General features: G+C 36.1%; 3 protein-coding genes and 1 pseudogene across 4 annotated transcripts in view; 1 reads left to right on the top strand and 3 right to left on the bottom strand.

Annotated features, from left to right (window-relative positions):
* LOC143569161 (putative plastidic glucose transporter 2) overlaps nucleotides 1–5035 on the bottom strand; it is a 10162-nt gene extending 5127 nt beyond the window's left edge. Inside the window, exons 1-5 of the mRNA XM_077055139.1 lie at nucleotides 4869–5035; nucleotides 2945–3056; nucleotides 1409–1476; nucleotides 1184–1316; nucleotides 948–1047 (exon numbers count right to left, since the gene is read on the bottom strand). Of these exons, the coding sequence (XP_076911254.1) occupies nucleotides 948–1047; nucleotides 1184–1316; nucleotides 1409–1476; nucleotides 2945–3056; nucleotides 4869–4959 (504 nt within the window). The 5' untranslated portion in view covers nucleotides 4960–5035. The remainder of the gene's footprint in view (nucleotides 1–947; nucleotides 1048–1183; nucleotides 1317–1408; nucleotides 1477–2944; nucleotides 3057–4868) is intronic.
* A 17315-nt stretch (nucleotides 5036–22350) lies between these two features.
* On the bottom strand, nucleotides 22351–36218 carry LOC143569164 (peroxisomal fatty acid beta-oxidation multifunctional protein AIM1-like; annotated as a pseudogene). Its single transcript, XR_013141687.1, has 18 exons — nucleotides 36095–36218; nucleotides 35927–35997; nucleotides 34720–34782; nucleotides 34584–34640; nucleotides 34420–34487; nucleotides 33711–33792; nucleotides 33543–33598; nucleotides 32501–32803; nucleotides 32204–32290; nucleotides 31443–31617; nucleotides 27174–27295; nucleotides 26941–27104; nucleotides 25915–26169; nucleotides 25178–25299; nucleotides 24979–25099; nucleotides 24128–24276; nucleotides 22780–22918; nucleotides 22351–22415 (listed from the first exon to the last, which is right to left on the bottom strand). The product of XR_013141687.1 is annotated as a peroxisomal fatty acid beta-oxidation multifunctional protein AIM1-like (transcript).
* Nucleotides 36219–37257: 1039 nt separating this feature from the next.
* On the bottom strand, nucleotides 37258–38554 carry LOC143569178 (uncharacterized). Its single transcript, XM_077055150.1, has 4 exons — nucleotides 38518–38554; nucleotides 38236–38417; nucleotides 37960–38153; nucleotides 37258–37858 (listed from the first exon to the last, which is right to left on the bottom strand). The coding sequence occupies exons 1-4, from the start codon at nucleotides 38552–38554 to the stop codon at nucleotides 37258–37260; spliced, it is 1014 nt and encodes a 337-aa protein (XP_076911265.1).
* Nucleotides 38555–45997: 7443 nt separating this feature from the next.
* On the top strand, nucleotides 45998–49495 carry LOC143569160 (putative protein ABIL1). Its single transcript, XM_077055138.1, has 7 exons — nucleotides 45998–46105; nucleotides 46316–46398; nucleotides 47016–47169; nucleotides 48582–48681; nucleotides 48792–48977; nucleotides 49201–49265; nucleotides 49348–49495. The coding sequence occupies exons 1-7, from the start codon at nucleotides 46022–46024 to the stop codon at nucleotides 49432–49434; spliced, it is 759 nt and encodes a 252-aa protein (XP_076911253.1). The 5' UTR covers nucleotides 45998–46021; the 3' UTR covers nucleotides 49435–49495.
* Nucleotides 49496–72089: the final 22594 nt, after the last annotated feature.

The raw sequence follows: 72089 nt of genomic DNA, 5'->3' as shown, positions 1-72089 counted from the left end.
CCGTTATCCTTCAATTGCTTATATTCCAAAATACGTTTTATGTAGCGGTGGCAAATGTGACCCATGGGTTGAATGGGTTGTAATAAAATGTATATATAATGGGTCAGAATGGGTCAAACTAAAAAAAGAAAAGGATTGATATGGGTCAAAACGGGTTGACACTTCTTGAGTTTTTTTTAGTAACTAGAAAAACGGAGGAAACTTTTAGTGTTTGATTTATATTTCAAGTTATGTTTTTTTTTTTTGAATTTTTTAGTGAGGGGTTTTTGAAATCTCAACCCATTTTGACCCATTTCAAAAACCCCTCGTTAAAAAATTCAAAAAGAATAATTAAAAAATCATAACTCAAAATATAAATCAAAAACTAAAAAAGTTACCTCCGTTTTTCTCGTTCCATTAAAAAAAAAGAAAAAAACCTCAAGAAATGTCAACACGTTTTGACCCGTTTTAATCATTTTCTTTTTTTTAGCTTGACCCATTCTGACCCATTATATGCATTTTATTACAACCCATGGGTCACATTTGCCACCCCTAGTTTTATGTTTCCTTGTCTATTGGCAATTTTATTTTCATGTAGTAATATTAAGATTAGTTTCTTGCCGTTCAAAAAAAAAATTAAGTTTCTTATTTTGACCCGTTAGCCAGCCCGATTGGACTTACGTATTGGAGGTTGGTGCTTAACTGTAAAATTGACCACGCCCACGGTCTATATTCCAAATACATTGGAATGGTGTTATATGTTTTTGAGAATTTAATAACTATTATATGTACCAACTGTAGCAAAATTTTAATTTTTTTTGTTTTTTTAGCAGGGTCCGGTCATTTTAAAGGGTAGACGATGATTTGACATGCTAATCGTTTACAAAAAAATCGGACAAAAATGTCCCGGGTCGACCCGCCCGTTTAGACCCAACCCGCCAAAATACAAACAAATAGTGCTACTGAACCTCTGTGATATAGAGAGACGCGACAGGCGGACCAATCCCTAGCCCGAGTCCAACAACAAACCTCCCAATTAGCATCCCTGCCAAATTATTGGTTGTTGCACTGAAACAAGTAATTATTAGCATCTCCTATAAGACTAACTATATATGCATTTACTTATAAAAGGCATTACATTAGTAACTTTCATTATGGTCAAACACATCAATTAAATTGTTATTATTATTATTATTATTATTACCTACAAGCAGCACCGATGACCATAGGCAAGGCACACAGCTGAAAAGTCCTGCGACGGCCGAATTCGTCAGCAATCCAACCACTGAACAGAGATCCAACAAAGGCGCCACCAAGACACGTACTAACTATCAGGCCTTCATTTACATTTAAAAAGCTCAAGATTTATGGTTTATATGCAAATAATAAGATATATGGTGATAACTATTAAAAGATGTAAAAACAATACCTTCAGCCAAACTGTTCCCATTGAAACCAAGATCATGTGATATACTTTCAAGTGGTTCATTTACCACCCTGCACATATAAGAACATAGTTTGCACAACTTTAGCTTCATATTACATTGTTTGCAACTTTACACGGTTTATGGATATCATATATGTCATTTTTTTAAAAAAATCACATGTATTGATGAGGGTATGAATACAGAATTTAAAAGCTGGTATGAAACATAAATGGGAACGTACGATTGGGTCGACTTCGCATTCTCCAAATTGGATGACGAAATTGAATTTTGTATGTCCTGAGTAGGGGTGGCAAATGGGTTGGGTTGGGTCGAAACGGGTTAGCATCAACAGAACAGGTCCGGGTCGGAATGGGTCCAGGTCAAAACGGGTCGGGTTTTTTTTTTGTGAGTGAGGACAACGACCCACATCGACCCGAACCTGCCACTTTTCCTTAAGACATTAGCCCACATCGACCCATTTCTTTAAATGTCGACCCATTTTGACCCGAAAATAAGGTGGAATTTCAAGTGACCCATTTAGTTAAAATCTATGACCTAAACCAACCCATATACTTTTTAAAACAACCCAAATTGACCCATTTGAAATGGTTTGGGTCAAGATTGCCAGCCCTAGTCCTGAGGCTTGTAAACGAACCGAACGAACACATACGAAGCATCTTCGTGTTCGTTCTTTAACTTAACCGAGCAAACGAAAAAACACGAACAACTAAGCCAACGGGTTTTCTTGTTCACTTCTAAAGTAAATGAACATACTCAAGTTCGTTTGTGTTCGTTCATTCAAGGGTTGGCAAAGCGGGTTTTATTGTGTTTTAACATATCATTGACGATGTGATTAACACAAGTATCAAACATGAATACAACTCTGCTAAAGACTTTATATCTCATGTCTAAACACATTTGCGTGTTTCATGTACCAAGAAGGAGAAACGGTGGAGGCTAGCCTACTAAATTTTAATTATTTTAGAAAAATATAAAATTACATAGTGTACTTCCTCATTAAACAGGTTTAATCGCGTCTTAAAACAGGTCAGGAGTTGCCAGCCTGAGTTCGTTGATAGTATAGATGAACAGTTCACAAACGTAAACGAACGAACATATGTGTTCATGTTCGTTCAAATGAACTGAATTTTTTCATGTTCGTTCATTTATTAAATAAACGAACATAAATGAACTTTCTGTCGAAAGGTTCACAATTGTTCACCAAACGTTAGGTTCGTTTACAGGCCTATATGACACCCCCCCTACTAAACTTAAGATAATATCATAGTTAGCTAAGTATGTATGCACAAGGTACAAGTTACTCGATCAATTAGTTCAATAAATATGATCTTACTACCTTTATGAGTGAATATGAATACCCTCAAAAACCACATTTTGGCAAAGAAACCTCAAATAAACTAGAATTAACAAACTATTTAGAGGTTCTATTCTGGAACTGATATAGAAGCATGCTCATACATTTGTTTTTAAAGATGTGTGGGAAATAAAAGCAAAAGATGTCTAGAATGAGAACGAACCCGAGATGGTAACCAAATAAAAAAGAGACCATGGTTGCCACAAGCACATGAGGCAGAGAACGCCTTAAAGGTGGATCTGAATACTCTTGAACCATATCATCCTGCATAAATTCTACACATAACAAACAAGAATTTCAGCATCATATCCCCCAAATTATTATAATTGTAAAGATCAATTAGGAATCAAATTGACACATTATATATATTTATTTAAGACATTTATGAGAAGCTTACATTTTTTGCATTAATAAGAAGCTACAATTTTTGCATATATATATATTTAATATATTTATATAGGATTGGAATCGTGTGAGAACCATTTGAAAATTGAGAACTTTGAGAACCATTTTGGACCACAAAAAAAACCCCTCTTAAGAAAAAATAAAAAAAATTATAAAGCCAAAAAAATGCAAAAATAGAAAAATTAAAAAAACCAAAACGTTTATCTAGCATACCGGTTTTAGAAAAAATAAAAAATTTCTCGGTTTGGCTAATTTATACATATATGTATAATACTAAAATAAAAAAAAATTACAAGCCAAAAAAACGCAAAAATAAAAAAAAGTAAAAAAAAAAACCAAAACGTTTATCAAGCATTCTGGTTTCAAAAAAAAATTCTTGGTTTTCTTAAATTATACGTATGTGTATAATACTTATTTTTCAATTTTAAGCACGTATGTACATATATGTACATACACGCTGTTTTTTATTAGGGGTGAGCAAGATAAGGGTCAGACCCTTGAAACCCTTTTACCCGACTCGTAAAACCCTTAATTAGACCCGAATATATAATATGGGTCGGGTAAGGGTATTTAAGTTTCACCTTAAAGGGTAAAAGGGTTTCAAGGGTCCGACCCTTTTTCAAACTCTTGACCTGTTTACTAGTTTCTAGATAGATATACATCAGATTCTCGATTAATCTGAAATGTATGAGAGGTTTGTATTTTATATATGATTTATCATAAATTTCCCAACTACTAAGAAAAATAAAAATACAAGGCCATACTACTGATTGGAAACATAAATATATATATACATATATATGAAAATCACTGTATTGTTTTCTACATATAATTTGTGAATGTGAATATTATTTGCATCGGTTCAAATGGTTGATAAACTTTCGAAGTTAGAGTTTACTGTGTTATTAAATGAAAGTATAATTGTTCTAGGATTCATATATTAAAGTCATATATGAGATATGCAACTAGTAAATGCAGAAAATAAGCTACGATTACTGCTTTAAAGGGTAAAGGGTTGTACCCTTGAAACCCTTATTTATACCCGACCCTTTTATTTTATTGTTTAGAGGGTAGGGTCTCGGGTCCACATTTCTTCCTAAAAGGGTAAAGGGTCCGGGTAGGGTATTAGGTAAAAGGGTAGGGTCTTACCCTTTGAACAGTCCTATTTTTTATACACATGTACAATTCCTGGTTTAAAAAAATAATAACAATAATTCTTGGTTTACCTAAATTATACATATGTGTATAATACTTATTTTTCAATTTTAAGCACGTATGTACATACATGCTATTTTTTATACGCATATATACAGTTAAGATAAACGATAATGTACACGTGTATATTATGTAACAGGAGATTAAATGATAATATACATATATGTACAGTTAAAAGAGTTTTCTCTCTGTTTTTTCTTTTTGGAAACCGGGATACCAGATAAACATTTTGATTGTTTACTTTTTAAAATTTTTCTTTTTTTTATTATTTTAAATATTTTGAAGGGTTATTTTTAGTGGCCCAAAATGGTCCTCAAAAGTTCTGAATGTCAAAAATTATATATATATAGCATTTGTGAAAACGTTTTGCAATGCCAAACTTATTAATGATGACTTTATCAAAACAAGAGAACACATCCATTATCCATACATAATCTGAAGAATATGAAAAATAATCAGATATTTACCAGAATCATCTTCTAGATCAACTGAATTTGTACCATCCTTAGACGGCATCCTCTTGTACATAGAGGTAGCAACGTGTGGCTGCGCCGGCATCCCACAAAATGTCCAAAGTTAATAATAACAAATTGCACAACTTGGATAACTTAACAGCTACTGAACCCACTGAAACAAAATGTCATGTACATTAACCAAGAGGCTTTAGAGCATAGTCAGTTATCAGTTAGTAGTTACTTACGTTTTACGCTTGTACCTTTCAGTTACATGTGCATTGAGTACTTGTACCTCTCTCTTCTTATTTCAGATGTAATCAGTGTTGCAAAATCGCTAGGCGCTAGTCGGGCAGTCAGGTATCGCCTAGGATTAATCGGAACAACTAATCATGATTAACTGGATTGGAATTTTTATATTTAATTTTTCTAATTTATATATAAGTATAGATATATACGCATCAATATGAATATAATACTTGAAAATTGTTCAAAATTCAAACATTTAACCTTTAACATAACAACCCAAGTACTTAAAAACTTTTGGTCTAGTCATGTAGGTCAAAAGGCGTATTTGGGCCGATTTTGTTGGGCCAGATTTCGCTAAAAAGCTTCTGGACAATATTGGGCTAACTTAGATGACTAGGGCCGAGTTGGGCAATTTGGACCGATTTTGTAGCGCCTAGAGCCCCCCGATAAGCCAAAATCGAGGCGCCTGGGGCCCAATTAGCGCCTAGGAGCGGATTAATCAGCCGCCTAGGCCGATTTTTGCAACACTGGATCTAATCATTCATCTATCTAACTGTTCAAAATTGAATTCGATGAGATACAACTTCTAACACTAACATTATTCACAAAACTCAATAATATCAACACCTAGGGATAGAATCTCAGATCTACCATAATACAGCATCAAACCTACAATCAACCTACACATCTTTGTTTCAACAACTTCAAAAACCTGAATAAACACATAATAATTCAAATCAAGTAACAACAATCACATTTTCACTACAATTTCACATTTTTCAAATTAATCAAAAACACTAAAAACTGAATCTTGAACCACAAAAATAATCAACACATTTACTTACAGAAATACCCAAATCAAGAACTCATTTCAAAATTTCATACCTCAAAACCCTTAAAAAAGGAATCTTGAACCACAAAAGACCATAAAAATTGAATCTTTACACATCAAAAACCTTAAAAACTGAATCTTGAACCACAAAAAAAAATGAATCAACACAATTTACATTAATACTCAAATCAAGAACTCATTTCAAAATTGAATCTTGAACACAATACCAACGTAATTCCATACCTCAAAAACCTTAAAAACTGAATCTTGAACCACAAAACACCATAAAAATTGAATCTTTACAACTCAAAAACCTTAGAAACTGAATCTTAAGCCACAAAACACCATAAAAATTGAATATTTACACAACCAAAGCCTTGAAAAATGAAAACTGAATCTTGAACCACAAAAAAAAAAAAAAAAAATTAATAAACACATTTACTTACAGGAATACCCAAATCAATAACTCATTTCAAAATTGAATCTTGAACACAAAACCCATGTAATTTCATACCTCAAAAACCTTAAAAATTGAATCTTGAACCACAAAACACCATAAAAATTGAATCTTTACACCTCAAAAACCTTAAAAACTGAATCTTGAACCACAAAACAGCATAAAAATTGATTCTTTACACCTCAAAAACTGAATCTTGAACCACAAAAACACCATAAAAATTGAATCTTTACACAACCAAAGCCTTAAAAACTGAATCTTGAACCATAAAAATTGAACCTTTACAAAACCCATAAGTTACCTGATGAATTGCAGGTTCAGGTGTCACTATTTCCAGAAGATTCTTTCAATCGGCGCACAATTGCTTTAAATACACGCGGAAGAAGGTGGTGTTTGATTAAATACGCCGGACACCTGTCTCGCTATAGTGCGCCAGATGCTAGTTTGTTTGGACACGTCAGCAGTAATAATCTATGTTGTGTAGTTATTAGATAATTGCATAAGTGGTCTAAGTAGTTTCATCATGTTGCATGTTTGGTCCCGATAGTTTAAAAATTACAGTCCTTGTCAGTGTTGTAAAAATCGTAACTAGGCGTCCAGTGTTGCAAAAGGCCTGACTAGGCGCCGATTAACACTAGTCCCCACTTCACTGATTAATTTTGGGTTAATTGGCCAACGGTCAAATCCGACCAAAATCGGCGGTTTCCGGCGAGATTTCGGCAAAAATCAGCGGTTTTCGGCGATATTCCGACAAAAATCAGTGGTTTCTGGCGAGATTCTGGCAAAAATCAGTGGTTTACAGTAAGATTCTAGCCAATTTCCGGCCAAAATTTGTTTGTGTATGTATAAAACTGAAAACTACATATAAAAATGTGTGCGTGTATATAAAACTTAAAAATTATACATTAAAGTCCAATTCAATTAATCCCAATTAATTTCGATTAATCCAGATTAATAGCTAGTCCATACCTCACCGCTCGACTTGCGACTAGCGATTTTTTACAACACCGCTAGGCGCTGATTGATTCCTGATTAATCGCTAGTCACCACCCCCACCGACTTGCCGCCGATTAATCCCCATTTTTTCAAAATAAGTCAAAATTGAGAATTTTATACATTAAATTAGGAATATATATGTATATTTGAAAATTTACATATAAATTCCAATCTGGTTAATCGAGACTAATCAATAGTAATCCAGATTAATCCCTAGTTCATACCCCACTGTCCGACTAGCGCCTGACGTTTTTACAACACTGGTCCCTGATATGAATGACAGTTAAGCTTTTCAGATGGTTTTTAATGGAAAAGTTATGTCATGTTTCATTTATGCGTGGGTAATTGTATTTTAAAAAGAAAAAAACAGAAGAAGAAGAAGAAAAGAGAGGGAAGAATTGTAATGCTTATAAAATACTCTTTCAAACTTTAGCTTTTGAACGTTGACTTCGCCACCTTCAGTTAGTGCAAAATTGAAGGTTTTGTGCATAATCGAAGGTGATGAAATCAACGTTAGGAGTTTGAAATAGCATTTTGTTAACGTTCTAATGTTGAAAAAAAAAAACAATTACTCATTAAAAAGGCACATGAAATAACTTTTTTAAACTAATTGAGATTAACATTGTTGACTAAACATGCAATTCTTTCACAAAATGTTTAGACTAAGTTTGTAATATTTAAAATTTGTGGACCAAATTTGCAATATGATCATACCACGAGACCCATTCGTGCAATCTGTTTATAATTTAATTAAATATTGTTATATCGTAGCGTTCAATTATAGTAATTAATATCATATCATATTGTATCATAGCATATCATCATTATTATCATCATGTCATGTCATATTATTATATTATATAAAAAGGTGTAATAACTTTATCATAGTTATTTATTATTTTTGAATTTATTATTTTATTAATTTTGTGTGTAGCTGTTAATGCATAGCCTAATTACTTATTTTTAACATGTATTTAAAAAATTGAATGTTTTAATAGTATTATGGGATGTTTGCTCTTAATTTTAAATAATTTGTTGGCGCATGCCACCCTTGTATTGGTTAGTTAGTTCCAATCGGGCATAAAAAGCTTAATAATGGATATAAGCTGTGTCCATTGTGCTCACTCAGACATGTATCATTGTCTGGCTCGTACAAAGGAGAGGGTTAGTGTAATAATGCCTAATAAATTATGTAAACATATTAAGCCGGTTTAAATTACGCCATTATGTGACTTTGTTTTATTTTCAACGTATTGGGTGTCCATTTTGAGGCCAAGCATGCCACGTGTGGCATTATCCTTGATTAAACGAGTCACACACCAATATCTATGAAAAAATGAGCAGACAAAACTTTATTTGGCAACGTACTTGACAAAGTGTTACCGTAAATTTCTGTCAAATAAATATGTATACATAGATAAAACCCTAATATATTTTATTAGTGAAAACCAAAATATGTGTATATAAAATGAGTCGAATTGAGAATCACACCTTTGATCAAGAGGTACATTTATTTTTTCAATTTAAATATATAAATTTAAACTAAAAAGGTTTTGTTATATAATAAAACTAAATTTACTCGCAATTGTCATTTTCACTTTGGTGAGGTGGTAAGATGGTTAGAACATAGAATATAAAGTCTATAATTCAATCCATGTAAAGTGTAACATTTAGTCGTTCGGAAAAAATACAGACACTCATCCAACATCAATATTAAATGCACAAGGTGTTGATTTAGAAAAAAAGATATAAAAAACAAAAAACATGTGTAATTTAAAACATTTATGAGATGCACATGTGCATGTATGCTACAAGTCGAGTCATCTGTTTGTATAATTTACAAAAAATACATGTGCATCATACATCCAAACAAAAACATATATAGAATTCATGTGCACTTGAAAAAGATAAATAAACATATGCATTGGTAGACTCAAATTGATTACAATTTTTCTAAGAGTTAACTAGTTATTAAAAAAATTAATAACTTATTGTAATCAAAATATTAAGACAAATTGGAAATAAAAAATCTATCTTTTGTGTATTGGCCGATAATCTCAACTTTAAAAATCACTACCAACCTTTCAATTATTTTTGTCTCAATGGTCCTCCGTTAAAAAAACATAACGCCATTAAGTTTTTTTGAAACTCGATGTTTTAGGGCTTTTGATCAGAAGAAAGATACGAGTCGACTGATATAAACTTTTCTCGAAACGGTGATTCAATGGCTTCATTTTTGTTAATAAGAAATTCAAACACCCGAAAAAAACACTGTTTCGTCGTTTGGATCACCGTTTCGAGATAAGTTTTACACTGTCGACTCATATCTTTCTTCCAATCAAAAGCACTAAAACATCGGTTTGATACTCGGAAAAAACTTAACGACGTTAAATGTTTTTTTAACGGATGGTCATTGAGACAAAAATAGTTGAAAGGTTGGACCAATGGTAGTGATTTTTAAAGGTGTGGTTATTACTGCCAATACACAAGATGAGATTATTTCCAATCTGCCAAATATTAAACATATCATTGCTTCATAACCAAAAATATTCATAGATAAATCAAAACTCTTCAAACATTATGTTAAAATCTTGAGAAATAAAGAAAAATCTTATTTAATATCGGCAATATCTAACTCGAATTAGGCATATATACTCGTTGAAGAAACGTGGATCTACTCACTGGTAGCAGATCTACTTTCCTCGGGTTTTGATTATACTATTTCACCGATGGTTCTTCTGGATCTGTGTTCTTCCACCTACAAAATGAACAACGCCGTTAACTTACCCCTCAGAAAGGGACAGAGGGGTCCTCTTTGGGGTAACCCTCCGGCGTGAGAATAAGTATATGGTGGAGAAGATAATAATGTGAGAGTCAGGGAATCTGGAGAGTATTGCTTAATAGCTGAATACTGTATGATTGTGTGACTGTGTGTTTTCTGTAACTGACTGTGAGTGAATGTAATTCAATATGATTGAATGTGATATCACTGCCTGTAACTGTCAATGATTGAGTATGAATGTCCCCATCAAAGTGGAGTTGATGTTGTATTTATAGTGCTAGGGTTTCCACTGATTGGGCTCAGCCTCGTTGGCCTCCTCCAATCGCACTGCGCCACGTGTCCTCTGGGACACCTGGCGCTTTCTCGTTGGTTGTAATCACGTGGTAGCACATGTGTCATGCTGAGTTGTCGACCTTTCATTTGGCAGCTGTCAACATCAGCATATCCTTATTCCTTAAAAAGATGCCTTCTGGAAGGTTGTCTGACGTGCACAATCAAGGTTGCCCTAATCCTGATTTGGATAAGGACGAGGTTGATTATGTGCATGTGTGATATGCGCCCATCCTGAGGATGCGCGAGGTCTTCTCTTTATTCTCACGCGCAGATATTTCATGCGCAAATATGATATGCACGAGCATGTGATATGCGCCGCGCGCTGATGCGCTGCGCGCGTATGTGATGCGCGAGCATATGTGTGCCTGGGCATATGATGCCTGAGCATGTTTTGTATGCGCCATGCGCATAGGTTTTGGCTTTGTGCCTTGATAATGTCTTTATCTTGTGGGTTGACCCGCCTTGCTCGGTGTTGAGGCGGGTACATACCTCTTCAAGCCCCCCCAGTCTAATGTGTGTCTTATCTCGCGCTAGCGCGGTAAGATAGATATTAGACTTACTGATTTGGTCTTTGTAATGGGGTTTTGTCGTTTTCTTGGTTGTTTCCATCGTTGCGCGAAGTTCTATCCATTTGGTTGAAACGAAGGGTCCAAACACGTGGTTGGTTGGTGGTGACGTGCGCCGGAAACGTGTCAGACGTTTCGTGTGCTCGAGGTGCTACAGTTGCCTTTTATGTCCCCTCGCACAGCTGTCTGGAACACGTGTCGCGCTCGCATTGGTTTGCACCTGCGAGTGGGGGCGCGTCTCTGCTCCGTGTCAGTTCCGTTACGTTTTTATGTCCCCTCAACAGTGTTAGGGACACGTGCCGCGCCCTCGTTGGCTTACACCTGCGAGTGGGGGCGCGTGAAATCCGATCAGTTGCCACTTTTCTCTCTCCTGGGCCTATAAAAGGAGGCCCTTAGGAAAAATTTTTATCTTCATCTTCATTGTTGTGTACTCCAAAGCTTCTATCTTTCCGATTTTCTGGTTATTGCTTCCAAATACCCTGTTATCTGTTGCTGTTGTTATTGTATGTCTGATAGTTCAGACTCCTCTAACCCCTCCATCACCTCTATTGCCTCTCGAAGACGCCGTGTGAAATCTGTGGTGATGTCGACATTGAAGCAAAATGGCAAGGGGAAGAGGGTTGTTGAGACCACATCGGAAGAAGTAGGGAGGACCAAGGCCACGAAAAGGTGGAATGAAATCCCCTGCAAACTGAAGCAGGCCGACCTCGACAGCCTCATCTCGTCACAGGGTTTTCTCCCTGTGTTTGGCTGCATGTTGCCTGTGGCCGGGCAAACGGCGGCGGACCCGCCTCCCGACTATATTTCACTGTACACCCATTTTTTCACCCACTGCAACCTTCGTCTTCCGATGACAAGGTTTGTAGGCGCGGTGTTACGGTTTTTCGGGATACATATATCCCAAGTCCATCCATTTGGACTTGTGCGCATGACTCATTTCGAGTTCATGTGCAAATCACAGCGCGAGGAGCCCACCCCTCGTCGCTTTCAATTTTTTTACAAGCCCAAGATCCAAGATTCTTGGATCTCCTTTATTCCTCGCAGTCAGAAGGTTAAGTGCAGCACCGTGTCATTCAAGAGCCTTCATGACTAGTCTGAGAGGTTCCTCTACATGAGGGATGGTGTAATTCCCATCCGCATGACGATGCGCGCGATCGATTCTGCGCCCGCGGATGCGGATGTTATTAAGAACCCAACCGGCGCCTGGGTTAAGAAGCTGACTGCCGAACCATCCCCCGCCAAGAAAATTCGCGAGGAGGCGCTGGTGGGGGTCGGCATGAGTAAGCTGTGGGCCGACAGCGCGGCGGAGCCTGTCATCCAAGTGGACGGCTTGCGTAAGTTATCGCATTGCTTTATTTCCGCGCTAATAAAATTTGCCTTTGCTGATATTATTTGTCTTGTTTTTGCGCAGTAACCAAGGAGTTTGTCCACGCCGCCTACGACGATCAAGTGGAGGGTGGCTCCGTCCCGCTGGGCGCTGGGGAGGTGGGCTTCCCAGATCGCTTCGATGACATGTTCATCCCTGTGGATCTGGAATTTGACTTTGATAGCGACGCGCCTGGTAAGCCTTCGCACTTATGCTTATTCCTTTAGAATACCAAAGTTTATTAGCAGTTCTGTTGCTTGTATTTGCAGATGCGCTCGAAAACTACGAGCTGGAGCTCGCGGAAGAGGAGGAGGAGGAAGAGGAGGCGCCCGTACTAAAGCGCAAAGCTAAAGGGAAATCTGGCGCAGGGGGCAGTAAGAGACAGAAGAAAGATGACACCCCTGTCGCTCATCCCCATGCTCAAACGAAGGGGCCTGAGGAAACCCAGGTGTTTACCACCAAGGTTTCTTTAGCTTCCCTGCCTGTGAAAGTGGGCAGACCTCCTGTCCACTTGAGGTATGGTGGCGTGACCTCCTCCCTTCGCGCGGCTGAAGAGAGAAGCAGTGTCGCGCCTGCGAAAGGTATACTTTGCTTACCCATAATTCTGATTGAATTATTATTAAATCTTTTCGCATTTGAATGTTTGCAGGACCGGCGACGGTAGCAGATCAGCCTCAGGCGCAACAAAGTGCTGAGGCTGCGCCGGGGGCTGCTTCGAAGTCCCCTGTTCTACCCTCAGAAAAGGGTAGAATGAACTTTATGGCGATGTTCAACGCGCGAACAGAATTGCGCGAAGGTATGTTTTGCGCCATTGTCTTCTGAATTTTTTGTTTTGATCAAATCATAAACCCTTTTTTGTTGTTGATTTGTTCATAGGAGTTGTAGCTGGCGTACAAGCTGCTGGTGACACTCCTGGCGCCGTTGCCGGCGCCGCTGGTTCTGGTCCTGCTCCTGCTAGTGTTGAGTCTCCCCTTATTGGGATTACAAAGGAGCAGGAAGCCGTATTGCGCGCCGAACTGGCGGCGTCGAGACCTCCCTCGCCTCCTCCTACGCGCAGCCCTCTCCGCGAGGCTGGTTTGGAGCCCTCCAGGTCGCAGGAGAAGAGGCCGATTGAAGAAGATGAGGAGGATGAGGGAGCTCAAGCTGAAGACTCCTTCGGAGTCCGTGCCAGCCCTGCGATGCCACAAGTCTTCGCAGCGCATACTTCTGGTGGGGCTGGCGCTGACTTTTCTGCTTCATCCCCGCATGTATGTTTTAATTTGTTGCTCCGCTGCCCGTACTTCCATATAAGTATGTTTTTATGACTTAGAACATTTCTTGTGTTTTGCAGGAAGGTGACCACGTTTACCGCCCGAGATGGAATATTAACGAAGACAGTTCCTTCCAATCCATGGGTGTATGCGAGGACTTCTGGGCTCATGCCGTGCCTTCTACTGAAAGGAGGTATCAGGAGGGGCGCACCCGCGCTGACTTGCTCAACGATCACATTTTCGCTGGGTCGGCCTTCTTTTCTGCCTCCCAAGAGCTTCATCGTGATTATATTAAAGTACGCGATGCTCTTGTGGAAGCCCAGCAAGAGGCTAAGGTGGCTGCCTGGAACCTTTCTGATGCTCGCGCACGAGCTGAGAAACTCCAGGCGGAGCTCAGCGAAAACCGAGCAAGTGCCAACACCGCCTTTATTAAGCGCGGGCATGAGCTCCAAGCTGCGCGGGAGAAGCAGCAGGTGGCGGAGGCCGAAGTTGCCAAGTACGCGCGGAGAGTGCGTGACTTGGAACTGGAGGCGGAGGCGCGTGACCAAGCTATCGTCCAGAATATCACTGAGAAATCATCACTGGAGAGCGAGGTTGCGCGCCTGAAGAAGTATTTGGCGGCCGCGCAGGCCGATAGAGATGAGGCCTTGGCGACGGCAGCGTCTAGCCAGGAAGCACTTGATGCTGCGCAGGCGGAGAAAGAAGAAATTTTGGCGGCAGCAGCGTCTGATAGAGAGGAGCTAAAAAAGACCAAGGAAACTGTGGAGTTATTAAACTCCCAGGTTCCTGCCCTCGAGACGTCTGTTGCTGGCCTCGCGCAGGATCGCCAATGGCTGGTGTCACAGGGCATGACTCGTTGCGCTTTGGCGATGAAATATTCTAGCGAGTTTCAGGCCCTTGTGATGGACAGCAACGCTGCCGCGCGCTTGGTGGGTCGAGCTGAAGGGTTTACGGATGGGTATGAATATGGTATGTTGAAGAAGAACCCATCCGAGTACCCTTACAAGAGCGACGCGGCCTGCGAGGACATGGCCGCGGTGGGGGAGAAGTATATGAGTACTCCCATCCCCATCCTTGTGCAGGTACCTTGACCTTAATGAGTTTTTCTTGATTAATTTTCCAAGTGTTTTGTACTCAATACTTTTCTATTGATTTGCAGATTGCTGCGCTTGCTGACCAGCCCGACCTCGGCGCGCTAAAAAAGTTGCTTGATGAATGCGAGGGGGCTGGTGGCGATGATGGTGGCGCGGGGGATGTTGCCCCTGCCAGCGGCTCTGGCGCGGCGAAAGAATATGCTCCTGAGACCGTCGTGATAGAAGACTCCATTGAGGAGGAAGAACTTGACTATGGTCAGTTTGGAGATGAGGAGCGGGCCGCGCCAGATGCTGCGGGAGATGATGAGGGTGATTAAGTGACTGACGTCGACGTGGAGACTTGAGAAGCCCTTCATCTTTCTAAATTTTTTTTTTGTTTTTTGTTATACTTGTAATTTGTAACTCATCATACTTGTAAATTTCAATGCTATGGAATGAAATTTGTTTTCCCTTTTTCACTTCTTGCGCATTTCCATTCATCTCTTCATGTTTGCTTGTATAGATATAAGATATGCTTGCACGTTAAAATAAGAACAAGGTTGTAAGGAAATTATTTACTTAACCATAGTCCTATTTTGTAAGTGGTTTCGCAGTATCTTGTTTATGCTGACACGCGCGCTGACTTTTCACTATTCCTTTTTTGCGCGTCGTTTTTGCGCGTTTTTTATATGGAATTATGAGTTTTAGCCATTACATGTCAGCATGTGTTACTCAGATATCCACTATGATTCCGCGCGCGACCTCGACCTGAGACCTTAACAACTATGATTTGGCATGTACTTTGCCTTAGTTGTGTTTAGGGATTTTTATGATCAGGCTGCGCGGGATGTAAGATGGATGTTTGTGAGTGTTTTGAGCTAAGGCTCTTTGTTTTGGGCTAAGGCCCTGACGTTTTTAGAGTTAAGACTCGTTAACGTGTTTGAGCTAAGGCTCGCGCATGTATGTTTTACTTCGTTTTATTTTGTTTTGAAGTCAATATAGTGTTGTCATATTGCTCCAAATTAATAAAGGAAGTGTGAAACATGTATGCAAAGGTAATAGAACAAATATTGAAAGATAGCGCGAATCATCATTCATGATGGCTTAAAATCCTTGATTACATATTTGAATTTTTACATGAAGCATTTTCTAAGCTGTGCTGCGTTCCACGCGCGCGGTATCTTTTTTCCATTCAAATCTTTTAAAGTGTAAGCGCCTTTCCCCAATTCTTCTGAGATTTGATAAGGTCCTTCCCAGTTGGGGGACATTTTTCCTGGGGGTATTGCGCGGCTAGCTTCATTGTTTCGAAGGACAAAATCATTTTTCTTGAAGTGGCATTCTTTAACGCGCTGATTATAATATTTTTCCAGCTTTTTCTTGTACTTAGCTTCATTGATGATAGCCGCTTCTCTGCGGCCTTCAAGCAAGTTGAGGTCCAATCTTCTTTCGCGCTCGTTATCAGTCTTGCTCATCATGAGTACCCAATTTCTGCTGGGATCATAGCCTCTGTCCCATAGGTTAGGCTGAACGGGGATTCGCCATTGCTAGTTTTGCTTAATGTCCTGTGCGCCCACAGGACATTAGGTAACTCTTCGACCCAAGAATGGGATTCTCACTCCAACCTTTTCTTCAGCCCATTTAACAAACTTTGATTCGCGCGCTCCACTTGGCCATTCCCCTGAGGGTGGTAGACCGAAGTGAAGATTTGGTTGATGTGCAATTCTTTGAGCCAGCTGGATATCTTCCTGTCAGTGAATTGTTTGCCATTGTCACTCACAATTTCCATAGGAAGGCCAAAACGGCAAATGATGTGGCTCCAGATAAATTGCTTTATCGCCTCAGCTGTGATTTTTGCTAGTGGCTTGGCTTCAACCCATTTTGTGAAATAGTCTACCGCCGCTACCAAAAATTTCACTCGCCCTTGCGCTTGCGGCAGGGGCCCCACAATATCAATGGCCCATTTGTGGAAAGGCCATGCGGAGGTCACTGGAATCAAATTGTTCTTTGGCCGCATGGTGTTTGGCGCGTAGCTCTGACATGCCTTGCATTTTTGGATTTCTTTTAGCGCATCCAAGTACATGCCCGGCCAATAGTAGCCTGAGCTCATTGCCTTGGCAACCACCATGCGCGGGCCAGCGTGTATTCCGCAGATTCCTTCGTGAATCTCCCTAATCACATAGCTTGCTTCTTCAGCATCCAGGCATTTCATGAGCGGTCCAAGATAAGAGCGTCGATATAATGTACCATCAAGCAGTTTATAGTTCTGCGCCTTGTGTCTTATCTTTCTCGCCTGTGCGCGATCGTCCGGTAACTTCCCCTCCTTCAGGAATTCCATTATTGGAGTTATCCAGGATGAAGGGGTTGTATGAATTACAAGGACAGATTGCGTTTGCACTGACGGGTTGCTCATCACTTCCACCCTGACATCTTTGCCAAAGTGATCAAAATTAGTTGATGCCATCTTACTCAGCGCGTCAGCGGACTTGTTTTCGCTGCGCGGGATGTGTATGATTTTGAAGAAGTCAAACTGCTCAACGAGCTTTTTTGCCTGCTCTAGATATAGAGGCATGGTGTTCTCATTGGCATCATAAAAGCCATTGACCTGTGCAGCTACCAAGTAAGAATCAACATGGGCCTCTAGCCTTTTAACTCCAAACTTGCGCGCAATGCGCAGACCAGCCAGCAGGGCTTCATACTCAGCCTCATTGTTGGTACTCTTGAAGTCCAACTTAATAGCATAAGTATATTCATGATTATCAGGGTCCACCAGTTTGAGGCCTGCGCCGGACCCTTCGCTGTTGGAGGCTCCATCAGTGAATAGCCTCCAAACATCTTCTTCATCATTTGCTCGCGGAGGGTCTACCTCGCGCTGAGCTTCTTCAATCTTTCCCTCTGGGATTTCCGTGATGAAATCCGCTAAAACTTGACCCTTTATTGCTGGACGGGGCTTATAGGTGATCGTGTGTTCACCTAATTCCAGCGCCCACTTTGTCAGCCTTCCGGAGAGCGCGGGGCGTCGCAAGAATTGCTGGATGTTGTAACCTGTCAGAACTTCAATAGGATGACCATTGAAGTATCTATGAAGCTTGCGCGACGCGTGTGTTAGTGACAAAACTAACTTTTCCATGATGGAATAGCGCGTCTCAGGGTCTGTCAGCACCCGACTCACATAGTATATTGGCGTTTGGATCCCCTTGCGATCCACCAATAATACTGCGCCGATGGCGCGGTCTCCAGCTGACAAGTACAATGTAAGGGTTTCGCCAGGAAGTGGAGCTGTGAGCGCGGGCAGCTTTATGAGACATTCTTTTATCTCACTGAAAGCTTGCTCGGCCTCAGGCGTCCACTTGAATTGGCTCTTCTTCAAGCAGTTCCTCAATGTGTTAACGAATGGAGTAGATTTGCTGGCGTGGTTCGCTAGGAACCTGTTGATTGACACCAATCTACCATTCAGCTTCTGAACCTCTTTCATGGTGGATGGTGAAGGCATGTCAAGGATGGCTTCCACCTTTTCAGGGTTCACCTTGAAACCATCCTTAGTGACCATTACACCAAGAAATTTCCCCTCTTCCGCGCCGAAAGTACATTTGCTCGGGTTGAGCTTCATGTTGACTTCCGTTAAGCGCTGAAGAGTTTCCTCGATGTCTTTGAGCATTTGTCTCTCCTCCCTGCTCTTGATCACCAAATCATCAACGTAGACTTCTAGATTTCTTCCGAGTTGTTCACTGAAAACCGAATCCATAAGTCTCTGATAAGTGGCGCCCGCATTCTTTAAACCAAAGGGCATTTTTGTGTAATAAAAAACACCCTTGTCGGTTCTGAAGGCAGTCTTGTCTTCGTCTTGTGGTGCCATTTGAATCTGGTGATAGCCTTTGTAGGCATCCAGGAAACATTTGAGCTTGAATGGCGCCACGGAGTCCACCTTTGCGTCGATGTTTGGGAGGGGGTAACAGTCTTTCGGACATGCTTTGTTGAGGTCCTTGAAGTCAATACACATCCTCCATGACCCGTTGCTTTTCTTTACCATCACAGGATTGGCTACCCACGTCTGGTATCGGATCGGGCGGATGATGTTTGCGCGCAACAGGTCCTCAACTTGCTCATTCATGGCCTTCGCCTTTTCATCCCCCATGATTCTCTTTTTCTGAGCAATTGGCTCCACCGACTTGAACGTGTTAAGAGAATGTTGCGCCAAGTCTCGCGGGACCCCAGTCATGTCGGAGTGTTGCCACGCGAAGACCGACGTGTATTTTGTGAGCAACCTTTTCATTCTCAATCTCGTTTCGTCTGAAATGGTAGCGCCAATTGTGACCGTTTGCTCTGGGAATTTTGGGTTTAAAATCCACTTCTCTGGCGCATTGTCCACCATTGGAAGTTTCATTCTCCCTTCCCGCGGCGTACTTGTCACTGCGCACAAATGATCGCGGTAAACAAATGTTACGCCTGTTGGTGTAGGGAACCCCAATGCGCCGTGCGCTGGCGACGGTATAGCATTAAATTGGGCAATCGTTCCCCTACCCAGGATCATATTGTGGCATGACGTGGTGGGCAAGACCAAGAAGTTGACCACTTCGGCTCGCTTGTGCTCATCATCCCCCATAGTTAGTTCAAACTGAATTTGACCTAGGGGATGGATGATTTCATTTGAAACACCACAGATTGGTGTGTTCACCATCTCGAGCCGCGCTTGGTCTGCCGGGTCTAACTTTCTGAAACATTGCTCATACATAATGTCATATTCGCTTCCAGTGTCCACCAGGACCTTTGACACTTCGTAATGAGCAATGTGTGTGGTGATGACGAGAGGGCTGCTGATTGAAGGGCCTCCCCTGATTCTTGGGAAGATTACTTGCTGCTCGCGCCAATCTCCATGGATTTGCGCGTTTCTCTTTTTTGACGTCTGCCCTTGTCGTCCCCCCTCAGCCACACAGATTCTTTTATATTTCTTGCTGGCAGAGGCTCCTTCCGGTTGCTCATCTTCTATTCTTGGGTTTTTCACCAAGTGAGCCAGTCTGCCTGATTTTACATCCTTCTCGATCGCATCCTTTAGATGATGGCATGCGTCGGTGTTGTGGCCCGGGGACCTGTGAAATTCACAATATTTGCCACTGTTTTGCGGTCCCTTGTAGTGTAGTTGCTTGGGGGGCTTGAATTGGACATTCTCAGTACTTAACACCTGTGCAGGTGTTTTAGTGAGGGGAGTCCATATTCTTGGCAGAGGTCTGCTAGGATCTCTGCCGCCCTCCCTCTTGTCACCCTCCCCGCGATTACGAACATCTTTTTGGGGCTGGGGTGAGCTTGGTTGCGTTTGCTTTTCTGCGAAAGAAAAACTTGTTGGTTGCAACCTGGACCATACAGAGTTCTGTTTGGCCCTCTTCTCTTTGCTGCGCGGTGATTCAGCCTGATGCGCTCTTTCTCTTGCCCTATCTTGGGCAATCTGTTTTTCATTTCTCGCGAAGACTCGCGATGCTTCCATTAGTTTTGCCCAAGTGGTGGGCATACCATCTCTGCTTACGAGAGCTCGGCGGAGTTGATCACTGCGCGCGCCTTGTATAAAAGCCACGCGCAGGAGTTGCTCAGTTATTCCCCCGATTGCCAGAGACTCCTGATTGAAACGAGTGATGTAGTCCTCAATCGTTTCATCATTCATGCGCACGCAGTGCATGATGTCATCAGGATCGCGCGTGTGTCTGCGCTGCTGTACGAAGTGGGCCTGGAACTTTTCCAATAGTTCCTCGAACCCATCAATTTGCCCAGTCGGCAAGCTCTCGAACCAGACACGCGCCGCGCCCGTAAAGCAGCGGGCAAACATGTGACACCATGTTGGCATCGTCCAGCTCTCTAGGTTTCCCGTGTTATAGAAACCTTGCAAAAAGTCATCTGGATCTGTTGTGCCATCATATTTGCCCAGACCACTTGGCATCTTGGTCTTGTGCTGGATGGGGGCCTTAGCGATGCGCTCAGTAAATTTTGAGTGCTTCACTAAGATGGCCGGCCTGTACGGCGTGGTTACGTCCACTTGCCCCCTCACTGGCGGGCTGTACGGCATGTGTAGATCCAGATCTGCTCTGGCTCCAGGCGCCATGTTCACAGGCGCGCGGAGTTGTGAGCCTCCTGCATGAGTATCTAGCGTCTTCCTCATGCTATGCACTTCTTCATCACTGAACTCAGTTTGTGCAGTGTGAACAGAATGTCCGTCTTCCGGCGCGCGCGGCCTTTTTGTAGTCTGCTTATCAAACGCTTGTCTTTGTGTTTGGTCGGCTGGCTTTTTCTGTTTGACCATTTCATTGTACTTTTCCATTAGACGCCGCTGCTCGTTTATGAGCCATTCATTCGGATCATTTGTTTCTTCTTCTGGACTCATTGGTCCTTTCAGTTTCGCGCCGGCAAGATTTTGTAACGTGAGATCGTCCGGAGGAGTTTCAGTCTGGCCGTGAGGGGTTGTGATGAAGGGACGGTTACTGGTGGTGCGCGTAGAATCACGCGGCACCCTCAGAAACCGCTGTCCCTCATTGACACCCTCACGTTCAATATCCTCCAGAGCTTGATCAGCGTTACGAACGCCAGAAACCATAGTGATTGATTTTTTTTATGTAGATCTGATGAGATCTGATTGCCGTTTGTAACAGTGGATGGCGCCAATGAAGAAACGTGGATCTACTCACTGGTAGCAGATCTACTTTCCTCGGGTTTTGATTATACTATTTCACCGATGGTTCTTCTGGATCTGTGTTCTTCCACCTACAAAATGAACAACGCCGTTAACTTACCCCTCAGAAAGGGACAGAGGGGTCCTCTTTGGGGTAACCCTCCGGCGTGAGAATAAGTATATGGTGAAGAAGATAATAATGTGAGAGTCAGGGAATCTGGAGAGTATTGCTTAATAGCTGAATACTGTATGATTGTGTGACTGTGTGTTTTCTGTAACTGACTGTGAGTGAATGTAATTCAATATGATTGAATGTGATATCACTGCCTGTAACTGTCAATGATTGAGTATGAATGTCCCCATCAAAGTGGAGTTGATGCTGTATTTATAGTGCTAGGGTTTCCACTGATTGGGCTCAGCCTCGTTGGCCTCCTCCAATCGCACTGCGCCACGTGTCCTCTGGGACATCTGGCGTTTTCTCGTTGGTTGTAATCACGTGGTAGCACATGTGTCATGCTGAGTTGTCGACCTTTCATTTGGCAGCTGTCAACATCAGCATATCCTTATTCCTTAAAAAGATGCCTTCTGGAAGGTTGTCTGACGTGCACAATCAAGTTTGCCCTAATCCTGATTTGGATAAGGACGAGGTTGATTATATGCATGTGTGATATGCGCCCATCCTGAGGATGCGCGAGGTCTTCTCTTTATTCTCACGCGCAGATATTTCATGCGCAAATATGATATGCACGAGCATGTGATATGCGCCGCGCGCTGATGCGCTGCACGCGTATGTGATGCGCGAGCATATGTGTGCCTGGGCATATGATGCCTGAGCATGTTTTGTATGCGCCATGCGCATAGGTTTTGGCTTTGTGCCTTGATAATGTCTTTATCTTGTGGGTTGACCCGCCTTGCTCGGTGTTGAGGCGGGTACATACCTCTTCACTCGTGTTCTTGCATTCGCTTACAGGCGAGCCCTAGAGCCTGTAGGAGACGTTACTGGTGCACTCTGCAAAAACATATTGATATGTGAGTTGTTACACAAATATAAAGAAGCTTAAAAAAAAAAAACTTTTTATAGTTTTTAATTTTCCATTAAAGAAACATAGAGTTTCTTGCCTCTTTTTATCTTTTAGAAATAATTTAACTAAATAGAAAAAGCAAACCGCAATAATAATCTAAAATCTTGATTAAAAAAAAAAACTAATTATTAAGATGATGTATGCACCGAAATAGACTTTGTGTGACTTTTGACCCGTTTAACCAGCTTTTAGCTCAATATGTTATATGACCCATTTGAGATAAGAAAAACCCCAAATTGACCCAGCCATAAGTAAACAAGTCGAAACTGCAAAGGGGTTAAGATTTCTCACCAATGGTACACCATTCATCGCTCGTTCTTCCAAGAATTTTGACGGTTTATAAAAGTTGCCATATTTTTCAGACCATTTTTTTAAACTTGTATAAATGTGTTTACTTCCAACCAAATCTGCCCAAAAGATGATGCCACCACTGCAACAAGTTAAAAAATATATATTAAATTTCAAATCATCAAACTTGTTTATTTGTTTATGTTAAGATAGTAAATATAAAATTAAGCACAATAACATTATAGGCTCATAAGGCTTAATCTAGGCTCATAAGTCTAACTCTAACACGCCAAATGCGTAAATAAAAAAAAACACTGAAAAGAAAGCGGGCCGAATATCACAATTTTAACGCATAAAAGTAAAACCATTAACTTTATTGACACATTTAGTACCGAAAATTGAAATAATTGTGAAAACAGTTTCCAGGGTCAAAGTCAAACCAAATCGATTTTGACCCGTTATCCAACCCACCCATTTTGCCAAGGCTAGTTAGAATTGTTGTTCGCTACCAACCAACCAACCATACCCAGTATAAATCCCACCAATAGCAAAGCTGTTAGCAGGGTCTGGGGAGGGTGGGATGTAGGCAAACCGTACCCCCATCCCAAAGGATAGAGAGGTTGCTTCCAGAGAGACCCCCGGCTCGAAAACCATATGCATGGGATCAATAATAATAGTGATATTGGTAATTATAGTAATAATAGTTGTACTAAATATGGAAATAGATCAATAATAATAGTGATATTAGTAATGAATACCAAATATGTGTTATAAATACTAGTTTGAGGATAGGGTATTATAGTAATATATCATTTTTCCACTCGAAATAAGGTAAAGAAACTCCTCCTATGATAGAATTATAATCAAAACTCTACGTTTCTGCTAAAAGTCCTTAGCCTTAATCCTACGTCTCCAAGAATTCCTATCCTCAACCATGTCCTCGGAGAGGTGCAAATCTAGCAAATCATGCTTAATCCTCTCGTCCCAAGTTAATTTAGGACGTCCTCTATCCCTCCTCCCCTCTATACTAATAGTTTCTACAGATCGGACAGGAACCGTCGTCTCTCTTCTCTTCACATGTCCAAACCATCTCAATCTCCCTTCTCTTATCTTATCTGAAACGTTAGCAACCAATCTCTCTCGAAAAACATCATTTCTTATTTGGTCCAATCGTGTGTGCCCACACATCCACCTTAGCATTGTTGTTCGCTAGTGGTACCAATATACATTTAGCACCAAAAATTTATTTTTTTGGCATGAACCAAAATTACTAGTTTTGAGTCGAAACAGATTTGACCCGTTACCCGACCTGCCCAATTTGCCGCATCTAGTTAAGAGTTGTTGGGCATACCGGTATGAAGGGAAACTCATTCCAAGAACTGATGCAATATCAAGATCCGATGCCCGAACAACAATTTGTTCTTCTAGAACACGACATGCCTCGTTCACTACGGGAAACAATACCATTTCTACTATTTCTTGATCGGTTACAGATACGGGCTGCAAAACGGAAAATTAATTAAAAAGATATTACTTCATAGTCTTCATATTTTAAAATGGATAGGTATGATTAAATGGCCAAGCTCACAAAAGAACTTCAAACACTTTAAACCAATCCCGAATTGGGTTGGTTAGTAATGGATCAAAACGGGCTTGAGTTCAAAAGTGTCCATTATTAGTATGTTTATTATGATAAAAGAAAAACAACATAATTACAATAATAATTTATAGGCTAATTTAATAAGCGAGCCCTGGCTCACATATTGAGCTCGAGCTAGTTCGCGGGCCTGAAAGAGCCTTTTATCTATATAACTTTTATTTAATATATTTATATAATAATTAATATTGAATAGCATTTTTTTATAAAAATTATTAAGTAGCATACTATATACAAAAGTATAACTTTTATTTAACTTTATACTATATATAAAATTAATTACTATAAATATACAAAGTAATTACTAAAACATATAAATAAAGTAATTAAATAATAAATAAGATGAGCTTGACAAAGCTCGAGCTTGAAAACTACTAACGAGCCGAGCACGGGCCCAAGCTCTCTTAAGTTAAACGAGTCGGGCTCAAGCTCTGCTCGGCTCGTTTACATCCCCTACTTCCAACCCGTGACCCATTTAGCTAATTTCATATTTGACCCACTTTTGTTTTTGATATTCTTAACTTTGTCCACCAAAAATACATTACCTGCCCTCGTGGCATAAGCTTAGCAAGCCTTCTTGACTCCTCTACAATCGGTAGCACCATCGGATCGGGTTTCGGTTTGCTACCTTTTTCATAATGTAATAACCTTTTCCATTGTTTTTACCTAAAGTTAAATAATCATGTTAACAGAATGCCTGCCTTTACATATAATAAAAATGAACAAATGTAATAATCAACTTACCATTTCGTCCATTTTTAATCAAAAGGTCAACTACAGGAGACTTGAATGTTCTATCTGGATAAGCCGAAGCAAATTCTTTACGTACTGCATTAGCTACACCATACCCTACTAAATCTTCAAGCCTACAATCATGAAGTTTGAAATAAAAATAAATAAATAAATAATTCCCATTTGGCAAAAACGTGTCATCCAGACTATGTTTATTAAAAAACAGATAAATTAGCTTATTAAGGAAACGAGTCAAATGGGGTCAAAAGTCATATAATCACTCTGTTCAAAAAATTATATAATTATTCAAACAATATAATTTTGTTATATTATCTTATCTTGAATAGTCAAATGGTCAAAACCAATCCAGCTCATTTCAGACTTTTTTAATTTTGACATATTTACTTAGAAGTACGGGTGTGAATTTCTGACAAGGCACGAACCTAACACGAAATTCGCGGGTTCGGGTCAGTTTCAGGCTGAACTCATGAACCCACTTAGCTAAACGGGTTGCGTTCGGGTTAACCCAGTGGGTTCATGCGTTAAATTTTTATTATGTTTTCTTTAATGGTTAAAACCAAATTAAAAGAAAATGAGTCAAATTTGTCAAATATGTTGAAGGCCACCCAATGTGTCTTTAATGAAATAATATAACCTTCATTATATCAAACTGTAACTATTAGATATCACATATTCAGTTTTGGAAAACGCATATTCAACCGATTCAAACTAACGGAGCAGAAACTTACTGGAACGGGCCCACTGGGAGCCCGAAGCTGGTGATGAGTTTGTCAATTGTAAATAAGTCGACACCTAAATGAAGCAGAATGTGGGCACTCTGTTTGTAGGAAAAAAAGATACGACTAACAGCAAAACCTGTACAATTTCCCACAACCACAGGAACTTTCTTTATTATTTTTCCAACTGTCATGAGATCAAGAATCACTTGAGCAGAAGTCTTTTCGGTTCTAATAATCTCCAAAAGTGGCATCATATGAGCAGGACTGTAATATATAAAAAAATCATTTTAATAGCATTTCAAGTGCATACCGTGAAAAAAGTATGTAAGAGTTTAAAAGTATAACTTGTTATAGAGTGCATCTAATTAGGGCTGTTCAAATAGCTAGCGGCTAGATCGAAATCAGGAACTGAGCTCGAGCCAAGGTTAACCTGACTTGTTGGCTCGCTTGTTAGGCTCTTTTAGCTCACTCATTGACTTATTTAAATATAAATTTTAATATATGTATAATTAAAATCCAAATTTAAACATTGTAACTAATAGACTTAGTAATTTATTAATTATCCACTATGTCTATGTTAAAAATATTTTTTTTCTTCATACATATCAATATGTGTAAAAATATAAATTTAATATCTTATTTTAAATAAACAAACTGGCTCGAGCTTTATACGAGCCCAGCTCAGCTCAACATTTCAGCTCAATAAGAAAAACGAGCCAAACCGAGCTAGTTAGGTTTGTAAACAAGCCGAAACAAGTCAGATTAATACAGTCATACACTGTTTGAAAGTTTGACTACACTAAAGCTTATTTTTAATGAATACAAGTATTCAACCTCCAAAATCATTTTATTCAAGAAAAGAGCATTATATAATAATAATAATAATGATAATAATATGGCATTTGTAATCATATTAAGCACACTGACTATTCATAATATCTTAATGAGAGTGTGTCATCTCTGCATATTTCCTTTCGTTTACTTGAACGAAGGGTATATAAGGAATACTATAAGATACGAGTTATGCCACTTCACCTGAAGAAATGTGCGCCAACAACTCGATCTTTAGATGCCACTTTCTCTCCAACCAAATTGAGATCAATGGTAGATGTGTTGGTTGCCAAAATGCAATGAGGTGGACATACTTTCTCAATCTCACTAAAGATTTCTTGTTTTAGTTGCACGTTATCAATAACCACCTGTTAATAAAAGTAACTAATCAAACAACTATTATCAGTATCAATATTATTATTATTTAAAGAGCATACCTCTATGACCATATCCACGTCCTTTAATTCTAAGTAATCTAAAACACCTTTAATCTTTGACAATGCTTTGTCAGCTGCTGACTGTGCCAACTTTTTTCTTGTAACCAAATCTCTAACATTTGCTACAAACAAAGAACATTGAACAGACTTCAAAACCATAAAAGTGAACTTTTTTTGTTTACTGCAGCGAGTTGAACGTGTTGAAATAACACGACTCTTTTTAATGCATATAGCCTCCTAAAGAAGATTAATTATAACCAACTCAGTAATCATTAGGGCTGTAAACGAGCCGAGATCATTTATCTCAACGAGCTGAAATGTTGAGCTCGAGCACGGATCATAAAAAACTCAAGCCAGCTCATCGAGCCAACTTGTTTATTTTTCAAAAAATAAAAAAAAAAAATAATTTTATATTTTTACACATATTGATATATATATAAATGAAAAAGAAACAAAATATTACTTTTGAGTTTTGAAATATGCATAATGCAGATTCAATGAACTACAAAATTTATAACTTAAATATATTAAAAGTTGGGCTTTAGTTTGAACGGGCCAACAAACCAGCCAAACAAACCTAATGAGCGAGTGTTACGAACCAGGCCGGCCCACCAGCAGTTGGGTACAGCAGGCCCAAGAGAAACACAAGGAAGCCCGGCAAGTTATTGGATTGAGCTGCAAGTTTCACGATTGCATGTTTTCCTAGTTTTACTCTTTAATTTACCAAGTCTTTAGAAGCATTAGAGTAGGTAGTGGTGCATGTTTCCCTTAGAATAAGGAACGTGGGTGATGAACCCTGTTTCATTGCATGTTTAAATTCAGTTTTTGCATTATGAAATATATCAGAAAATTGTCCCAATTGTTCGTTTCTTCCCTGCAAATCTCTGGAGTGTAGCCTACTAAAACAAGGCCTATCATCTTGGTGCTTTCATTCACGTCTCTCCCTTCCGCCATGCCTCCTTGCCCCCACGGTTCCGATGATCTTCCACCTACTGTCACCGACCAACTTGCCCAACTAATTGCTATTTCAACCGAAGCCTCCAAATCCCAACAGCAAACCAATACCCAATTAGCCGCCCTCATCACCGCCACTGAAAATCTTCATGTCAAACTCGATTCCCAAACCACCCACCTCACTGAGCTCTCTGATTCTTTCCACACCGACACCAATTTTCCAGGCCGCCCCCGGTTAGACCAACCCAACAACGACGGTAACCATGATCGCCCTGCTCCACCGCCACCCAACCGCCAACCACGTCATCCTAAAATTTCACTTCCAATGTTTGATGGCTCCAATCCTTTAGGGTGGATTTTTCAAGCCGACAATTACTTTACCTATTTCAATGTCCCACCGGCTGAACGCGTATCTCTGACCGCCTTCCATTGCACCAGCGATGCCCTCTCTTGGTATCTATTAGCAGATATATAGATATATATATGATTATATTATTATTATAGAACAAATTGTATTTGATATAGAATATGATTCATCCCTAAATTAGAGGAGGGACACCATGTATATATTAGGGATTATTGGTTAATGAGAATCATCAAACTTTATCAATAATCATGGTATAAGAGCCTTCCCTGTAACCCTAGCTGTACATACATGGCACTATTACTCAGGATTTGCACATATTTAAATCATCAGTTGGCAAACTACTCTCATAGACTGACGCCGATTGGGCTGGGTGTCCCGACACACGTTGCTCCACTTCTGGTTACTGCGTGTATTTGGGTGATAATCTTCTCTCGTGGTCGTCCAAACGCCAGGCCGTCATTTCCCGATCCAGCGCTGAGGCGGAGTACTGAGGTGTCGCCAACGTCGTGTCCGAAACTTGTTGGCTGCGAAATTTATTACTCGAACTTCATTGTGCACCATCTCATGCAACTCTAGTATATTGTGACAATATAAGTGCCGTGTACCTGTCCTACAACCCAGTTCAACATCAGCGAACAAAGCACATTGAATTGGACATTCATTTTGTTTGTGAGAAAGTTGCAAGAGGCGAAGTCCGGGTTCTTCACGTTCCATCTCGTCATCAAATTGCAGATATCTTCACCAAAGGCTTGCCCTCATTTCTGTTTGATGACTTCAAATCCAGTCTCAACATTCATGAACCTCCAGTTTAGACTGTGGGGGTGTATTAGCAGATATATAGATATATATGATTATATTATTATTATAGAACAGATTGTATTTGATATAGAATATGATTCATCCCTAAATTAGAGGAGGGACACCATGTATATATTAGGGATTATTGGTTAATGAGAATCATCTAACTTTATCAATTATCAGTATCAAAACCAAGCAGACAATGACCTCCTTGGCACGTCGATGGACTTCAAGCGTCAACTTGAAATTTGTTTTGGTCCCTCTTCCTACGAGAATCACGCAGCGGCCCTTTTAAACTCCAACAAACGTCCACCGTCCCCGACTACCTCCTGGCATTTGAACGGCTCAGCAACCGAATCACAGGGTTATCTCCACAACACCGACTCGATTGTTTTCTTTCGAGCCTTAAACAGGATATCAGGGCTGAAGTGGCGACTCACAAACCTACCACTCTACATGAGGCCACGGGCCTGGCCCGTCTTATAGAAGACAAATTGACCCATGTGCAAAAACCAAAACCCTTTTTCCCTTTCAAATCCTCTTCATCGATGTCTGCTTCCAATTCACAGTCCACCCCCACCGTCCACCACCTCCCTTGCTACATCTTCCACCACTTTACCCACTCCCTCCCCTATGACTCCACTGTTGCCCACACCCACTAAACCGCTTCCCTTTCACAAGCTTACTCCAGAACAAATACAACAGCGCCGCAAAGAGGGTTTGTGCTTTCGATGTCCCGCAAGGTATTTCCCGGGTCACACTTGCTCTCCTTCACAGTTCCTTCTTATCGTTGATCACGGCGATTCTGACCCTCCTCCTGATTCGTCCGATCTCTCCACGCCTACATTCATGTCACTATCTCTAGCAACCTTTTTCGGTATGTCTTCACCACAGACATTACGTCTCACCGGTTTTATTATGGGTAAACCAGTAACTGTCCTCATTGATTGTGGGAGCACCCACAACATTATGCAGCCGCGCATTGCCGCCTGTTTACCCGTTACCACCCAACCCTTGACCCTGTTTCCTGTGATGGTAGGCAATGACCAACTCATTCATTATGTGGGTCACTGTCCATCGGTTCCTGTCAAGCTTCAAACCATTCAATTCGATATTTCATTCTTTTTGTTCCAAATTCAGGGGGCCGATATTGTTCTCAGTGTCACGTGGCTGGGAAGTTTAGGTCCAATTTCCGTTGATTTCTCCATTCCCGAGCTCTCATTCACCTTCAACTGTACCACCACAACCCTTCGTGGTGATCCCATGTCTCATCCGGTTACACCCGGTTCCTTGTCCGCTATGATTCGCCATGATTCGGTCGCCTCTATGCACACCCTTATCATGGACTCATCGCCCTCTGTCAACCCATCCACCTCCCGCACTTCTGACCCTCAACTTCATCATTTAATTGAGTCGTTTCCCACCCTTTTTGACACACCTCAACACCTTCCTCCATCCCGGCCCCATGACCATCAGATGATAGGCCTTGTTTTAGTAGGCTACACTCCAGAGATTTGTAGGGAAGAAATTATCAATTGGGACAATTTTCTGATATATTTCATAATGCAAAAACTGAATTTAAACATGCAATGAAACAGGGTTCATCACCCACGTTCCTTATTCTAAGGGAAACATGCACCACTACCTACTCTAATGCTTCTAAAGACTTGGTAAATTAAAGAGTAAAAACTAGGAAAACATGCAATCGTGAAACTTGCAGCTCAATCCAATAACTTGCCGGGCTTCCTTGTGTTACTCTTGGGCCTGCTGTACCCAACTGCTGGTGGGCCGGCCTGGTTCGTAACAGCGAGACAACGAGCTGAGCTTGCCTTGGCTCGGCTCGTTCGTTTACACATCAGCCGATTCAAGTGAGTCATAACTCACAAGCCGTGAGCTTTTTGAACAACCTTAGTAATTATTAGTAAGGGGGTGTCTGAGATTGCTTATTTCAACCTAAGGGTAAACTTGTAATTTTGAATCCACCAAGAATAATCAGCTTGAAGAAAGGAATCTGAAACTTCTTATCAAAAGCAGCCCTAAATACTGTTAATATGACCAAAAAAATTTTGTGTGACCCAACCCGTTTCAGCCCATTTCAAACCAAACCCCCTTTAACCCATTAACTAAATCTATCTAAACGGAGATCATACCCTCTATCATTTTTAACCCTTTTGTAAGATACTTGGAATTGACTTCTTTAAGAATAACGTTTATATTACTAGTTATAAGGGCTGTGGCTATTCCAGAACCCATTAAACCTCCACCAATCACAGCAACTTTCTTGATGGGTCTGGGCTTGAGCCCAATATCAGTAATGTTAGGCACCTGCAGGTGACAAATACAAAGTTGAGCATGTAAAAATAGGGGTGTGAGTTTCTGGCATGACACGAAACTAACATGAAAATCGTGGGTTTGGGTTTAGTAAAAACGGGTTCGGGCCAGTTTTGGGTTGAACCCGTGTAGCTAAATGGGATATCTTTGTATCAACCCGCCGGGAATTTATTTTTTATTTTATATTTTTAAAATGCGTTTTATGTCGTAAATTTGGTTATTTTATGCTAAAAGTTAAAATTAAAAGAGAAACTAACATAATACTTTATAACTAAAATGTAATTGTTTATATACGTTTGCACTTTTTGTTGTAAAATTATATTTTTAAAGTATTAATATGCGGAAAAAATAAAAATATGGGTTAAACGGGCCGAGTTCGTGTCAATCCACAATGTGGTGTTCGAATCATATGCCTGACACGATTTTCAGGTTCTTGGCATATTCGTGTGGGTCAAACTTTCAGACTCGGGTCGGGTTGGACCTGCTAAACTGTGAACATGACCCGCATAACACCCCTATGTAAAACTATTTAAAAAAAAAGGAAAATATAAAAATACTCACAATAAATTGAGTATATTACCTTTGAAGTTGCACGCTGTGAAAAGAACACATGACAAAGACCTTTTGATGTGTCGGAAACAACAAGCTCATTGAAAGCTTTACCCTCCTGGAAAACAAAAAAAAATTGTGTAAATTAATCTATAAAGAAAACCAGCTTATTACTAAAATAATATAAATCTTGTAATCATATATAAAACTAAATTATTACTAAAATAATATAATTCTTGTAATCATATTTGATACTAATTTCATGAAAAAAGATTTTGGACAAAAAAGTGTTTCTAGTCAACCAAGCCCGACCCGTTTGACCATTTACCTTCAAAACACCATAGTATCCTCCGTGCACAATGCCTTCTAGAATAACATCAAGGCATGCTTGGTGTTGTGGCGTATTAGGTGAGGCCCGTTTGACTTGTTGACGTGCAACCGTGATTATCTCAAATACTTCAGGCAAAGAACCAATCTTGTCTGTCTTGTGAAGGGACCGGGCCCACGGTTTTCGTTTTTCGGCAATGTCTAAAGCCCATTGTCTAGAAACTTCTAGAAGTTTTTGAGGAGGCACAATGGCATCAATTAGACCTAGCTTTTTACCTTCTTCAGATAATATTGGTTTAGATGTCTACAAAACAAATAATCAATCAGTCTTAATTGCCCACTTTTACAGTTATACCTTGATATAAATACCCTGTTCTTAAATCTTGCAACTTTTCCAAGTTAATTGGTATCTTAAATGCATTAAGGACGAAGGGTAAAGTTGGCATTATGAAATTTGTGGGTTTAGTTTAGTATAAATGGGTTCGGGTCAGTTTCAGGCAAAACCCGCCAACCCAATTAGCTAAACGGACCTGGAGGGTTTTCTGGTTGACCTTTTTAACCCATTTATATTTTATATTTTTAACTGTGTTTTAAGCCACAAGTTAAATTGGTAATTGGTTTGGTATATTATGCCAATATTTAAAACTTAAGAGAAATTGACATTAGATTTTATAATTAAAAATGTAACTCTTTTGTATTCATTTATATCTTTTGTTGTAAAAGTTAACTTTAAAGTATAACTGGCAAATAAATTAAAAGAAGTCGGGTTAAACCGGTCATGTTCGCTTCAACCCACGAATATCTGTGTCATGTTCGGGTTCGTGCCTTAACATGATTTTATGGTTTGTAAACGTATTCAGGTTCATGTCACTTATAAGAGCTGATACCCTTTATCCATTTTTCATAAATAATCAAGGCGTTTATTATAATAGAAAAGATTAAATTTTCTAGAATTAAGCAACTTCAATAAGACAACTAAGATTTACAATAAATATATAATAGTTTTGCCATATTTTAGCAAGTTGAAAGATAAAGGAACTCACCAACATCATATCAATTGCCTTTGGCAGTCCCACAAGCCTCGGAAGTCGTTGGGTACCTTAAAAAAGATTTTAAAATTATTATTTAAGTGCATATCAGTCAACAAAATCACATTTATTTAACTTCACTCCATATATTATTACAAGTATACAAATTAATAACTATATTACCTCCGGCTCCTGGGATAATTCCAAGAGACAATTCTGGCAAGCCGAGTTGCGCCTTCGGAGCCGCAATGCGCGCATGGCATCCCTATTTGAAAAAAACAAATGCTATTAGCCTGTAAACAAACCGGACGTTCACTGAACTGTTCGACAGGAAGTTTGTTTATAACATGAACAAAAAACTTCGTTCATTTAATTAAACGAACAAATATGAACACGTGCCTCGATTGTTCATTTATGTTCCTGAACTTTATTGTTCATTTATGTTCCTGAACTTTCGTTTACATTCGTTGGTTTATGTTTGCTTTAAGTTTGTTACTTAATATATTCCTTTAAATTTTCTAGGCCCATAATTACAACTTAGTCTAGTTTTAATAACATTTAGGCCCAACACATTGTTGTTCACATTTTTTTAGCTAAGTTATGTTCGTTTATTTATGTTCAGCTGTGTTCGTTCGTTTACGTTCATGAACTATTCGTTTATATTGTTAACAAACGAACATGGACACACTCAATTTATAGACGAACGAACAAGAAAACCCTATTCGTTTAATTGCTCGTGTTCAATTGTATGTTCGGTTAAAGTCAAACGAACAAACATGCACCATTCATGTTCATTTGGTTTGTTTACAGGCCAAAATGTTATCACTTTCATTATTTCATATAGCTTATATTTTCAAAAATAGTAATAATTTAGATGCCAAAAACTACAAACCATTGAAACTTCTAATCCGGCCCCGAGTGCAAGTCCTTCTATAGCAACAACTATAGGTTTCTTTGCATCTAAATTTACCGAAAAAAACAAGTTTATTAGATATAAAATAAAAGTAAACTTTGGTAATATTTATTAATCAAGAGTTATGTGATAAACGGGAACACCTTCGATTCTGTTGACCACAAGGTCAACGGATAAATCAGGTAGAAGAGATAAGTTTCCTGCCAATCAAAGACAATGCTTAACAATCAGAATGTGATAATCAGCAGTTTTCTTGTTAACTAATACTTAAAGCAGTACCAGTTTGTTGAACTTTTTGAAACACATTGATATCAAAACCACCTGAAAACTTGCTGTTCATTCCTATATAAAATAAGAAAAACTGATTTTAGCAGACAAATTACAGACACAAAAAAATGTGATAATTAAAGTTATCTATATGTGAATTGTAAAGTTAAAGAAAACCAGTGTTGTAAAAGTCAGCTCTAGGGGCCGATTAGTCACCGACTACTTGCTAATCGCTGGGCTGCTGATGCAATTTCAACTAATCGGCCCCTAAAATCGGTCATCAGTCAAAGCCAGTCAAAATTGGTAAAAACTTTGCAGTATTTGGAAAATTACACTTATTAATACAATCCGATTAAATAAGTTTAAAAAATTATATATGAAATTTTAAAGATTACATATTAGCGCCTACTCGCCTAGCAAGTTTTACAATGCTGAAGAAAACAAACAAATATATATATATATATATATATTTGTAGCAAGTAACAGGCCAATGAGCTTGTGGTGGAGTGGTAAGGAAGAGACTTGGTGTTCCATGTGACCCAGGTTCGATTCCTGCCCCCGTCATTTAGTTTCGACAGCATCAGATAATGATGGGAGACTAGGCGTGTAGGTGGTGTTCACTAGTTGGATCCTTGAACTGAACAGGTTTTATCTCACCGCACTGTCGTGCCTTCGGGCGAGTTTTCTCGAACGTTGTCCTTAGATGAGGGTTTTCCCCGGATCGGAAGGCGAGTGTATCCCGATGTGGTGAATTTAGTCAGTAGCCCATTTGGAGGATTCGTTGGCCGTTAAAAAAATCGAGCGGGTCTACTCACCCTGGCAAAAATGTTCTTCAAAAAACTCGCTCCTTACATTTTGTTTTATAGAATACTCATCCCACTCGTCCCAACAAATTTTCAACGCCTAAAATACTCTTCCCGACCAACTTTGTAAAAAACTCGTTGACTCTAACAATCTAGTCGGTCCGAGCAGACTGTGACGGACATTTTGGGAATATGCTATAAAATGGGGACAAAACTCGAAACTTTCTACTTAAAAGGGGCATTCTCGGAATTTTCCGTTTTTAATATTTGTAACAATTAGCAGAAATTTCTATTTAACACAAAATGAAACATGATAATGAGTGCAATCTCACTGAAGCAAAACATCAAACACTTGGTGGGCAATAAATTTCAACACTCTAAACTCACTAAAAACACCATCTTTTTCGACAAATTACCGGTCAAAACGATCGCCTTACATCATCACTGCTCATAGCCTCTTCAATCTTCTCCTTCAACCAACCAATAACTGCACATAAAGTAATACATAAAGCAATAAAACCAAACCCATAAACAATTAAAAAAAAAACAAAATTAAACAAAACCCAATTGAAACCAGAGCTTACTTGAGACAGCAAACGCATTAACAGGCGGATTAGAGACGAAGATTACAGCAACACCATCGGAACCCACCTCCATTTTGACTTCCATTTTGGTTGAATTTGGTCAAATAATAATAATATAATAATTATTATTATTATTATAATAAAGATGATGATTTATATTTATAGTTAGTTACACAAGTCAGACAAATGAGGTTGGTTGTAAAGTACGCAAAACCTTCATTTTTTTATGTTTATCGGTTTGACCAACTGTTACTTTTGATATCACCATTGAACAATTACATTGAGTGATCGAGGGGTAAAAAATTTTAGATTAATCATAAGTTTGTATATATAAACCAATCAAATTTTTTTCAATAAAAAAAGACCATAAATTCAAAAAAAAAAAAAAACATTTTCTTACAAGTAAACGACAAAAAAAGAAAAATTACAACTAGGCCCGACGACCTTTAAGGTCTTTAAATTCATCGATTACTGATTTCGAATCAAACTTTTCAGCAATTTCTCTTTCTATGTAAACCACCAAGTTATTCGCAAGAAATTCATCAAACATCCTATTGCGAAGACGATTCTTGACTATTTTCATTGCTGAAAATCCCCTCTCTGTTGTTGCGGTAAATCGGAAGAGTCAGTATTAGTCGAACCACTCTATCAAGCAAATAATATGTCTCACGTTTATGAGTTTTCACAAGACTTTGGCATAGATAAGCAAGAGTTGACACGTCACTTAGATTGGGATTCTTTAACATTTCAATATTAAAAAGCTCCAATTGATAACGTAGTTGAATTCTCTCTTGCTCCGTAAAATCAACAGGGATAATAATTCTCAACAACAAGATAAATGTCATCAATATTAATCGCTTTAGGTTGTTTTTTGGAAACTAAAGTAGAACTAAGACTTAGCAACTCAACAGCTTGATCATTGAATATACTATTCAACTCATGTAATTGTTTGTCCAAGGTGGATGTAAATAGATCTACTCGATAAAAATGTTCAAAAGATACCTGATTATCTTTTTTACGAGGCCGATACCGAGTAGAAGTATACAAAGCATCCATCTTCGGCGTGTCAGTTTTATGTTTTCCACAAAAACACTTTACTTGTGTAATTAAAGAATCCCATCCATTGTTTTTGTAATCATTTAGATTCCCTTTTGTTGTTGAAACTAACTCCATGGCATTAAGAATATCTTGGGATTTCTTTTGTAGAGCTTGAGAAAGAATATCAGTTTTACCATTACTTCCTTTACCAAGTGAAGAATAAACACGAACTCAAATGATTTAGTGTGAGAGTAAACTGCATCAGCATTGCTACGATGAGAAGAACTAGCAGACGTGTCATTAATTATTCCCTTGAGAACAACACGGGTACTATGAAACATGTTAAGCAAACTGCAAACGGAACGATAATGGGAACCCCAACGTGTATCACCGGCTCTTCTTAATGTGGTTGCTTGATTTTCCCCTTTACCCGATTTGATTTCACCAAGTTCCAATAATTCTTTAATCTCCACTCCCTTTGCCTTTTGTAACTCATCATGACGCTTACTAGAAGAACAAACTACATTTATTATAGACACTAAGTTATTAAAAAATTGATTTATAGGAATAATTTCCCTTGAAGCAGTAACCAAGGCAAGTTGTAATCTGTGAGCAAAGCAATGAACATAATACGCATAAGGACAATCCTTAATAACAAGTGCCTGTAATCCATTCCATTCCCCTCTCATATTGCTAGCACCATCATATCCTTGGCCACGAATTTTGCTAACATCAAAGTATCAAACTCATACCGCAAAAGTTTTCTCCATAAATTACTTTTCAGAGTTAATGAAAACGTATCCGTAACATGAACCAAATCCAAGAACCTTTCTCGTATAATCCCTTCTACATCAACAAATCTCAAAACTTTGGCCATTTGCTCTTTTTTAGACTCGTCCCTTGACTCATCAATCATAACACAAAAGTATGAATCCCCAACTTCACTACGAATGTGCTTTCGAACTTTATTAGCAATAATACCAAGTATTTCTATTTGAATTTTTCCAGAAGTATACTTGAACTGTAAGGAGTATTCTCTAAAATAACTTTTGCAACTTCATCAATATAAGAGGCTTGAAGTTTTAAGAGTTCAAGAAAATTACCTTATTTTTGGAATTAAAAGTTCCGTCATGTCCTCGAAAACCACAAGCTTGGAATGTCAACCAACGAAGTGTATCAACTGAAGCTTTTAATCGTATACGGTTCTTCAATAATTCCTCTTCACGTTGTTTCTCTATTATATCATCAATGTGTGTTGCTTGGTTCAATAAGTTTTCGTTGAATTCTATGTTGTGAACAATCAATATGCTTCAAGAATGCAAAATTTTTCCCATCAATAACTTTTTTCCAATTGTCAAATCCTTTAACAGTAAATGCATCATGACCATTGCCCACATTTGGTGTATCATCATGACCTCCCATTACTTTTAATATTACGGATACCGCTACGAAAACGACTCGGGTTTTTTTGTTAAATAATGTTTTCGTAATGATTTCATATGTTTATAACTGAGATATATATATGCGCATATATATATATATATATATATATATCATTTACAATCGAATAAAATCACGAAAACATTATTTAATAAAAAAACCCGAGTCGTTTTCATAGCGGTGTCCGTAATATTAAAAGTAATGGGAGGTCAAACGATAAACATAAAAAATGAAGGTAATGTAACTATCTCCAAACTTCAAACCCCCAAAGCAATATCTTCATTTTTGTTATATACTAACTTTTTACTCGGCGCGTTACGCCAGGGCAATAATAAAACCCAAGCGTTGTCGGTCACAAGTGTTGAGGTGGTAATCGATACGAATTCGGTTGGTTCCGGTTACGTGTGTTATTGTACCAGAACTAAAACCAAAATAATAAAAAATAATAAAATTTGAGGTAGACCAATGGGGTGGCGTTAGCCGGTAAAACTCGGGCGTTGGTAAAACCCAATCGTTGTTGATCCCGGGCATTGAGGCAATGAGTTTACGCAAATTCGGTCGGTTTATGTCACATCCGTGACGGTACCAGAACTAACACAAAAAAACAAAATCAGCATTCTGTCGATTTTCGTTACGTTTGTTACGGTACTGGTATTAAAACAAAACGCGTTGAGTCTATTCGAATTCGGTCGGTTTCCATCATGTTCGTTACAATATAGGAACTAAAACAAAACAAAACAAAATTTACATTTGGCCGGTTTTCGTTACGTTTGTTACGGACCGAAACTAAAACCAAAAAGGACCAATACAGTGCCGCAAAGTTGCCCAATTAGAGTCGGTTTTCGTTACGTTTGTTACGAACCGAAACTAAAACAAATTGAAAAGGACCAATACGATGCCGTAAAGTTGCCCAATCGGGACTTTGCGGCACCAAACTTCTTGTTTGTATTATATATATATATATATATATTCAACCTGAACATTTAATAAAGTTGAGAATATGTTGATATTTACATGCAAAATATTGTAAAGAGAATTTTTTTTAAATAAATAAAAAAAAATATATAAGTATGTTGGGTTTTATGTGCAAATAATTGTTAACTAACTTACGAGAAAAGCTAACAGCATGTTGGTTTTTCTATTGCATTCCCAATCCATCCCCTAAAATTATGTAAGGAGAGTTTGTAAATTATAGGGTGGGGTTGTGTGTGTAAATTATAGGATGGAGAGAGAAAATGTAGTGATTTTTTGTAAATTTGGAAAAAATGTAGTGATTTTTTTGTAAATTATAGGGTGAAGAGAGGAAACTGTAATGATAAAGATATAAAATGTATTATTTTATTGAGCAGGAGAGAGAAATGTAACGTTTTTTAGTGTAATTATAAAGATGGGAATGGAGGACGGGCTGAGAATGCTCTTATAAGTTGACAATTTGGGGTTGGTTGTTACCACAAGCACGCAAAAATATTGGTGTTTGCTTTTGAGGGTGTGAAGTTTGGAGATTGTTACATTACCTTTATTTTTTATAACTAGTTTTTAACCCTGCGCGTTGTGTCGGGAAGATCGGTAAAACTCGACGGTGGTAAAACCCAAGTGTTGAGCCTGTAAGTGATGCGAATTCGATCTGTGACGTACGCTATTATACTAGAATTAAAACCAAATATAAAACAAAAAAACTATAAAAATTGAGGTGGACCAATAGGGTGGTGTCGGTCGGTAAAACTCGAGCGTTGGTAAAACCCAACCGTTGTCAATCTCGGGTGTTGAAACGGTGTGCCTACGGGAATTCGATTGGTTTCCGTCACGTTCGTTATAATACCATAACCGAAAAAAATTGACAATTGATCGGTCTCTGTTACATATGTTATAACGATTGAACTAAAAAAAACAAAAACAAAATTTGCGGGTCAGTTCGGTGCCGCCAAGTGGCCTAATAGGGCACTTGCGGCACCAAACTTGTCATTTGTAATAGTATAACAATTAGAGTAAAGTTTTTTTTTCCTTGTGGTTTGGCAGATAATGCGAATTTAGTCCAAAAATGACTCGGTTTTTTTTTATTAAATAGTGTTTTCATGATTTTATTCAATTATAAATGACATATATGTTTTTTTCAAATTGAGCATGTTAAGGGGTTTTTTTTTGTGAAAAAATTAAGAATATGTTAGGTTTTTTACATGTAAAATATTGTTAATATAAAAAAGTTTAAAAAAAACATAAAGTATGCTGGTTTTTATGTGTAAACAATTGTTAACTGACTTATGAGAAAACTTTGTAGTACGTTGGTGGTTTTTTATCATTTTCTAACTTCTATATTATTCAGTGGTTAACTGCTATTAGTCTTATTTTTTGTTTCGTTTTCTGATTAACATGTATATTATTTTTGAAATTTCTTTACCACTTCAACAACCAATATCGCAGTCACCACCACTAGCTAGCGCCTATATATCCTCATGATGTACACTCCAAGAAGATTGCTTTGGAATCATGTTCGGTTTGTCGATTAAATCTTCAGTTTAAGCTATGATAGCATTATGCTATTTGGCGTAACAACCTATGTTGCAGTCATGACGGAGGTTTGAACCTCAAGTAATTTGGTTCATATTGCGAGTTTTTTTAATTACTGTGTTATGACTTTTCAGTTATTGATTTTGGGTGTTATGTTTTTCTTTTCGATTGTGTTTTGAGTAAATTCATGATTTTCAGATGTTTGCGGGTTAGTTTTCTGTGCCACAAACCCGGTGCAACGAACGAGTTACAAAAACTTGTTATTTGGCATTTTTCATCATTTTACTTCATTAACGTCAAACAAACTATTGCACATTAATTATTTTGATTTTGACTATTTGTCATATTTATCTTCAAATTAAATTCACATTACATCTAAATGAATAGAAATATCATTGTACTTTTAGCAAAGTCGTATTTGGTTTTGAAATGCAATGATGTGACTTAGGTGGCTAGGTGCAAAAATAATCAGGCCAATTTGAAAACTAAAACCGTTTTGTATACCGTGATTAGTATTAGAATAATCTTGGCAACAGAAACGGTTTGAACTTGTTAAAACCCACCAGAACTCGTAATAACCAGAATTCAAAACCGACCAAACACGATCCTTTTCAACCTGACCCGCTATGATCAGAACTGGTTTTGACTTTTGTTAACCCAACGCAACCCAAACTACACTAAAACCCGACCTGCTTTGTGCATCTCTAGGGACTAGGCTCTAGCCACTAGCCAGATAGTCCTATACTCCTATGTAGAGGTGCACAAAAAGATCCGAACCCGGAACCGGACCCAAAAAAAAACCCCGGAACCGGTGTTTTTTAAACCCTAACCCGACCCTACCTGTAGGGTATGGATAGGGTATGACTTTCAATGCTGAAACCCGAATCCGAACCCGTACCCGATATAAACCCGATAATACCCGAAACTCGGTTCTAGTTATACCCGAAACCCGGGTTTTTTGCATACCCAAACCGGGTTTTTGCATCCGAACTGGACTTTTTTGCATACCTGATGTTAGTGTTTGTGCACGTGTGTCTGTGTGGCACTTGATAATGGTTGTGTGGCTACCCACAGATCTATAGCCGTTCTCCAACGGATCTTTTTTGAAGCACATATTTGATATAAAAATTTTGTTTAGAGCAACGTCTTTTGATATATCAAACAACAATTTAAAACACATAAAATATATGTTTTTAATATCATTGTTTAGTTATTTATATATGTTTGAATGAACTTTGCAGTTTGTATGCAAAAAAAATGGAGTTATAATAAAAAAAAAAACAAAGTAGGCTCGTTAACTACAGAATGTTGCAGAAAATTGTTTTTTTTTAATACCTAGAAATAGGGTATTAAAATACCCAGAAAATGAGTTTTTTCAATACCTGAAAATAGGGTATTCAAATACCGGGGTATTGAAAACCCGGTTCAATACCCGACCCAGACCCGGTACATAGGGTATGGTTTTTCATGCCAATACCCGAACCCGACCCGGTTATTACTAATACCCGATTTTCCAATACCCGATCATACCCGTACCTAGTTCCATACCCGAACCCGATTTTTTTTTAATACCCGATTTGTGCACCACTACTCCTATGTGTTGATTTGCACTCGGCCTTTTGGGCCGTTAGTTATTAAACTATGGGCTACTAATATTTAATGGGCTTAGTTAGTTAACAAAATAGATGTATTTTAGCCCATATTAGTATTATATCATTTCCTAAAAACAAAAAAAGGTTTTTGAGTATGTAATAGCAAACCCGACAGGGAGCAAAGGTTTACGGATTTCATCCGGTTCCCACGTATCAGAGGGCTACAGTCTCACGGTGGTGAGGAGTCGACATTGGACATAGCCCCGAAAGAGTATGTTTGCACGTGAGATTTTTCATCGTAAAAAAGAATGTAATAGCGAAAAGCATATATGTTCCATATTACATTATTTTATTCATCTTGCAGTGTTAATTTCGTGACCATAACTATAAAATTAAAATTTGGATATTTAGCTAATAGTTATAATTAGATAAAAAAAAAAGATACGATGATTTGAATATTTTCAATGTTTAATAATCCAACCATGCTGCTAAATCAATAATCCCAATGGTTTACCGGTTCAATTGGTTGGTCGAGTCTTAACAACATACCGACTTATGACCAATAAAAGGAAGAGAAGTATCATTGGTTCATAACTGAAACGAAAACAGACAATGCTAAGTTTTACCGGTCCAAATTATTATCTTATAAGGTTTTTTTTTTTCAACAAAAGTATAGAATTAACTAAGCTCTTTTTGACCATTAAAAATAAGTGTTGATGTGCATATAAATTGACATTTTATAAAAATTCAATGGAGTCTTAAGTACTTAAACAGCCCCCACGTGCCAACACTAATAATTTCATATTCACTCTACCTTGGCCTATAGGCTTACATGGTTGCATTACCATTTTATTAAAATAAACTTAAATACCAAGAAAAACATTTTGTCTCTTTTTTATCGTCGTTGGGTTAAATATTTAAACCTAACTATTAAAGCGAATTTTGGACGGAAACGTCAAGGGAGACTCAAATTGTATGAAACTTTTCATAAACAAGGGGAGCCGAGCTCAAATTTTCAATTGAAAACGGATAAATTGACACTATGAATAAAAACTTTCGCCCAAAAATAAGTTAATTTACACTACTGTGTAAGAAAACAGGGGGCCGGACTACCCATGGCCTTCACTATGCTTCGTTCATGCTATGTAGGCTTTCATATATATATTTACCGGCATGTACCAACGATATTCAGACACCGACGATAAATATGCTAAGAATGTTAAATGGGTCAGTATGAGACGAGTTATTTGTCAATAACAGACTCACAATCTCATATCATGTCCCATACATGTCAAGTTCGCAGGTATACCTCCTTATAATCCTGTGTTTAAAAATTACCCATTTAAATGCTCGTTACCTGAACCCCGATAATGTAAACACAAAAAACTGATTTGAAATACTAAATAATCAACCATATTACAATAACTTTTAACAGTTTTAACTTTCAAGTATCGTTCCAAACCCGTGAATTTTTAAAATTAATCACATACATAATGGCATACCAAAATACCTGTCTCTAATCACCTTATTAAAATGTATTCCACTTTTATTAAAAAAGAAATGTTTTTAAAAGAGATATATACTAAATAGTAGAATTACATGTGATTTGTGGGACCTATACTCCTGTGATCCAATCACATGATACTAATATTAAGAGCACTTTTCATCTATCAGGCTCTACATTATGGTACGGCTTTAAAACTCTTTTACGTTATCGTCACAGAGGTGAACCACTCAGCTGACATGAGTCAGCTATCATCCTTATGTAAGAAACAAGGTATCGAAGCTTCTTTTATAACATCCCGCTGTCGTTTAAAGCTTCTTTAACGCCCCATTATATATATATGTGTGTGTATGAGTGGAGGAGGGCCCACTCCCTTTGGACGCCCCTTTCTTAACGCCCCTTGACGGTGTTCAAGCCCAAAGACTCCCAACCTCGCCACCAATTCCGCCCATAGCAAACGACCTTAGTAGTCATTTATTATTCATTTTTAAGTGCTTTAAATTCGTGTACTTATAACTTTACTTTCACTTATTTAATACATTTATTAAAATAAAATAAAAACATTCTCTATAGGAAACAACTCATATGAGTTATATCCTTTAAAGCAAATGAATATTATCTTCTATAATTCATTATAAATATATTATGAAATATATTTATTTATAAAAAAAAAGTTCAAAAGCAGAAAAGTGTCACGAGAGTGTACTGGCCAAAATATTGTCTTCTTGTTAGATGTTAATTATTGTGTGCCAACAACACACCCTTATTTGGTCTCTTGAGAATGAAATGGTTTGCTATTACTACTATTAAAATGATTTACATAATACAATGATTATGGATAATAGAAAGTGTTAAAATGAGAATTACCAGATGTATTTTGTTTTTTTGTAAAATACACTATATTTGATTATTTTCTACTGTATTTTGATTTATGGAAGTTATATTGTAGTTTTTTAAAAGATAATTAAGGTTGTAAAGTTTTTTAAAGACAATTTTGTTTCTCTAAAAAGGTTAATGTAAAATGATAATCTGTCATTCTCAAATGTATTAAAATATAGTATAGATAAGCAATGTATTTACTAGATCGATAGATCTTTTCTGGAAACATATGATGAATAGATTTACTCAATGGTGAATATTGCGGGTGTGAAAAAAATCAAAAACCAAACTATATCCATAATAAAAAAATAAAAAATAAAAAGAAAAGCGAACTCAATTGTGAGTTTTCATTCGATTAGGCATTTGAGAATTCGGATTGGTTTGGTTATCGGCTAGAGATACAAAACATCAAATCAAAACAAAACGATCTAAACTAACTGAATAACTGAAATCCAAACTAATGGACCCCTAAATATATTATCAAAACCCGATCGACAATCAAACACGAATTAAATGACTAACTCTCGTTTATATTAGTCAGAAAATATAACTCAAAAAATTGACTATAATCTCTCAAACCCTAACTCGGTTTGACTCTTGATGAACCCTAATTCGGTTAAATCTCACATGTATCAAGATGAACCCTAACTCGGTTGCATCTCATATTCTCTATAAAACCATGACTCGGTTTATATAGACTAACTTATCTTGCCAGCTAAGACATCACCAATTATAGTTACAAAACAATTAAGAAACATAACCAGCTATGTCATACTTGTCAATATCGGTCCCTCAAGTTCATCGACTTGTGACTTGAGTCCGAAATTACTTCCATCATATTATTGTTACTAGTGAATCATATATTAAATTTAATTATTTTTATTTGAACCCATACATTACATATTATATGAAGAGACAAAGACATGTGTAGAAGACATTAAGACAGTTGTGAAAACTACAAGCAAGACAATGGAAGAGGATTCACATTCATCTCAAATTGAACAACAACAAACCCAACCACAAAACCACTCAAAATTCAGCAAATCTCTCCAAGTAAGCCTACTTCATTTCACCTTCTAATGTTTTCAATATGTTTCATGAACCAAGAAGGTGTTCCGGCAAGCGCGTTTCACGTCTACTTCAAAAAATAATAATTTGTTGTAAGAAACCAGATAGGACGATACATCAATACAAACTGACCCATAAAAAAAACTATCTTTTTATTGAGTGTTTGATGACTTTTTGATCTTTGTGATGTGTTAGGAATTGAAGGATTTATGTTCACAGCTTCATGCAGCAGCAGGATACTCTGAATCAAGTTTTTTAAATTCTAATAATAAGCATTTGTAAGTCTTTATTTATTTATTTATTATTTTATAACAAGTTTTTGATATATTTATACGATAGTATCTATGTCACATATAAGCTATCATTATCGTAGTATCTACTTATATTCTTAAATGTACTTTAAAAAAAATAATATTTGAAAAATATGAATAGTAAAAATCTAGTAGGCTAGGTACTTTTAAAAAAACAATTTTACAAGTCCGTTGAGTTCATTTGAACTGCCTCCATTTGAACCTGTCGGTTACCTATAACTAGCGAACTAGGTGTCCGGACTAAATTTATTTTTCTTTCCATTGAAAAGACGTCATATTTTTCTTATATTAGTCTACGTACATATTTTGTTGACACTACAAATACACACTAAAAATGTAGTTTCGTATTAAGTTATATAAAACATATACTAATTTTTACGTCAGTCCAACCAGTGGAATGATAAGACGGTCGATATAATAACTGGTCAGGTTAGTTGTTTGTTTCTTTTACATTTCTTTTTTGATAGAAGAAAAAGACCATACTACCCTTTGGTACAACACTTACTTCATGATGTACAACATACAAAGCATAAATAATAATAATAATAATAATAATAATAATAATAATAAAAGTTTACATGTAGAGTTGTGGAGAGCACCAAGGAGTATGTGTGCAGGGCAGTGGTTGCAGTTGTGGATCATCTTGGAAGTGTTTCAGCCAATCTTGACCACCATATTTCTGAAGCAGAATTAGACACAATCTCTCAATCTGAAGTCAGAATTAATCTTTTAAAACAGGTGTGCTGTTATTTTGACTTTTTTTAGTCAACAATTGTTATAAAATATTAAAGTAACTAACCATTTTTTTTATTCTTAACCCAAACACTTTTCCACTTTCAACCCAGGTCTACTTTTCACATTTTACAAATTTTTCGTTTAACGTTTCGGTCTAAATTTTGCGAGTTAGCACGCTGCATGTGTGTAGTTCAACATTTTTACGTTTATTTTCACCGTTTAATGGCTCCGTCGCAACGCACGGGTCTAAGTTGACCTAGTTATTGTTTTCTATGTTTTACGTTCTGGTCTAATTTTTTGCGCGTTAACACACTGCAACGGGCGTGTGTGGTTAAATGTTTTTACATGTACTTTTCGTTTGTTTTAAAAGTCCTATCGGAAAGCATGGGTCCAACACCCCATTCCACACGTGTTCGATCAAACTTGTCCCTTCAACATATGTGTTTGACAAAACGTTTCAAAGTTATTTTTTTATGGTTTTACGCTTCTGTCACAACGCATGGCGCTTAATACTAGTTTTGTTAGAAATAGCAAATTTAATAATATTTTGACACACCAATATTTAGAAAAAGGTTTTTGGACTATTTACGTATACTAATAAACAAAAATAATAATGATGATGTGTCCTAACCACATTCATTCTAAACTTTAATTTACCTCGTATTTTTCAATCTTCATTCTCCTTAATCCATGCGATCATTGGATCATGTGTTTAATTGGTATGACCTATTAGCTGTAACTCATATAAAAAAAATGTATTTGATGTAATTTAAATCAAAATAACTTTTACAAACACGTTACATCTAATTTTACTATTAGATATAGAAAGTTTGACCATGATTTAAAAAAAACATAAACTATTGAATATTTATAATAAGTTTAAAATCAAACAGTGTATTATTATATTAGTGACTATGTTTATAATAGATATTTAATTATGTGCGTATTTTAAATTTCGTTGAATAAATAGTTAAATACAATACTTATAATCTTACAATTTGTAAAACACAATTTTAACTTACATCCATGTTGATTATAAAAAAACATCTTTAATATGTTTAATATCAATAATTGATTTTATGCCATCTTAAAACATTATTTAAATATTAAGAAAATGTAAATTTAAATATATACCATTTGAAGTGTGTGTGAAATATTAAAATTAATCTATAAATTTAAAGAAAATCCATAAATTACGTATGATTAAATACCTAAATTTCGGTTATTTGACAAATCTCGTGTAATACACGGGTTCAAAAGCTAGTATAAAAATACACACATAGCATTTGACTTCATTTACTATTGTGGCCAAGTAACAAACATAATTTATTTTCCTTTTTAAAAAGTGATATTTTCTTAAAAATTAATTAGTAAAAATAGTCAATTAAATGATAATATTCCTTTTTATTCAACAGAAGCTTTGTATCTCTCAAGAATATTCCGACAAGCTTGCCCTAGCAAAACTAACATGGAGACCAGACATCCCACGATACAATTCTCGTTATTTAAAACCTCGTAAGATCTTTGTCTTTATTACTTTGGCTACATTTTTATATCTATATATCACATATGTTACTATGTTATAGGTTTTTATTTGTAAACATGTTTTTTTCTTTTTCAACTAGCCGTCTCAGATGCTTTTATTCAAAAATCGAGTAGCGAGATTGTTGCAGACACCGAAAATAATACGCACGGGTTTAAAATTGACGAGGAGGTTCCGCTTTTCTTTTACACTTGTATATACAAGTCGTCACCTCAATATGGTGAGTATGATAACGATGACAAGGCAGCCGTTTCCTTGTCGCTTTCAGGTAGGAATCTAATATCTGAATAATAAATATTTTAGCAGTGACGAATTCAAGAATTTTTATTACTGATGTCTTTGTTTGAAAATGTTTGGTGAACTGGTATTATAATATTACTTAATTATCCGGTAACTAACATGGAAAACAAGCATATGATGCTATATAACGCATAATTTCTTTTACGGGTGTTTCTTGACACTAATGTTTACAACTTGATATATGATTATAGCTTTGCCAGTCCGCGATAACTTGTCAAACCAGCCCAAACCTCTACCCCCATCGTTCCAGTTACAGGTAACGTGCATTCCTATAATCAGCCAAAACCCTATATTCCTTATTTTCACAACTTGTTGATTGTTGGTCGAAATTTTCACAGGAGAAGCGAACGAATAAACGTGGTGCATTCTCTAGGAGGTCATTGACAAGTAGCGAGATCTTATCGATCATTAGAAGGAGAAAATGATGTTGGAGTCGTTTGTTATGTGAGATTTAATATCAGCGTGGATTGAATATTCGCTTTGTTTTCTTTTCTTTTTTTTAACTAAATGCGGGTTATAATAAATTTGCTAAGTTTATATTGTTAATAAATTATATTTTCGTCTTTATATTGTCTAAAAATATTATACATCATACTATTATATTTTTCATTATTATTATATTATATTTACTCATTGAGCCCTACGACGAGAAATATGTTTATATAAAATTCAATAATCTTTTTTTTATCAACAAAGAAGTAAAGGAATAAAGAAATTATTTAGCAACATTTTCCAATACCGACTGAAAGTCCATTGTGTCAAGAAGAAGGATAGCTACACTGATTCACTATACTCTAAACACATTCTTGGTACAATATTGCGGATCTCACAGAGATTTTTTTTCATTAATTTACATTTATTGATCCAATCTTTTATGGAATCAATCCTCTTATGTACAAGGATATATGAAGCTTAGCATGTCTGCAAGCACATGAGAACATTCTTTCGCAGATGTCATTACCAATATTCGATGTCTACTAGGTCATTGATAGCATTACTATACCTTCCCTATTCATTACGGGTTGGTTATTCGTCAGCACTGGTTTGCTTACAATGTGTTTTGAAGCCCTCAACCAAAAGAGTATTTCAAAGAGAACCTACATGGAATTCCAATAATCACCGGTCATTTTGATTCGTTGGAACAACTCGATGAATTGAGTAGATATTTTTAGGAGACCCCAATGACCATAGATGAAACCTATCCACAACGCGATGGTTAACTGTTTACGATCTAGAAAGGCTTAATTACATTCAAAGATGATATATACATATACAATTTACGCTTAATTCACTGTATATGAACTTAACGCAAGTTAACAAATTAAAATGTATAATGGGCCAAAATGAATCATAACATTAATACTAGCCGAACCAAATGGGACCGAGTGAATCTGTTGTGCCGGGATACACTTGGTAATAGCTTAAGTTCTTAATAGCACCATAGTTACGGAACTTAAGGGCTAAAACTTTCAATTATCTATTATTAACAACAAAATGGCTTGTAGCCCAATGGTATGTAAGTGTTAAGTAAGATGGTGTCCCACATGAACGACAATCGCTCAAGTCCCACATATTGTAGGTAAAGTGGTGTATATAGAAACTCAAAATTATTAAACTTTAAAAGAAACCAACATATACATCTAGCCATCTAAGTAGTGATGCAAATACCGGTTAACTGGGTTATGGACTTTCGGTTATTAACTGAACCGATTATTGGTCACGATGATTAGAAATGGTTACAGAAAAACTGTAACCGATTTTAACATGTCTAAAACCATGAAGTATAGAAATGGTTAGGATATCTCTACAAACCGGTTAGCCAGAGCTTGTTCTTGGAGAAGAAAGTCAATTTATTGCTTATGTAGCTTACCCATTAGACCTTTTTGAAGAACGCTCTCTTGCTAGCATGTTTACTTCCATTGTAGGTAATGCATTTGGGTTCAAAGCCCTGTGTGTGCTCAACGTCTGGAAGATTTGCGTATGTTAAAACCGGTTTATTAATAAATCGGAAATCAAATTTAAATAATAAAAAAAATATTTAAAGTCCTTCACTCTTTAACCCCGAGCCTAGCCTCCATTGTCAAGATCCAAACTTATGTAACCCAACACTCCCCCATACAACTTCACGCTCTCACGTCATGTTACCTCCCGATATTACCCTCCTGGATCCATTCCGGAGCTCAATCCATCCACCACATGCACGAATCCAACACACCAACCCGTAGATGTTTTTGCATCATTTACTTGTTGGTGTATTTAAAGAGCTTGGAATAGTAAAGCTTTCAACAACAAACTAACATCTACATCCGGGGTACTTGAAGAAATCAAGTCAAACTCATTCATACGGATAAAAACAAAAAGAAAAGAAATAGTACGAAACGTCTATTTACAGAATGGTCAGCTCGGTGTAACTTTAACATTAAGTTCCCGATCTTGATACGATTTCTAGATTGTACCCTTTTTTATGGTTTAATTTCCCAAAGGCTCAAATTGTTCTAGTAAAAATGTAAAATAGTTAGCACGAATAACTGAATAAGAAAAAAAAAATACATGTATCTATTATATAACTCGGTTGATCTCTAAATATATCAAAGATTGTATTTTAAATGCTACTTAGTTCATTTGTTCCAGACTATTTTAGTCTAGAATGAGAGTTTAAGTAATTATTTCTGATATATCAAATATTGATTGCCAGCTATCACCAACCTCCTTGTGGTCTGATGGCTTTCTAGTATAACTTGTAATCATTAACTCTCAAGTTCGAGCCTGTTGGTAGATGAGAAGAGAGAGACTAAAGAAGGAATGGTGTTATTAAGGTATTTTAAAATACCTATTTTTGTTTCTCTTTTACTTTTCTCTATTTTTATTTTTTCTGATTTAATTAAAGCATTTGTGATGAACATTGTGGATCTAAACCCAGATAACTTCAATGATATTAAAATGGGCCCAAGTAAGAAGCCCATTTCAAGTAGAGGTGCACAAATCGGGTTTTTCAAAAACCCGGGTTCGGGTATGACTGGGTATTGGCAATACCCGGTTCGGGTCCGGGTATTGTCTCTAAAAACCATACCCTATGCATCGGGTTCGGGTCGGGTATAGAACCGGGTATTCAAAAACCGGGTATTTAAATACCCTATTTCTGGGTATTGAATAAACCCTATTTTAAAGTTTTGTTCAGGTTTTTACGGGCTTTTTCCCAGGTATTTTTCGGATATAGATTGGATTTTTTAAGAGGTTGCACTTTTTACGGGTATTTCGGGTATTTTTCGGGTAATTTTGGATATAAATCGGGTATTTGAAAAACCGGGTTTCTGGTATTGAAGACACTCGGTTTCGGGTATGAAACCGGTTCCAGGTTTCGGGTATAAATCAGGTCTGGTTCCGGGTACGGGTTTTGGTATTGAAATGCATACCCTATCCGTACCCTACAGGTAGGGTCGGGTACGGGTTCGGGTATCAAAAACCCGGGTATTAGAAAAACCGGTTTCGGGTATTTTTTCGGGTCCGATTCCGGGTTCGGGTTTTTCGTGCGCCTCTAATTTCAAGTGTTTGTAAGAACCCAACAACTAAAATGGATGGAGTCTGTAGGGGTATTCTTACGGGTTTTTTTCGGGTTTTAAAGTTTTAAATATAGACTCGAAACCCAACCCAAATCTCTCTCGGGTATTTTTGGATTGGGTTAATCGGCTTTTAGGATATAAGAAAATAAGAAAGTAAAGAAAAGCTACAACGCAAAAACGAAAGCAACATATTCTTCTTAACTTGTTACGTAAATAATCAATTTATAAATAAATATAACCTGGTGAATCAACATTTTCTTCTATTATGGTTGTAACAAGAAAATATATATAAACAATAAATAATCGATCAACCATAATATGTGGAATAAGAACAAGTGGAATGTGTAGAGTATTCCGTATATGGTATACATTCCTAATAATAATATTGTGTTTTTAAACAAATAGTTTATTCGGATTGACCCGAAACCTATAAATCAGACCCAAGAACCAACCCAAATTACTTCGGTGTTGGTTGGCCTTTTGTCGGATTCAATTTTTTTGGGTCAGGTTAGTTTGGGTTCGGATTCGGGTTTTCTCAAATTGGGTTTTGAGTAAAAGTGACAACCCTACTTGAGGGTGTGAACGATTTTGATTTCCCATCTTCATTCTCTTTGTAACACGTTTCTATTTTTCATCCCTTCTTGTAATCAATTTTTCTTATAAACTAATGAAATATGAACCAATTACTACATAAATCTTGTGTTTGATTGTTTAGCTTTTATTGTATCACTTCAGCATTTATCTTAAATATAGTAAATATCTCCTTTTATACTAAAGTTTATTTTTGGTGATTCAAAAAGTAAAAAAGAAAACTTGTACCTTAAAATATTGAAATGTGAAAGCCATAACATATTGTATGATTAACTAGCCTGATAAAACTTGTGACTAGCTTAAACTTTTTAGGTTTCAATATATTTAATAAAAACAGAGAAAAACCCTAAAAATATAGTTGTAACCAGGGCTGTCACTTTTATCCGAAACCCAACCCGAAAAAACCGATATCCGAACCCGAACTAACCCGACCCAAAAACCCAAACCCGAGAAAAGACTAACCCGAACCTGAATCAAAGTAATTCGGGTTGGTTCTTGGGTTTGATTATAAGTTTCGTGTCACCCCGAAAAAACCCGAATAAACTTTTAGTTTTGAAATTAAATATATTTTTAGGTATAATAGGCTTTGCGTTAGTCACTAAAGTTATCAGAATCTGAGCCTAATCGACTGTTATCATTCTAACTATTATGGATCGATTGTTTATTGTTAATTTATTTTTCTGTTTATTACTAATAGCAACCGTAATTGAACAACCAAATCACGTCTAATTGAAGACGATTATGGTTTGAGTTAGTCACTTAGTTTTACTTTTCTTTTGAATTGTTTATAACTTTATCAAGTTATGTTGGTTTGTTATTTGATTATTTATGTTACGAGTAAATAAGAATGTGTTGTTTTGATTTTAGCATTGAAGTTTTTTAAATTTTTTTGTTTTTTTGTTTCATTTTTTAGGATACTCGAAACCCGATTAACCCAACCCGAAAAAACCCGAACCCGAAAAACCCATGGGAGAGTTGGGTTGGGTTTCGGGTTAAGATTTAAAACTTTGAAACCCGAAAAACCCGAAACCCGAAAAACGAACCCAAAAAACATCCCTAGTTATAACACAATCAAAAAGTTGTCAAAACGTGTTAATTTCGTTGTTTTAATATTATGTTGCGCCTTAACTCGTGCACCATATCAGATACCAAACGAAATATAAGACTAAAAAAAACATAATGCGTTCGATTAATTGGTTAAGTAAATATAAGCATTAGTTAAAAATGGATTAAAAAATCAAAAGGTAATCCAAATAGGAGACTAAAAGAGATGCACTAATCAAAATCAAGAACCATTCAAGTAAGTAGTTGTTTGGCAATCTTGTGGTCATTAGGAGGTCTGACCGTAACATCTGAATTAGTTATTATATTTCTAAGCTTATCAACTAAGATACTCCGTGAACTATTAGCATAATAACATGTTTTTAATTAAACCAAACATGTTCTACCTGCAAAGTCCAACCGATCAATTTAGAGTTAGTCTTTTAGTAGAATCCTTAAGATAATACCAAACAACTTCTAAGTTTGTAATAAAAGTATGCTAGTAGAATCCCTCCAAACTTTAAAACATAAATTTTTATGATCATATTTTTTTGATAGTTTATTGTTTATTGTAAAAGCTTTAACACACCAACATTGATAAAGATATATGTAATCTAATTCATGTTTTTATTGTGATTCAAAATCTTTTTTAATCAAGCTTTATTAAGAGAAATTAGTTTTGAACTTAAATCACAACTTTCCTTTCCTTTGTTAATTCTTTTTATTATTATTATAGCTCAAACCTGGATTGCGCGAGATCTTTAAATGAGGCCCGTCACTTCGTTCGTACCTACTTGGCTTAGGCGCTTCGTGGGAACAACAAAAACCACCATCTCGCTCGCTTCTGTGCGCAGAGTATCGAAAGGAACCTCTAGGAGAAGTTCCAGGCTTCGGCAGCTATTATTATTATTATAATAATAATAATAATAATTATTAATCAAATTTGAATTAAATACTAAAAAGTTCTTATTTATTTTTCGTTCAATTCTAGATGTTAATATTTTTTTATTTTTATTTTTATTATTTTTGTCGTCCTTTGCACTTCATAATCTAGTTCGCACGTTCATTCACTCTGTCCATTTCATGATTAAATTATTTAGTTTTCGTTTAAACTCGCTTAAAATCGTGTAAGTCCAAATACTTTTATACAATACACATAAATCAATAGTAATAATAATCATTTTCCTAACTTAAAAACAAATTAACTCCGGTCAAGATGGGTTAGCTTTGTGATTTTTAAAAGGGAAAATTTCCAAAATAAGCATTTATAAAAACAAAATTTCAAGTTTTAGGTACCATTTGAAAGAAATTCCAGAAATATGTATTATAAATTAGTCGTGACGAGTATATTATGATACATACGAGTAGTTTGTAACGCCAATTAAAATATGTCACGTGGCCATAAACTAACCATAACGAGCATGCTCACTAATCATTAACTCGCCACAAATAAAGAAGTTATGTGCCTAGTAATCAACGCCCAAACCAACCATGACGAGGTGTTTGTTTCCCAAATACGTGGAACCGGTTAGTTTTACAAAAGCCTAACTGGAACGGTCAGTTTGAAAGCTCAATTAGTCGTTACGAGTAGTTTTTCCGGTTTACATTTTCCAATACGAGTAGTTTATTAGTAGTTAACTCGTTGCGACTAATTTAGCCTTACAATATACTCGTGGCTACTCGTTTTAGCAGTAATTCGATAATATTATAAAAATATTTAAAAATATATAAAAATATTATTTAATCCCTTATTTTTATGTCATTTTTACAAAAAAAATTATTGTGCCATGTCTTTATTTTATGTGATTTCTTATTTTTTATGTCATCTTTATAAAAATTATTATGTCTATGTACCATATTTTTTGTGACCCCCTATTTTTATATCATCTTTTATAAAAGTTATTATGTCAGGTCCCCTATTTTTTATAATATTATCGGATTACTGCAAAACGAGTAGCCATGAGTAAATTGTAAGGTTAAACTAGTCGTGACGAGTTAACTACTAATAAACTACTCGTATTGGAAATGTAAACCAGAATAACTACTCGTAACGACTAATTGAGCTTTTAAACTAACCGTTCCAGTTAGGCTTTTGTAAAACTAACCGGTTCGACGTATTTGGTAAACAAACACCTCGTCATGTTTGGTTTGGGTGTTGATTAAGAGGCATATAACTTCTTTATTCGTGGCAAGTTAATGATTAGTGAGCATGCTCGTTATGGTTAGTTCATGGCCACGTGGCATGTTTTAATTGGCTTTACAAATACTTGTGTGTTATCATAATATACTCGTCACGACTAGTTTATAATACATATTTCTGAAATTTCTTTCAAATGGTACATAAAACTTGAATTTGTTTTCATAAATGCTTATTTTGAGAATTTTCCCTTTTTAAAAGAAGGTTTGACAGAAAAAACATATAAGAGAATTTAAGTTTAAACACTGCAGCAAATTCACAAATTCACAAGGATCGAAGAAGTTATTGGATGAAATTGTGGTGGGGCTTGATGGTGATGCTCAGTTGGTAATAGAAAAGCTTGTTGCGGATTATCCAAAGAAGCTAGATGTTGTTTCTATTGTAGGAATGGGCGGAATAGGCAAGACCACCCTCGCCACCAAGGTATTCAATGACAGCTATGTTAGGCATCATTTCCATATCCGTGTATGGGTCACCATGTCTCAAACTTATGATGAGCGGGTTGTGTTGGTTCAAATTCTAGAATCCATCAGTGGTCAACTACACCTTGAAAACGCTAGTGATGTTCAACTTCGTCAAATGGTTCACAAAAGCCTAATGGGTAAGCGATATCTGGTTGTCATTGATGATATCTGGCACATAGAAACTTGGAATAATCTGAAATTATCCCCCCCCCCCCTTCCACCATGGCAACAATGGAAGTAGAATTCTGCTCACAAGTCGTCTCACTAAAGTTGCTAAGCATGCGAATTCAAATGGATTGATTCATTACTTGGGATATTTTAACAAAGAACAAAGCTTTGAGTTGTTGCGTAAGAAGGTGTTCCGTGACATTGAATGTCCCGAATGGTCAATTAAACTTGGAATGCAAATAGTAGAGAATTGTCAAGGATTGCCCCTTGCTGTGGTTATCATTGCAGGAGTTTTAGCAAAAGAAGCATGGAGTGAAAAGTTTTGGGTGGAAATTCCCGCATTCAATATTCAATTTATGGAACCTTCAAACCCTCATTTACGATGCACGTTATCATTATGGTCATAGTGTGAAGTTACCCGGTAACACATCAAATTTGGTAAACCTAAGGCATTTGTCGAGTAATTGTTCCTTTTTCTTCGTTTCGTTGAAAAACCAATGAATTTGCAAACAATTTCAGATGTGAAGTTGACAGATAGGGTATGTGATTTTCAAACATTAAGGAACTTACATGTGCTACTTACTTAGATAGGGAAAATGACTTCAAATCTCTCACCTCCCTTGAAAAGCTCAATCTAAGAGCGAGGCCCAGATGTGAACAAAACGGTGGAAAGAACCACATTACGTTCCCAGCAACATTGAAAACACTTACACTAGTTGAGTGTCGTCTACCGTGGAGTGATATGTCAATCATTCAGTCGTTACCTAATATCCAAGTTCTAAAATTCTTGAGGCTTGATTGGTTAAATATCAAGTTGTGGGAAGCTTATAGTACAAGCTTCCCATGTCTCAAACACTAGAAATTATCTCCTGCATCCATCTTGAAGAGATTCCCCTTGAAATTGGAGACATACCGACGCTTGAGCGTATTGAAATCCACTATTGTAGCCTATCACTTGGTGAATCTGTTGGAATAATTGAACAAGAGCAACATGATTTGGGAAACTATGACCTAAAGATTCACATCTTTGATAATAGAGGGAAAGGCAACGTCTCATAGAAAGCGTTATTATCATTTGGTAATATGGTATTTGATGTTAAAAAATAAAAAATTATGACTGGTTACACATGTTTTAGTGGGCTACTATTGTAGCGTTATGTATGACTCACTAAAACATGTGTTGGTCATAATTTTATATTTTTTAACAGTAAATACCATATTTTTGAGGTCCCTAAGTTAGTACTTCTAACCAGCAAATACCATATTTTTTGTAATAGGTTTTTTGGTGATGAAATTAAAAGTTTTTTCGTTGGATTTTTTGTACAGGACTATTTGTCTTCAATTGTACCAAATTTCTTGTGTTGTATTTTGAGAAAATAAGCGGATGAAAGGTTTTAGTTTTAGGACTAAGCCGCCTTCTAATTCTTTATCATATATCATCTAATCATCTTCATAATCTTTTTTTTAAGCTAGTTGATCAGAATCTAAATATATACAACGCTGTATATTTCAAATGCTACTTTTACTTCATTTGTTCCAGACTATTTAGTTATAAAAACAATTATTTGTTATAATTTATATATTGATTGCAAACAGTTACCAACCTCCTTGTGGTCTGATGGTTTTCAATTATAACTTGAAACCATGAGGTCACGGGTTCGAGCCTGTTGGTAGAGGGAGAGAGAGAGATAAAAGAGAGATTATAGGTATTTTAAAATACCTTTTTTTGTTTCTTTTTTTTTGATTTAATAAGCATTTGTTATGAACATCGTAGATCCAAGCCCAGTTAACTTCTATGACATCACAATGGACCCAACTTAGAAGCCCATTTCAAGTGTTAGTAAGAAGTAAGAATCCAACAAGTAAAATGACAATGTAGGGCATGAATGAACTTGAGTGCGTGAACAATTCTGATTTCGCATCTCCGTTCTCTCTGTAGCGTGTTTCTATTTCTCATTCCTTGTTGTAACTAGTGTTGTAAAAATCCTGACTAGGTTTCGATTCCCGATTAATCGCTTGTCGCTACCCCATCGACTTGTTGCCGATTAATCCCCATTTGTTCAAAAGCGGTCAAAATTGAAAATTTATACTGAAATTTGGAATATATATATGTATATTTGAAAGTTTGCATATAAATTTTAATCCGGTTAATCGTTAGTTTCTACCCCACCCCCCGATTAACGCCTAGCAATTTCTAGAACACTGTTTGTAACATTTTCTTATAGTCATGCCCAAGATGGGGGGAGGGATGCAACCACATTTTTTTTTCTTTTTAATGAAAAGTGTTTGTCATGGAGCATTGCCCTTCTAATAAAAAAAAAATAAAAAAAGAAAAATGAACCGATGACTTCATAGATCTTGTGTCTAATTGTTTAGCTTTTACTGAATCACATCATCATTTAACTTAAATATAGTAAAAATCACCTTTTATACTTACTAAAGTTTATTTTGATGATTGTAAAAGTAAAAAGAAAACGTGTACCTTAAGTTATTAAAAAATGTGAAACCCATAACATATTGCATGATTAACTAGCCTGATAAAACTTGTGACTAGCTTAAACTTTTTTGGTTTCAATGTATTCAAAATAAAAAACGACAAAAAAAACCTAAAAAAATATATTCGTAATATAACCAAAAAGTTATCAAGAGGTGTTATTTTGTTGTTTTTTTATTGTTATGTAAACCCTAACTCATGCGCGCAGTGGTACCAAGAATCTTAGCCTAAAATAGTCGTCACGGTCAATTTTGCAAACTATTCTTTGACACCAAGAATCTAGTCGTCACGACTAATTTAAAATACATATTTCTGGAATTATTTGCAAATGATACATGAATCTTGAAACTTGTTTATGAAAATACCTATTTTGAGAATGTGAAAATTTCCTTTAAAAAACTCTTGTGAAGTCAATTTAATTATTCTTCTCAATAATAAAGGCTATAAAAGCGATCTAAATATTCAAGAAATAAAGCATACAATGCATTATATTACTCACGACCAATCATGTAATTTGGTTGGTCCTCCATATGGAAACTTATCAGGATGTCTTGTCAAATAAAACCCGTCTTCTGTAACCATCCAATAACACCTCTGTTCTTTAGTAAATTCCTTTCCATTTGTACAATTCGACTCACCTAAACTATAATAATAAACATCAAAAAAAGCTGTCTTTGAATTCCAATAGAAATGAGCATATAACCGAGTCTTTAATATAATATTCAGGCAGAAACTCCAATTTTCATTCTGACCCGGTGCAAGTGTATGGTTTCCGAGATCATCATCAGCTAATTGTGGATGAACGGTAAAACCATCATGCACATTGTTGTTTATGATATAAACACTCCAAAATGGCATTATACAAAACTTTTCTGGTCTTGTTGGAGCCAGAGATGCATTTGTTGTCATAACAAAAAGAAAGAACAAGAAAATGAAGCTCCTCATGGTGCTTAGAATGAGTATACAAATATGCATGAAGGCACCTATACTATATTATAATATTGTATCATAACCATTATATCACATTATATCATATTATATACGATATGCTATATTGTATCATATTTCATACATTATATTATATATTGTATTATATCGTATCATGTTATATTATACTAGGCATGTGTCCGTGTGATACAGCGGGTGTCTGAACATGTACTATGGCAATCACGTAACAACTATGTGTGCTTGTGGTTAGGTTTGAAACCTTGAAACCGTTTAAAACCGATCATGGTTTGGTTTCACGGTTGTTTTTCCTTTAATTTCAAATCGATTAGTTTCAAAAATTTCAAACCGTAGCGAATGTGTGGTTTACAATTTATACAATAAACCGGCCATATATAACCGAACCGTAAATTTTGAATGCTATTATTTTTTAATTATTTAGTACTAGATTTGTTTTATTATATATATCAGCCTATCAGGTATAATATATAACTGGACAAAGTTTTATTTCATACAAGTAAACTTGTTATTACAATTTTAAATTAGCCTAATTCCAATAATTCTTTTTAATCTTTGTTCTATCCTCTCCCAGACTTTTAAAATTCGTTATTTGAGTCACTTCACTTTACGAGTATACTCACATGTAACACTATTTTTGTCCTTGTAACATCTCATGTCAGTTATTTAAGCAAACAAAATTATAAAAATAGTTATAAAAATATGACTTATTTTGTCATTGTTGCATATAGTTATAAAAGTAATTGATTTTAGATGCTTTTTGTGGAGTTTTTTGTGATCAAGCCAATCTATTTAATATACTCATATTGGTGTAACATCTTATAAAAATTATGACTTATTTAGTCATTGTTGCATATGTTGGAAGTAATTTCCAACTTAATAGGCCCGTTATGTGTAGGTGACCGGGTTGGACCTTTTGGGCCTATGGAATCCATTAATGTGTAATAGGTTTATGGGGTTCTAATTAGGGTTTTATTATATTTGGTAATGTCTTGACTGGCAAGTTTGGTTAGTCTATATAAGCCGAGTTATGGTTAGACATTAGATTAAGGCTGCAACTATGCCATAGCATATCCTATTTTGCAATTATGGAAAAATTGTCATGAATTATGAGAAGTATTTTGTCATTTACAGCTGGGTAGCTATTTGCTTACATGTAGGTTGTTACAGTTTCCACATGATTTGCGCAAACTAAATGCAAAGTGTCATCTTTTTCTGGGTGCATCCTTTCTTTGTACATCTATAGCAAATAACATAGTATCACGCTCGGCAGGCCTTGTCATTGATCCTCGCATGGCATGTGAATCGAGACCGGTTCTGTTTTCAACAGATTATGCGAGTTTTAATCAAATAGCGACAGTTAACAGTCTATGATTTTTTTATATGGCATCATTCTAGGGTTTTCACATAGGATGTCATATAGATGTCATGTGAGCAGTTTCCTGTTTTATCATCTCTTTTTCCAAACACAATATGGAGTATGAACCCGTTTAGTTATGTTATGACCCGGTTTCTCTTCAAATACAACGATCTTCATATGAAGATAACATTTTGTAAAATTTTGAAAAATAAATTATTGTGTGATACAAGTCTTGAACCCAAAACCTCATGTTTCAAACTAAATATGCTTACCAACTCCACTTAAGTAGTTATTGTATTGAATTTTTTTACTTCTAAATGATATATTGTTAATTCACTTATAATTAATGTATTACATATAACAATTTTTTATTTTTATTATATTTTTCACCCGTGTGAAACACGGGCTCTAACCTAGTGAACAAATATGATCTAACACACATTTTTACTATCAGAAAGAATGTGTAAAAGTATATGACTCTCAATCAAAAGTTGTTGGTTCTAATCTTACCTGAGACACGGTGAAAACAAATAAACACGTCTTGTTTTCATCCAAAAATTTAGGGATAAAAATGACCTTTAAGTATTCAAATCATATTGATTCGGTCAACTTTTGATATGTAGTATTATGATAGGGGAAAATTCTCAAAATAAACATTTATGAAAACGAATTTCTAGTTTTAGGTATCATTTGTAAAAAATTTCAGAAATATGTATTATAAACCAACTAAAACTTGCCATGTGTCCTTAACTAATCGTAACGAGCATGTTCACTAATCAATTACTCGTCACGACTAAATAAGTTTCATGCCTCGTAATCAACGCCCACGAGTAATTCATAAGTCATTTAATTGTGACAAGTAGATTATAAGGTTAAACCAGTCGCGACGAGTTAACTACTAATAAACTACTCGTGTAGGGAATGTAAACCGGGTAAACTAGTCGTCGCGACTAAATGACTTATGAATTACTCGTGGGCGTTGATTACGAGGCATGAAACTTATTTAGTCGTGACGAGTAAATGATTAGTGAACGTGCTCGTTACGGATAGTTTAAGGACACACGATAACTTTTATTTGGTTCTACAAAATATACTCGTCACAGCTGGTTTATAATACATATTTCTGGAATTTTTTACAAATAATACCTAATACTAGAAATTTATTTTCATAAATACTTATTTTGAGAATTTTCCCATTAGGATATTGGTAGAATAAACTTGTCTTCTTGGTAAAATAAATAAAACCAAAAATTGTGGCATATGCTACTTCAAGTATAACACGTTTGTCACATACTTTTTTTTTATTTCAAATTTAGTGATAATGGATTAATAAACTAGTAACAAAATATGTGGCACCTATCTTGGATAGTTATGAGCAATCCAAAAGTAACATATTTGAAATGACAACTACAAAGGATTTTGAATAAATCTAAAGAGTCATGTTTTCTAAACATCATCCTCAAAAGCATATATTGATTCATTTGACTTGATAAGTGTAACGTATGACATCATTTACCTTATCATATAGTCGTATGATATCATATGGTGTTAAAAAAGTCGTGCAAACCATATGGATTTTAAGTCTCTATTTTATATGAAGACTATAAAAAACAGAAGTTATGATGTATTTATTTAAGTATGTATGTGCATGGGTGTGAATCAATGACATGACATTGCGTTAAATGAAATTCACGAGTTTATGTCTTCTGCCAGTTTCGTGTCAGACATGCAAACATCTTTAATTAAAAAAGATTGTGTGCGTGTTAACCTTATTGGTTCACATGCTGATCTATTTCATTTTATGAATTAAAAAGAAAGTGTTTTGTGTCATAAATTATATTGATCAGGTATTTTATCACAAAATCTAATGTTAAGATAAATCAATATTACTTTTTTTTAACACAATTACTTTTAATACTTTTTTACCTTTTACTATAAGATTTTCAAACTATAATTTGTAAAAACAAAAATAAATTTGCAGATAAACAGGTTATAATTTATACTTATACGAAAAAACTCGTATTATGTTCGGTTCATGTGCCATGGCTTGGTTTCTGATCGCATCTTCAAAATACAGACACTGTCTATTTAACACCCAAAATCAGATACCACATATAATTTATGTTTTTCAAAAATATAAAATACTAAAATAAAGTTATATGTAATCTTCATTTCATTTTAATCTGTAAAAAATAGTTTTACGTTCTGTAAAATGCTATTAATAACTATGATATAATGTATAAAAAACAACTTATTTTAATTGGATTTCTTGTGGTCCCTTTCCACTTTGAGCAAATAATGGATCTACTTTAATTAAAAAAACACAGAAAACAGCATTGTGTGCCTTTCATTATATTTTATGTTATTATTTTAGCAATTAATTATTCCCAAAATAGCATAAACATGTATTAAAAATTAATTTAATCTGTATAAAGTTCAAAGACTTGACCTATCACCATGCAATTTAGGAATGGGGGTGGCTTTTTCTGATTGGTTGATATCTAAATTAACTATATTTAATATTATAAACCATTCAAATGCCAGATAATAAAAAAAAATATATATTTTGTGGTCCTAATTCTGTTTTAGTTTAAAACAAATCTATCCATTTAACCTATTTAATTAACAATGTAATAGTTATTTCAATACACTTATTTCCTCAATACCACCACATATGCTACGTGTTCAATGTAAAAATCAATATAAAATCACTGTTCACTTAGGATCGTATAACATGAATATATGATTTTCAGATTTAGCGGTTAAATAACGGTAGGGTCGGCCTTAAGAATTCACGTGTCCCAGCCGAGTCGGAAAAAATATATCCTATTTAACGATGATTAAAATTATGGCAATAAACATAACAATTAGCAAAATAATGTTATTAGAGTGCATTTATGACACATTGAATAGGCTAGTAGCTAACCGATGATTTTTAAAGCTCTATTAGCATTCTTGATATCAATTTGGTGAATCAACTCTTCCTAGTTTATGTTCTCTAATATTCCGTTCTTGATAGCTATCATCACCAACCCGCTAAGTTTTTCTTGGGGCATTGTAGATTGTAAATAAGATTTCAATAACTATAATTCTGAAAAACTCCTTTTTGCACATGCTACCGTGACTTCTGGTGTTCGATGTTGTCGCGGTTGTTATCTCGCCTATTAATTTCTTAAAAAAAAAACTTTTTTTGATTAATTAAAAGTAATTTGATCATTTTCAATTTTTAATTGGCCTATAAGTCTTTGGATAATTTTTTAAAAAAAAGCGGGTCTAAAAACTAAAAAGTGTTCTTATATTATAAAAACAATGGGATTATAAGCGTTTAAATATTATATATATAACATTAGGAATTTAAAAAAAAATTGTGTCCCTGAAAATAACATGCCCCGGTCGGGCGCCCACCTTACCCGCCCTTAGAGCCGGCCATGTTGTGGTTTAACCAGCAAAAGTTATTTATAATGCCACATCAACGTTATGCCACTACAACGTAGATAGTACGTTTTAACTAGCCCAACATTTAACAAGTGCATTGCAGGTTAACTAGGTTTAACAAGATTTAAAAAAAAAATTAATTGCCATTGGTTGTTGGTAGAAATAGACCTCAACTTTTTAGCCCTTATGGGCGTTAACGCTATGGTGCTGGAGGTGGGGAGAAGAAGATGGCACCGGGATTGTTATGGTTTAACAAGCTGGTGAATGGTGAGGTGGTGATGCGCCTCTCGGTCTCCCACAACACCCAAACTAATATTCCTATGGTTTTGTATTTCAATTTTCAAATTGGTTGTGTATTTAATCAGGTCTATCTACATTACCAATATGCCAAATCTATTTATTTTATTTAAATTTTTTTTTAACGATCAATAAAAACCTTCAACAACCATCAAACAATATAACAAGTTACTAATTAATCAAGACAAACAAACCCTGATGGTAACTACATCCGAATACAATAATATTACAAGACAAAACAAACATTTTAACAAAGAAAACGTGAAGTTGATGTGAAGCTCTCAAAATAAAATCTATTATATATAAAAGAAAATTATATCTAGTAAAATGATCAAATAGGATTATTTAGCTTCAATCTCTCTTACCACTATTTAATAGTGTAATCTTTTAACAAACTCATTTAAACTGTTTAATTGTCATATCAGAAATTTTATAAACACTATTTGATCATATATTATTAAAAGACATGCCATTTATCATATTGATATATCTTATATTATATTTTTTATGTCTTATGTTTTCTTTTTGTGTTGAATTTGTTTATATCTTATGATTTGTTTTCTTTTACTATAAAACTTACAAACAAAATATACGAAATTTTGAGATCATCCATTATGAATTTTGTTCATTCAAACATGCTTAATAAGACAATTCTTCTTTTATTCGTAAAAATGTGATCGGACTTGTTGATTTTAACTGGACAGAAATTTATTATGAACCTGTCATCTCTTCTATTCACGACCAATATTAGCCTTAATTGGGATGTTACAATTAATTAACGAGTCAAGGCGAGTTCAAACCAACATATCATTTCTTTAACATGTCCCTGTCAATATAAGCGAGTCAAGTTCATGTCTTAGCTTTTATATTAAATCCAATAACCCATTACAAAGTAACAGTAGATATAGATGGCCATTTCTATTTTGGTAGGACAGTAAGTGATAAGGTGATTAGAATCTATAATATATATAAACGAAACTCCTAAAATCCTACGTGTCGTGATGTGGTCGTTCCACTCTTTTATGGAAGCCACTAGATTGCTTGATTTTTAAATGGAGACCTCTCATTGATTTAACCCAAATTCATGGGTATGGGTCTTACCAAAATCAAATAGCTCTTAAATGGGTTATAACATCTCATTAAATTAAAAATTAATCTTACTAATTATCTAATTATTTGATATGAAAATTCTATAAAATAGGGATATACTAAAAATTAATATCCTATTTTATTTAAAAAAAAGATATTATTTATAATTGAGAAACAATTTTATAATAAAGAAAATAAACGGGTAATGGGTATCACCAAACCCAGATAGCTTTTAAACCGGATTATAACATATCGTTTATTTGTGAAACCATTTCATCATCAAACCTCAAGTATATTAATTATTAACTTTCTTACAACAAATAAAATTAAAATCAAAACATACATATATAAATATTAAAAACAAATAATGTAAAACAACCCCTATAATACGAGAGATAAAATCTAGTATAGAATAAGGCTAATGATTCAGTCCTTATAGAATGCAAAGAATGCAAGTACCATTTAGTCGTTAGAATATAGCCAAGTGATATAGACTTTTTAATGTAATTTAATAAGAAAAAACCAAGATAGTTAGTAACTAATTCACCAATCAATTGCATCCACCACATGCTCCAATTAAAATCCAACCAATGTAATCAAAGTCAAAGGATAAAACAAAAATGATGAGGATAAAGTTCCTTGTTTTTTAATTATATTAAAAAGGCTCTGGTTATCCATACATCTTTTGATTTATCCACACATCTTTAGATTTCATACGATCGTCTAAGGCGGCAGAATTTGTCAGCTTTTCACAGTCTTTGGTCAGCTGTCCAGGAACATTCCATATGATAGTTTAACTCCTCTATGATCGTAATGAGTTTTTTTTAACAACCGACAACTTTGAAGACATTATGAAATTTGGGTATAACTTTTTTGATAAATTATAACTTTGAATGAGAAAAAAAACTTGTATCGTTCGTGTTTATATATTAAATCCGGTAGAATATTATATCACGCCCGGAATATTGTGTTGAGTCAGATAATACATAGAATACTATATCACGTCCGGAATATTGTATCGTGTCATTACGTAAAACGAGAATAAGCATGTACGGAATATTATATCATACTTCCTTTAGAAATTATATCCGTATACTATCACAACTCTGAAAACATTTGGCTTAATCAATTCTTTTTTTTTTTTGTTTCCATACGATTGTATGGGAGTCATACTATCGTATGACTTCCAGTCAAACTCCGTACGTCAGTGTACTTGTGTGTGCTTTTGGCACGTGAGGTACCATACGATCGTATAACTCCTATACGATCATATGTGGGTGTGTGAGTTTTGAGAGATGGTGTACGAATATCAGATCGCTGCTAAAATTGGTTGCTCAGTGCTCACTTTTTAAGCCAAACATTTTTTTTTTCTCTGAACAAATTAAGCTAAAACTAAATAAGCCATTAAACAACATTATTCTAATTAACCACACTATTTATTTATTTATTTTTGAGTAGCAATCACGCTATTTACTAAATCAAACATACCTAGGGAAAAATAGATTATTATTATTATTATTATTATTATTTAACTTATAAAGTTTATTTATGATCTAAATATATATCCTTATAACATTTACATTAGAGCATTCTCAATCTTTTCCTTAAAAATATTTGAGATAAATTTATAAATTATATGATATGATTATAAGTGGTTGTGAGTAGAGGAGAGAAAAATTGTTATTTGAAAAAGTTAAATTTATGGTTTCACTGTTCACACCATATAATATTTTAATATTTTCTGAAAGTGATTGTAAGTGAAGGAGAGAGAAATGATAATGATAAAAGTATAAAAGTGTATTATTTAATTGAAAAAAAGAGAGAAACCATAGTGATTTTTAATGTAATTATATGATATATATGAATATATGGTAGGGAATTGAATATAAATGACAATGCAACCTCCGACTAATTTAGCATACAAATAATAGAAAAAGCCATATGCCCCAATCTATATGGCATGCTTCAGATGAGGCACGATTACTGTAAGGTAGCGTTTGGTATGCAGGAATAACAGAAGGAATGGAATGATTCATTGCATGGGAATGAAAAATGTGATGTTTCAACCCGCATTACTAAGTGGAAACCGGATCTCCGGCCAGATTTCGGCAACAATCTCGCACATCTACCGGCTATCGGACTTAGATCTGTCGATGAACAGGAGCTCCGACCTGCATTAATTTCTGTGTCTATATATATATATACATATTTCATGTATGTATCTATCTGAGTCTTATAGAGAGAATCTTCAGGTGCATTTTGGAGTTAGTGAATGATGCAATCGCTAGCTTTTAACCTCCGTTCTTCACCGTCGTTTCACCGGTTTTCTCCGCCGTTGAATGGTGAATGCTCCGCCGGAAGTAGAAATAGGCGTGGTTTGGTTTCATTCCATGTTCGTGGTACGGTTCGCTGTGTTCTTCAATCTCCGTATGTAGGTAATATTTATTTATTTAATTTTAATGTGTGTTGCATTGAGTTGAATTACGTCGGCTTCGTACGAAAAGGTACCGGAGATTGGCGGCGGTGGAAATCGGAACTGGTTGCGTGATTACGTGACAAGTTGGAAGGATGTGGTGGTGGTTCAAGGTGGTGTTTCAAGGTGGTGGTGTTGGTTAACAGATATAATTGTAAAAAATATATTTTTCTAGGATTTTGAAAATATGGACGGGAAAGGTAGGAAACATAAAAATACATTTTTTGAGTAAAAAAGTTTTGAAAAATTTGAACTTTTGCTCCAAGATTACAAAAAAGTTGGACTTGCACGGCATTATTTTCTCAAATATCGTCTTTTACCTGACTTTCTTTCAAAATCTCGTCTTTATTTTTATTTATTCCCAATGCTTCTTGACAGTCCAAATTATATTAGATTTTGAGGAAAAAAGGGCTATTTTGGGACTCCTCTCTCTAAAATGGGTTATTTTAGGAATTTTCCCCTAATAAATTGGCTACTGATGGTCCCAACTTTTAAAGTATTTGTTCATAATGGCCGCGACTAACAGAATCATAACGCCGTTAGTTTCAGGTCGTCCGGAAAACGTTTTTGGCCGGAAAATTCAAATTTGTTGGTGGAAAACACCACCTGAACACCGCAACCACCTCCAATTGACTCAACGCTAACCAACTTACCACCACTTGAGCACCATTAATCGATTCCGACGATGGTTCTAAGGTTTCCGGCGACCTCAATAATTGGGCTTTTACTAGAAAAATGTTCCTAAAGGTCCGATACGAAGTTATCAAGATGTTTGGGACGAAAATGTTGAGTTTTAGGGAAAAAAAATTGAGTTTTCCAGCCAAAACCGTTTTTCCGGCGACCCGAAACTAACGACCTTAGGATTCTGTTAGTCGCGGAAATACTTTAAAAGTTGGGACCATTAGTTGGGACCAGCAGTGACCAAAATGCAATAGTTGGGATCATTAAAAACCAATATACCTTATTATTATAAACGGTTGATCACCAAAAGTTGTAACGGCTATTAAAAACCGTTTAATTGCCGCTATATACATGTATGTATGTATGTATGTATTAATGTTTGTTTTGTGTTGTAAGCACATTCAAACACATAAACACGAACATAAAACAATAATGACGATAACGAAGTCTGTTTCCGCTAACATCTAGGTACGTACAGCCCTTTTGATGAGTCAAGGGTCAAAACCATACTTAACATACAACAAAATGAAGAATCCGACGAACAAATACTCCATCACCTCAGGAAAAAAAAAACACGACAGACAAATATTTCTACCAGTATGAATTGAAAAAGCAAGGACTGAGAAAGAAGAAGAGGCGTCGACCAATGCTTGAGTCGATTGTTCAGAAGACCTAGTACATGGGATTTTGTTTTATTTGGGAAAATGTCCTTGTACATTATTAAAGCACAAATGAGGACCACTGGCCATACATGATACATACAATCAAGTTAATTCAAAATGAAAGGATAAGAACTTAAAAATCACCAAGTTTAACGATAATTAAACTACAATTTCATTAATCAGAGATGCAATCAAAACCGATAAGCTCATTTCTCAATTTAGTTATTTTAGCAAATAAGATGCTGATGACGAAAAACAGTTTTATTCGTAGAAGCTGTAGGGCCTCGAGCCTGATAGCCTTACACTTGGCGTGCTGGATTTACTCATTAACATAGTTATAGGATTAGAGCTAATTAAAACCATTTGCGGAATATAAAAGTCAACCATTCATATAAACCATCAAGTTTTTGTTTAAAACAAAATAACAAAAGTCTTAATGATAAATGTAAACAACACGTGAATCTTTCTTTTTTTCGATGTCAGTCTTCACTTTATTGCCACGTGTCTCCCCTCAAGCTACATGTCTTATTCTATTCGTCTGCGTTCATACTAAAAGTTAGCTACGTTTAGTGAGTTCTAGTTAATCAGTTAACGTACAATTCATTCAATTATTTATTAATACGTATCCGAAAATACGTATTTCAATACTTACCCGTTAATCTATCATTCATGCATACATACATACGTTTATACATTCTCTCATATATTATACCATCTTTGTACTTCCAAACTTACATTACTTTCATACTATTTCTACGTTTTAAAGAACATTTCGCCCTACATACCTCAGATATTATTAGGGTCCGATACCCTCCATACCTCGGATATATTAGGGTAAGGTGCTCTCCATACCTCGGATATTATGGTCCAATACCCTATTCTCGTACCATACAACCATACGTTCGTTAAATATCTTTTATTACATACACGTATGTATGTAAATATATATATATATATATATATATATATATATATATATATATACGTACAAGCTAATTAATCTTTCTATATCGTTCAACGTACATATACAAACATTCATCTAATATACACTTGCCACTCAAGGTAAGTGTATTAACTAACACGTAGTAGTATGCACACAGCCCCGAAAACATAACACAGAAAAGGGGCTAGAACTCACATGTAGTCGGTTCCTCTATGAGTTAATCGTAATATCTTTCTTCAGCTGAGCACGACTAACTGTTTAATAATATACAAGTATTAATTCTCCTTTTTTTTAATATCTTATATTCCTAACTTACAAATCCGAACTTATAACTTTAACGAATCCTAACTTGTAAGTTTAGTGAAACCGATCTTTATAAGTTACGAAAACGAAACCGAACTTGTAAGTTTACAAGCCAAGTTTTATAAATTAACGTGCCCTTTAGCGAATTTGGATCTTGGGTCAAGTTTATGTTTTCATTTGACTCGGGTTCGGGTTCGGGTTGGGTTCCTCTTAATTCAAAAAAGATAAATTTCGAGTCGAGTTCCATTGATCTGGTCGAACCAGTTTTAAGCCGATCCTCTTTCCCTTAATTGCTTTGAATTGAGCCGACTCCCACCCTCCTCACTCGACCCAATTCGGGCCGATTCCCCTTGGTTCCG

This window comes from Bidens hawaiensis, unplaced genomic scaffold, assembly GCF_021521415.1.
Source record: "Bidens hawaiensis isolate Kalapana, Puna unplaced genomic scaffold, B.hawaiensis_p1.1 tig00024419_1, whole genome shotgun sequence".
NCBI lineage: Eukaryota > Viridiplantae > Streptophyta > Magnoliopsida > Asterales > Asteraceae > Bidens > Bidens hawaiensis.
This window is presented reverse-complemented; position numbering and strand designations above follow the sequence as displayed.

Bases quoted from the DNA above. Each gene is read 5' to 3' on its own strand.
- LOC143569178 (XM_077055150.1), bottom strand. From the start codon at position 38,554: ATGGGAGGTCATGATGATACACCAAATGTGGGCAATG. The intron at 38,418-38,517 runs GTCATGATGCAT...TTCACAACATAG, and splicing joins TACACCAAATGTGGGCAATG to AATTCAACGAAAACTTATTG. The intron at 38,154-38,235 runs GTAATTTTCTTG...TACTCCTTACAG, and splicing joins CTTTTAATTCCAAAAATAAG to TTCAAGTATACTTCTGGAAA.
- LOC143569160 (XM_077055138.1), top strand. From the start codon at position 46,022: ATGGAAGAGGATTCACATTCATCTCAAATTGAACAACAACAAACCCAA. The intron at 46,399-47,015 runs GTAAGTCTTTAT...GTTTACATGTAG, and splicing joins AATTCTAATAATAAGCATTT to AGTTGTGGAGAGCACCAAGG. The intron at 49,266-49,347 runs GTAACGTGCATT...AAATTTTCACAG, and splicing joins CCCCATCGTTCCAGTTACAG to GAGAAGCGAACGAATAAACG.